General features: G+C 36.7%; 3 protein-coding genes across 4 annotated transcripts; all 3 read left to right on the forward strand.

Annotated features, from left to right (window-relative positions):
• Window positions 1–15,347: 15,347 nt before the first annotated feature.
• Window positions 15,348–15,792, forward strand: LOC125392572 (keratin-associated protein 19-5-like). The gene has a single exon (XM_048422392.2). The coding sequence runs from the start codon at window positions 15,365–15,367 to the stop codon at window positions 15,551–15,553; it is 189 nt and encodes a 62-aa protein (XP_048278349.2). The 5' UTR covers window positions 15,348–15,364; the 3' UTR covers window positions 15,554–15,792.
• Window positions 15,793–23,247: 7,455 nt separating this feature from the next.
• LOC125392970 (keratin-associated protein 19-6-like) lies at window positions 23,248–31,917 on the forward strand. Of its 2 annotated transcripts, XM_085678181.1 has the most exons (2): window positions 23,248–23,311; window positions 31,722–31,917. In XM_085678181.1, the coding sequence occupies exons 1-2, from the start codon at window positions 23,248–23,250 to the stop codon at window positions 31,832–31,834; spliced, it is 177 nt and encodes a 58-aa protein (XP_085534307.1). In that variant the 3' UTR covers window positions 31,835–31,917. The 2 variants fall into 2 exon arrangements, with proteins under 2 accessions (XP_085534307.1, XP_048278912.2); XM_048422955.2 differs by lacking the exon at window positions 23,248–23,311 and having other exon boundaries at window positions 31,583–31,917.
• A 3,266-nt stretch (window positions 31,918–35,183) lies between these two features.
• Window positions 35,184–35,796, forward strand: LOC125392537 (keratin-associated protein 16-3-like). The gene has a single exon (XM_048422324.3). The coding sequence runs from the start codon at window positions 35,204–35,206 to the stop codon at window positions 35,483–35,485; it is 282 nt and encodes a 93-aa protein (XP_048278281.1). The 5' UTR covers window positions 35,184–35,203; the 3' UTR covers window positions 35,486–35,796.
• Window positions 35,797–72,089: the final 36,293 nt, after the last annotated feature.

Raw genomic sequence — 72,089 nt, forward strand, 5'->3', positions numbered from 1 at the left:
GTATATAGTGTGCTTCTCTACTGTTATTATCTATTGCATCATATTCAGCTTTTATTTTTAAAATGTATAAGACATTTCAATGCAAGGAAAACATACCTGATGGAACAAAACAGTAACATCAGCAAAAATAAACCTTTACCATAGGCAAGTAATACACTAAAAATGTAAAATATCTGTGATTAATATGTTAAGGACTTGGTAGGTGAGAAGGGAACCCATATGAATATAAATGACCGGTAAAGGTTGAGAAATAAAAGCATAAGAGAGAGTAAATATATTGTTACAGAGAAAGAAAGTAGCAAAAGAACTGAAGTGTGTTGGGGAGGGTCTCAGTAGACTTCCTACAACCCAGACTTTTGTATGGATCAGCTGAACAGAAAGCACACAGCAGAATTCTTGAACGTTAAGGTGGAGTGATAACAGAGTGATTGAAATGAAATGTAAAGAAAAATAATTACATTAAGCATAAAACAACTGAAGAATAGAGGAGCAAAATGAAGTATGTGATCCTTGCAAGGGAAATTCTCAGGAATCTGTCAGAATGGCCCCAGCAAAGACTCCTAGCAATAGGGAATGCACAGCCTGACCTGTCCATGTCCTGTGACCAGGCAAGACTTTCAGTGGAGGAAGTGGAACACCAACCCAGCCACAAAACCTTTGACCTACAGTCTGTCCTTCTGATAGGATCTGCTGGAGTAAGGTGGTACAGCTATTGTGGGAGTGTCCTACCAATGGCTGTTCCAGCTGCAGACCCATGCATGACAGTGAACCCATCTCTTATACTTCCTGAATTGCCAGGACCCAGATGTAGAATGGCCTGGAGACCTAGGATAGAAACAAATACAATTGAGAAAAATGTCAAGAAAATGATTCCTAATGGCATTTTGCTCTATTCACAGACTGACGCCTAGCAAGACTGTCATCAGAGAGGCTTCATCCAGCAAATGATGGAAACAGATGCAGAACTCCACAGGCAAACATTAAACCAAGCTCCAGGAATCTCACTGAAGAGAGGGAGGAAGGATTATAGGAGCCTGAGGAGTCAAAGACATCACAAGGAAACCTATAGAATTAACTAACATGGGCTCATAGGAGTTCACAAAGTCTGACAACCAGGGAGCCTTCATGGGGCCCACTTAGGCCCTCTACATATATGTGATATTGTAGAACTTATTCTTCTTATGAACTTATTCTTCTTAATAATTCTTCTTGTGAAACTCCTAACAGTGGGAGTGGGGTCTGTCTTTGACTCCTTCGCTGGCTTTTAGGACCCTATTCCTCACGCTATGTTGCCTTGTCAAGGCTTAATACAAGGAGAGGTGCTTAGTTTTACTGCTACATCATATGCCGTGTTTTGTTTATATCCTTAGAAGCCCTGCCCTTCTCTGAATAGAAACCAAAGAGGAGTGTGTGCGTGTGTGTGTGTGCGTGTGTTTGTGTGTGTGTGTGCGTGTGTGGTGGGACAGAAGGAGCAGTACTGGGAGGAAAGGACAGAGGGAAAGTGTGGTTGGAATGTACATTAAATAAATCTAAAATAAGAATGTGAAGCGGCAATGCAGTATTTGAAGGCCAATGCAGTTTTGTCAATAATACATACTGTAAAGAATATCAAATAAAAATAAGAACAAGTATTCCTGACTTATTGTTTTGATTTATTTTGTTGTTTCTTCATTCAGGTGACCAATAAAAACCGAACTCCAGGATAGAAAGTTTGATTGACAGTTCAAGGCTTATATGTTTCTGTGGGTGAGTTACAGAGTCAGGCGTTGGGGGCAACTGCTCACTTTTTATCCCTAGACAAGAAGCAGAGAAAGGTAAACACATGTACTCAGCTCACTTTCTCCATGTTGGACACAGTCCACGATCATAGTTGAGGGAAAGACACCATGCACAGTGGGTACGTCTTTTGTTCGCAGTTAACCTAACAAGATAACCTCTCAGATGAATGCTATGAAGCCCATTTTGCAGATGGGTTCCAATTCTCATCAAGTCGAGAGTTGAGACTATAACCATAACAATATATTTTCTAAGCGATATCACAAAATTCTGCAATGGAAAACAGACATGGATCAGGGTTGCTTCATAGACTACAGTGGCTAACTCTTTTTTTGGGAAAAAAAAAGTTTTGTAGACATTATTTGCCTTCACTAATACTGATACTTCAAAGAGATTTTACTACTGCAACTTGTTTGAGATATTATCATGGTTTTACAACATGCAACTCAAAGTTCCCTTAGTGTGAAATGTAATTTTTCTTTTCTGATCTTTAATCTGTTAAATTGAGTCCTACTTGACTGATCTAGTGCATGTATAATTGTGCTTGTTCAAAACTACCTGCTTTGATCTTCTCAGACACTTATTAGTGGAAAGGTGACTGTCATACCTCTTTACTGAGTGTTTGGGGTTTTCTTGACTTTTGATGTGTTGAGTATTTATTCTGGCACAGTCCTAGGAAATTCAAATGGCTGATTACTCTATCCGCTTCCACATTTGGCTTTCTGGAATATTTGAATTTCAGTTTTAAAAACTGGAGAATTAATATTCTACCAAAATTATAATATAGATTATAGTTCACTATAATTTTTGTATTTACTTTCACTATAGTTGCCATAAGAACTAGAAAATATTTGTTCATCTTTTATTGTTTCTATTTATATAACATCAGAATGAAGAGGGGTGGTAGAAAAACAAAAAGAAATGAAGAAAAAACAAAGAAATCTTTTATAACAGTATATCAACTATAAACAAAATAACAAAACAGAACTTTGAATCAAGTTAATACATCTCACAACAAAAACATATAGTTGTTTTTGCTTTGTAAACAATTTCAGTAGTAGCATGAAATTTTTATTACGTTTTTATATGAAGTTTAAATTACCAGTGAATGAAGAATATGAAATAGCTTATTTCTTGCTGTAATCTAAACATCACTAAAAACACTGAATATTAGTCTGTTTATTGCCTACTAGAATATGTACCTCAATACTCTCATGCTTCAGACACAATTACTAAAACAATAAAGTATTAATAAAGCTACCAAATGTTAAAATGTAGCATGAGAAATTGTGCAAAATTTAAATGCTATAGAACTCTTCTAAGTATTTTTATTACAAAATCATTGCATTAATGTTCATTTTGAGTTCCAGTCTTATATAATATTTCAGCTTTAATGATCTAAAAAGTAATCTGAACTGTAAAATTATAGAAACATAGTCATGCACTACAAAGACTCGTTCTGGGAGACATATGACTAGGTGTTATTTTTTAGTGTGTGAACATCAGAGAATGTACTTACACAGTCTAGCCTGTGTTCCCTATCATACATGTAGATTATACAGCCCATCTATTTGCTACTAGGTTTAAAACCTTGGTAACCCTTTATAATACTAAATATTACATGTGATCGCATCATACTGGTAAGTTTTAACTTATTTATGCATATAAGAGCACAATATAATGTGGGATAAAACAATTTACAAGTGGTGCACATGGATTGGGCTGGACCCAAGAACAGAATTTACCTAATTGAGAGTTGGTGAGTTATTTGAGAATATCACTGTGAAAGCCTGTAATGTTACCTCAGACTTTAAAACACTGTATACTTGAACAAAGTCAATTTTTTCAAAGCATTGATTTTGTAAAATAAACTGATCTTTTACAACAATTTTATCTATTTTATTTTATTTTTAACCTTGATTCTTTTGTAATAACAATTTAAATGATAAACATCCAATATCAATGTTTTCTTTTTGGTATCATTACTTTTCTTATTTTCAATATAATGTGTTGTAGTGGGGTATTTAATAACACTGTGAAACTCCAAGACTGTGTTAGTAAAATTAACCTTAGATCAGGTTGTAGAGCCAGTGACTAGTTGACAAGAATTAGCCATAGAGAGTGTAGAGAACCCATGAAGTCAGATAGAGAGATGTACAGAAAGGAGTAGGGAGGTACTTACAGATTTGTGGGATCTTTTGGTTTGGGATAGTAGGAGAGATGCTCTCTTGCTGGGTCTCAATCTAAAAGGAAGGTTAGCTGGTTGTCTCTTGGCTTCTCTGATCTATTGTGCTTTTACCCCAAAATCTGGCCTCTGATTCTTTATTGATAATAGGACAAATTAGATAAAAACAACAATTGGCATTGAATGAGTAGCTTGAGATCACAAGGCAGCTTCTCAAGCCGCCACTTCTCCCAAACACCACAGTCACTCCTCTGGAAGCTTCTCCCACCACAGTCCTTCTGTGCACACCCAGGGCCACAGTGTCTCACAGCCTCTCTTCTTCACCTACACACCCCACAGCACAGGCTTGGGCTTCTGCTGCTGCCGCAACTCATTCTAACTGGCCTCTTCAAGAGGTAAATATTTAGCTGTTGAAACTGAAACTTTATTTCAGGGAAAACAATGTACAGGTGGGTCAAATTATAGGGCCAGAATGACAGATAGAAAAATTAAAGCCATATGTGAGTAACAAAGCGATGAATTTATAGGAACATGATTTGTTACAACAATGAAAAGCACAGATTAACATTTCTCCCATCTCAGAAATAAAACATAAAATAAAGAATGCTTCCGAGATAAATATTAGAAGGCATTCTCATGAACAGTCACAAATCATTCTGGTTGTAAGTAATCAGGGCACAACAGCTGTTGGTCTTTGACATAAGAAACTAAAAGGCACTGGAATAGCCGGTACAGGAAGAGCTAAGTGCTCAAAATGTTGAAGAACAGTAGAATCCTTGGAATTCGATTATATCTGTTATTAAAAGAAATCTGGATGGGAGAATAGTAACTGACTTGATGGGTTCATCCACTGAAACAGTCTATCTGAGCTAATGGAAACTCACAAACTCCAGCTAGACTGGGAAGGAACAAGTATAGGACCAAACTAATTACTCTGATTGTGGTTGACAGTTTCAAGCCTAAGACAGACTGAGAGACCACTGGCAGTGGCACCAGGTTTTATCCCTACTGCATGTACTGGCCTTTTGGGAACCTATTCTCTTTGGATGGATACCTTTGGAAGTAGCATCTCTTAAATGAGAAGCACTTGCCTCTAGCAAACAGAACTCACCTGAGAGAATGCTGCTACCAAGAATCCAAGCTTGACTCTGTTCCTTTGTGTCTAGAATTACTTCCTAAGTGCTCTCAGGTTTATGTGGATGTAGTTGTCCACATTGGAGCCATTTGCTAGGTTCCGCAGCTGTTCAGTCACAAAGAAATACACAGAGGTCTACATTAATTATAAACTGGTTGGCCTATTAGCTCAGGTTTCTTGTTAACTCTTACATTCTACATTTACCCATAATAATTCCTGTCTGTGTTAGCTATGTGGTTTGGTACCTTTTATCAGTGAGGCATTCTCATCTTGCTTTGTCTGTGTCTAGGTGATAACTGCAGACTGAGTCTTTGTTCTTTCCAGATTCTCCTGTTCTCATTGCCCTGTCTATATTTCCTGCCTGGCTACGGGCCAATCAGCATTTTATTAAAACAATACAAGCAACAAATCTTTACAGGATACAAGACCATTGTCCCACAGCAAGTTCCGAAGCTTGGGACGCTGATTATTTTGCTTGACAGCAGGCACCACTTCCCACTAAGGCACCTGCCCTACCAAGTTGATGTCATTGCTATTACTTTTATTATTATGCATTAGTTTATAACAATAAAATATGTCACAAATGGTCCTTTCAGTAACTGAACGCACTGTAGTGTTTAGGTTCATGTTTTCAAGCTCTCGAAGTACCTTCTTAAGGTTGCAATAACTTTTATTAAGTCCTTCTCTTGAACACATTCGGAGACTTTTTCCAAGTTTTCCCTTTTCTTGACTGCTTTTCAGCTTCCTATTTTTGTTTTATTAGCCACATCCCCAGAACCACCTTAAGAGGAACTACTTCATGTCATCTTCATCTACATCTAGGTTAGATTCTTGCCATCTTTGTCACAGACTTCCTGTTTTTTTTTTCCAGCCTTCTTGTACTTCCAGATGCTTTGAAAGTATGCACAAATTTCTTGAATGTTTTCTTTCAGGTGTCACTTAAACACTGCTAGTGGCATCACCTCGGCCCCAAGAATGCAGTTAATATAGTCTCAGATGTTGCAATCCTCCCTAAATTTCATCACATTTTCTTCAGAAAGAGGAACAGTCTGCCAAATGGTCCTCCTCAAACAGGAGTACTTACAAACTGATGCAAGTCCTTGCTTGCACCAAATTGGCAAAATATGAAGAGCCATTTCCTATTTAGATTTTGAATAAAACAACATAGACTATTGGTATAGCCCTTGGACACCTCTGAAGAGTGGACCATTATAGCTGAAGCCATCACATACTTAGGACACAGAGGGAAATCGAATCTGGCACTGGAAACCTAACCAACTTTGTGGGGCTAGTGAGATCATGAACCTTAGAAAAGAATCTGTTACTTTGATAGACAAACACAGTTCTCTAGCCAATGTCTAAATCTTATCCTTACCCACAGATTAGTGCAGTTATCACCACTCATCAAACAAGTTTCTCTTTATTGTGACAACCATCACAGAAAACTGTAATTGTCCACAGTACAGACATCAGCAGAATATGGGAATGCCAGTCCTCCAATGGATAAATCTTCATCACAATGACTGCATGCGTGGGTCAAGGAACAACACAGATGAAGAGGAAGAAAGATTAGAAGAGCCGAAATGCTGGGGTGTCTGTTATGAAACCGTGTCTCCTAGAAATGGCTATATAAATGGGACAAGAACAGCAATATTAATGTATATGTTTACAAGGAATGGGGGAAATTTTCATGGAGTTCCATCACTGTATAAAGAATTACAGCAACTGATGACTTTTGGGACAAGGACAGTTAGTTAGCTTCCTTTAGGGATGAACCCACTTATGTGTTTTCCAATGCAGAAAGTCCAGCCTTTAAACCGTATGCACACAAGAAAAATCATACAAGGCAGGTTGTATTTATATATTTATATTTGTGCACACACATAAATATGTAAGAATAATAAAAAAGAGGTTATTTACTTGAGAGTGGGGAAAGAAAAAACTTTAAGAGGGTGATGGGAGGGAGTGAAGGGAGGAAAAGCAGGGGGATGTTATACAATTATTTTTATTAAAACATATTAAAAATAATATTTCAACCAATTTTTACTTGGCTATGATTATTATGGTACATAGATGATCTTTCACATGGCCTTCAATTCAGGTCACTAGAAATCTCTCCGTACCTAGTATAGTCCCTATCAAAATTTAATCTTATTATCTCTCGATGAAGAAAATTCTTTAGTCATTTCTTCCACTTCATTGTTGGTACTCAAGAATGTTATTATAGTGAAATTGAAAATCGATGATGGACAATAACCATCACAGATTTTTCAACCTTGTAGTCCCTGGTGACTTTTTTGTTTCATATTATGGTCATATTATGGTCTTCTACTGACAACTTGGGCAGTGATTTCATGTGATTCCTAGAGACCACAACGAATGGAAAACCACAAAGTTTAAAGCAAGCCCTATAGCTTAAAAAAAATGATGTAACCAAAGAAGCAGAAGCCTAAGCTGTGTGATGCTCTTTCTGGTATCACATGACACGCTGTTTTCCTAAAGACATTTTGGGTATGTTGGCATACATTCTAAAGTGAGGATGAAATTATAGAAAAGAAAATCCATAAACCTATGAGGTAGTCATTTTCTCATTATCAGGTCTTTCATGTTGAACATAATGATGTGACTATATTTTTACAGGACTGGAAGTGCAGTGAAGTTGCTCACCAGCCTCCCAGCATGACGCAAGCTGAAGGGAAAGATGTTGTGTTAGAATGCTACTACTACCATGGCTGAACTTACCAGCTTGTAGGAATCTTCCACCATCATTATAATCTATAGGGACCTCTGCCCATGTGGTCCTTCAAGTACTAAAATGTGAACTTGCAGAACATTAATGGAAAGAGAATGATTTCATTCACTGAAAGATAACCAAGAAAGAAAGGACTGGGCTGAAAGTCACACCTGAGATTATATAATGAGAGCGATGTTTATTCTGGGAAGCCTGGTACTGAACTGACTGGGAAGTTCACATCTGAATTTACAGAGTGCATCAACGCTTCTCATTATGGGCAGAATAGGTTTCACGGAAAGCAATCTCAGCAGGCAAATCAAATTGAAAATGTAAGCCTTCTTAATTGGATCTCATCTAATTAAGAGAGGAATAGTTTAAACGGATATTTTGGTCTACTGTATTAAAAAAAAAGCTTCTGGTTTGAATGAATTTGAAGTATGTCAACGTGATTTGTTTCCTGCACCCCGAGGGGGACCAAAAGCCTCTCATCAGGTGCTGGTCAATATAGAGGGAAACTTGGATGATCTTTGCCCAAATTCACAAACCTTGATTGCCAAGAGACTATGGAAGACTGAGTGGAACTCAGGTTCCGACATTTTTTCCAGAACCCCCCAAACAAACTATGTCTTTGGCTCTTGCTTTCAACATGTGGACTGTGTCAAATTTGGAAATGATTTATATGCAATATTTCATATGTTTCTGGTTTCTGGAAACAGAAAACACTACTCTTAGATTTGACACCACATGGGTTTTCTACACTGTTTTCAATGCCTATAGAAGCATCAAAGCGCACACTGAAATTCTGGTTTCTACAAGTGAAACTAAGATTTGTCCATCAAATTGCTAACATGTAAATATTGCTACTGTTAACCCGATGATTATTTTCAATGAAGCCTTCAATGACATCATATATTTAACCTCCACCCACTGATTAAAATGAAAAATGTTTTTAATAAGGTAGTCTCAAGGTGAAAGTTTCCCCAGGACAACTCCCTTGCTAGTGGCGGTTTCAAGTGACTAGGGGAAAATATCCCGAGAAATAGCTAAACGTGGCTTATTTAATGTGCCTTGTCTTCACTGCTCTTTTTATCACGTTAGCGGATTTCATAGTACTTCAGACACCCCGTAAACATTGCCAGATTGTTCCTGGCTTTGAATAGAAGTAACAGTGGTATCAGTTCCTTCTTCCAAATGTATTCTAGATTTCAGATGACCTTTTCTCTACTTTTAGTGTAAAGTATGGAAAATGAGAAGACTGCTGTAGTAAGAGAATTCTGTTTGTGTATATTAGCAATTTTAAGAAAACTTTTAACAGAAATTTGTCTCCTTATTATGATGTGTAAGGAACAGGAAAGTAAAAGGCATCTCTTGAGTTTGGATGGAGACTATTTTTCTGTGGGGTTTAAGAACTTGTAGGGAAAGCTGACTCTTACTGCCTTCAAGTAGCAAATACACTTCGGTGGTGTTGAAGCTATGTGCAAGTCACGGAACTGAATGAAGGTGGGTTTAGGTCGGAGACTGGCCTCTACAAAATCACCTCTTACCAGGGTAGGGGCAAGGGAATTTTAGAAATATAAGTAAAGAATACGAAGATGCATAAAAATACAACAGGACAGAAAACATAGAAAGTAGCAAAAACCAGGGAAAGTATCTGGAGGGCATTCCAGTGACTGAAATCACCCATGTTTATTTTTCCATAGCTTTTATACCCAAGGTAACCAGGAAGATTAGGGGTGGGTTATAAAAGACTTTATTAACATGATACAAAGGATAACTCACAGTCAATCGCTTTATTAGCGATTCTAAATCATTAGCATTCTGTTGTCTAGGTAGCAAAGCTGGTCTAGATCACATATTCTGAAGACCGCCCTTCCCCAGGTGACCTCATAGTTCCAAAAGAAGGAGCAGAAATACCTTTGCTCATCCTCACTATCTGTCACGATGGTATGGCCTATCTTAATTTCAGAAAAACCAAGCAGTCACATCCTGAGCTGGGACGTGCTACTATACTTGTCAATCTCCCAACTCTCTGGCCTTCAGACAAGGTGGAAAGGAGCTGCATTTCTCAGCCTCCACAGGTTCACTCATTTGGTGGGAGAGGGTTCTTCCTGAACACTTGTTCTGGGGTAGATTTTCAACAGCTGAAAATAAATTCAGTACAGAATCTACTAAACATTATTATGTAGTGTTTATGTAACCACAACCATACACACCTGTAATTCATTTATATGAAATTTAATGGAGACTAAACTGTCCTTAGAGTCCCACCTAAGACAGGATCAGAGGGAACCTTCATCCGACAATTGATGGAGATGGAGACAGAGACCCACATTGGAGCACTGGACTGAGCCCCCAAGGTCCAAATGAGGAGCAGAAGGAGGGAGAACATGAAAAAGGAACTCAGGACCGCGAGGGGTGCGTTCACCCACTGATACAAGGGGACTGATCTAACGAGAGCTCACCAAGGCCAGCTGGACTCGTACTGAATGAGCATATGATCAAACTGGATTCTCTGAATGTGGCTGACATGGGGGCTGTCTGAGAAGCCATTGACAATGGCACTGGGTCTTGTTTCGTCTGCATGTACTGGCTTTTTGGGATCCTGGTCTGTTTGGATGCTCACCTTCCTAGACCTGGAGGGAGAGGGGAGGAACTTGAACTTCCCACAGGACAGGAAACCCTGACTGCTCTTAGGACTGGAAAGGGAGGAGGAGAGAGAGTGAGGGGAATGGGAGGGTATTGGGAGGAGGAGAGGAAGTGGAAATTTTTATAAATAAATAAATGAGTAAATAAAAAAACAGCAACAAAAACAAATTTGAATAACATCAGGACACTTTACAGTAAAATATAAAGAATGACAGAATGCGATAAATCTTCATGTAGCTGAAGCAAAGGAATACAAATGAAATATCACTACAATAAATTTGTATTATTAAAATACAAAAATAAACAAATAAATAAATAGTAGAAGAAAGCTAAAGTCAAATACTTTTGAAATGGGCCTTACAAGGTAAATGGAGTTTGTTTGTTTGTTTGTTTTCCTTGAAAACCACCCATTCAGTGAGAGCAAAACCTCTTTTTAAAATACAGCGTATAAGCTCCTAGTAATTTATGGGTGGATAGTCCTGTCATCATCAATTAGAACAGCAGTTCTCAACTTGCAGACTCTATGACTGTCTGTCAGTCAGTTCACTCTCTGTGAGGGTCGCACATGTGATATCCTGCATATTGGATATTTGCATTATGGCTCACAACAGTAGCAAAATTACAGTTATTAGTATCATTGAAGTAATTTTATAGTTGGGGTCACCACAATATGAGGAACTGTGTTAAAGGGTCACAGCATTAGGGTCATTAAGAACCACTTATTTAGAAATATGTAGAATATATCCCATAAGAAAAAATACATGAAATATTATCGAGAATTGTAGTATATGGAAGCTCTAAATGACATAATGATACCAAATTTGTACTCAAAATCAACATGTTGTAAATAAAAGCACAACCAAAGAAAGCAGGTGATAGATGTTTATTGACTTTTTAACAGTCATGAAGACAAATCCTCACATATTGTTAAAATAAATTACTGATATTTTAAAGAATATAATTATATGTACACACACATACAAGATTGGCCACATTATCACTGAAGATGTTAAAATAGTTTTCAGTTTCAAACATCATTTCTATACCCTCTCTATTCTGGCACCAATTTTTGCTACATGGGATATGACTTTGGGAATTGGTGGCTCATGGCATGAGTATATCAGTATTGGGGCAGTTTCTTCAGACCAGATATGACACTGGGTTGGTACTTTTAGAAACTTGTTATTTCGCTTAATATTTTTTTTACTAGAAAGTACTGGATCTTTGGTTTCTGCTCCCAAGTTAGGATCTAAGATTGTTGAGAGAATCATCCATTAGAAAAATCCAGGGTCTCTGAGGTTCTATTGTATCCAATCCATCTCCTACTTATAGCAGGCAGAGAAGATGAATTATGCACTTACAAGCTTGTTGGCATAAGATTTAAGAGCTGTCGGTGTACATACAGCTGTTCAATAGTAATTTAGAGTTATTCCATAAATATTGGATATTTTAACACAACAGTTATTTCTCCTTTCACTCTCAAGATAGCAATTTTTCATCTGAAGTTTCTGCAGTATATTTTACATTGGGAAATATCTCTATAATCATTTTCCATTAAATGTGTTCAATGTGGCATTGCACTGTGGTCCTAACTTTAGTCATATATCTTATTGTTCATCCTTCTTATAGCATTTGTGATAAAGGCAATTGTTTTTCTTCTGAGGACACAATTTATTCTTATTAAGTCAATGAAAAATAAATATCATAGCTGAAATTCACAAGACAGAGAGCTATAGCTGGTCTTTTCCAGAGCCTCATTTACTCACGTTCAGTCCCCAGAAACCTATCAATCATCACTGAAGGTAGTCACAAGACATTTAATATGTCATACGACTTGCTAAAGTCTTAATAAAAATTATGTTGATGTGAGCTCTACCTTACAGCAATGGCTTCTGAATACTATAACCTCTGATTTCTAGTTATTAATAGTCTTAAAATTAATTTACTTGACCACGTGACCTCTAGTTAATACTTATATCATCAAAGTCACTATAAGGAAATGTATATCAATCAGCAATATGAAGCTTCATACTGTAACACTGAACTAAAATCTTGTAATCTTCTCTGAAAGTCCTTAGTACTCTATTTTAGCTAGCGATCTTTTTTGTTTGTTTTTTTGTTGGTTGGTTGATTTGAGACAGGCTTTCTCTGTGCAGCTTTGGAGTCTATTCTGGAACCAACTCTTGTAGATCAGGCTGACCTCAAACTCAGAGATCTGCCTGCCTCTGTTTCCCTAGGGCTGGCATTAAAGGCGTGTGCCACCACTGCCCTATCTATCTTAATGTATGATATGCATAATATCATCTACTTATTTATTCAGATATTTTGGTAATTTTTAAAAATATTGATAAGTCCTTATTTGAATGGTCTTCTTAAAACTCTTCTGGAAGAAAATGTACAATTATTAGGCCACTCTTCTCACACATTCTTTGCTATATTTATCTCTAGTTATATTTTCTGATACCATATTTATTGATAAGTTTGTATTTTAGACTTCAATTTTACTTGGATCTTGCATAGTGAATTTATAAATTGGGTTTTTTATTGAAACATTTTGTGAATAATCAATATTCTTTCTCTAAATTACATAGCTGATAAAGCTTATCACGAAAGTAGTGCTAACTTGTGGTTTTCTTTTCTAGACTTTTTTTTTAATTCAAATTTAATTTTAAGTGATTCATTGTTTTGAGATTTCTGTGTCTTGCTTCAGTTTTAATCAATCATTTTTAATAAATTTCTAAGTTATCACAATATGAGTATATTTCAGCAAGCAAATCATTAAAGGAAATTTAATTTTTTTTCTTATTTAGCATTAAGAGAGCCTTTGGTGGCCTGGGGAGATGGCCAGTTGGAAACTGCCTACTATGCAAGCTTGAGGATCTGAAGCTGGATCTTCTGCACTCACATTAGAAGCAGGGCATGGTGGTGCGCATCTGTGACCTTAAAGCTAGAGTCAGTGAAATACAGGAAATACAGTAGCCTTCTTGGCACTCACCTGCCACACACTCTTCCCAACTGCTGTGTTCTGTAAGAGACCCTCTCTCAAAAAATAAGATGGAAAGTGATTTAAAAGACCTTAGTGGAAGTTTTGTCCTCAGTACCTATGGAATCTCTCTCTCTTTCTCTTTCTCTCTCTCTCTCTCTCTCTCTCTCTCTCACACACACACACACACACACACACACACACACGTGCATACACATAAAATTATAAAAATTCAAAGAGAATTTTGAAAGCCCAGGCCTGATGTATTTCCTGCTGAATTCACTCAGCCTGTGGTGAGGTCACTAATGTTTTTTCAGTGATTAAAAATATGCAAATAACCAACCAATTGATAAAGTTTGATGGAAGCCCAAATTCCAAGTTTATGCCCTTAGTTACTTGTTTACATTCATAACAGGAAATTTATTTTTGCTCAAACACAGCTTAATAAAAAAAAACAGAACAAAACAAAATAAAACAACCACAAAGGAACATGCAGAATGTAATAAAAAACAGAATGTGCTTTTCAAAACCAAATGAAAATAGAGGAGCTACTTAAGATTAATAACAGAGATGGGCATCCTCAGACTTAATTGCCTAATGATGCTGTGAGCTGATAGTTTAATGGAGACACACCACAGTTTTTCACATATACTTACCAATTCTTTTTAATTTCACCATTTTGTCTTCATTTTATAAGCCTTGAAGGAATCTAAATTTAAAATGTTTATGGAAAGCCCAGTGTCTGGTATGTAACTTCACAAATGGTGTGTTGCTAAACTTAGTAACGCTAAAGTTAGTGAGTAGGTCAAAGTTACCTGCGCATAAGTGGTCAGAGACTGAGCTACAGAGATGAGGGTGGGAGTTCAGGGCAAACTGAAAAGGAGATAGGAAAGCGCTGACTAGTGCAAGGGAAAGGAAACCAAAGACAGTACAGAGTCTTCTGTCTGCATTCTCCTGGTGTGCACTGAGAGAGAAGGGAGAAGAAAGGAAGCTGAAGGAGTAATGAAAAGGAAATCACATGTGCACAGATGAAGAACTCCAGGAAGAAAATGCTGAGGGGGTGAAACATGCAGGCAGGTGTACTTGCACATTGAGTAGGACTGTGAATAGTTTCAGACAGGAGTTCCGGGATTTAAAATAAAACCTACACTGACTCTGATAAAGACTGCTTAGAGGAAAACTTTCACACCCTTGATTTGTACAATTGTTTGTTTTATATTTTATAATCAAAGGATATGAAACTGTTGTGAAATAAAACTATTACAAAGGATATGGACTTAAAATGTGAAATTTGACAGTTTTCTTTCTGTGCTTCTAGGTCTAAAGAACAAATAAGGGGATGGAGTCTCTGTGAATCAGTGTTTTCATAGGGCACAAATTGAGGCATTTTCAAAAGTGTTCTTCTTGATAAAAGGGTTTGCTTTGTGGTAAGTATGAATTTGACAACTGTGTGCTGAACAGATAGACATGGGTGTAGTTGGAGATGAGGTTATCAATTTGGGAGGTAACAGAGCAGAAATACCTAATTATGCATCAAAGTATTCCCAGCACATGTAGCTTATTGATACTCTTGGTAATAAGCCGTTTTATACAGAGTTTGGTGTGTGTATTTTGGCTAGTCAACCGTTTCTTCTCATAAAACTAAACAATAACTTCAAGGACATTGTAAATAGAGCATTAAGCAATCTCAAGTATTTTAATGAGAATGAGGGCCTCTGTGTGTCAGGAGATAGCAGAGGAATGTGTTGCCACATTACAGGTAATGTCTATAGTGACACAAAGGGAGGTATGTGCATGACTTGTCACCTGCCCTTGCCAGAGTATAAAAACCTGTCCTACATTGTATAAAACTCACACTCAAGATCTGTGCCTGAACAAGAAACCAAAACTACCATTCTTGACACCATGAGCTACTACCATAGCTACTATGGAGGCCTGGGCTATGGCTACCAAGGCTTTGGGAACCTGGGTTATGGCTATAGCTGTGGATGTGGCTTTGGAGGCTACAGATATGGCTCTGGATATGGAGGTTATGGCTATGGCTATCGCCGACCAATTTACTATGGAGGATTTGGATTCTCCCGCTTCTACTGAAATGTTTTCCTGAGGAACCAAAATCTTAAATATAAAAGCATTACTCCAGCCTCATGCAAGGACTAAATTAAACAAACACATTGAGAAACAGGTCAAGCAGAAAACAATTTACATTCTAGGACTTTAAGAACGCATATCATCTTATAATTCTCCATATTGTGTTCCATTATTTCTCTGATGTCATTTCTTAAAAGTTGTCATTTTTGATGCATCGCAATAAATTATCCTAACTTACCTTACCGTTGTGTGTGGCTCTTATATTAATGCATTTGTATACCAGGCTTGGTAATATACTTTACAAACTTTGTTCAGTATTCACAGTAACATCAGCTTTGATTAGAAAGGAAAGAACTTATAAAATATGAAATGAGGGTCTGAAGCCTCTGCAGTTTAGCTGAATGAAGGAGTTAATTGTATAACTCTTGAAAACTGAGTTTAAATCACTACGGCCTACATGAGATCTAGGTACAGGGCACATGCCTGTCGTCACAGTGATGGAATAAGGGGGGGGGGAGCGTGAAGAGAGGTTCTAGAACAGTGGTTCTCCTTCTGTGGGCCTATAACCAATGTGTGTGGCACCTGCCAATGTTGTTGACTAAATCCACGTAAAACCTTAGAAAGCTTTGAAAGGAATTCTAGACACACACACACACACACACACACAAAACCCCAAAGTTTACCCACATTTTTTTTTTCTTTTTGCCTGGCGACTTTCTGCAGCTTCCGTAAGGGAGGTCTTCCTGATTCAGCTGTAGCAGGAAGAGAAAGGAAACAAACAAACAAACAAAAACCAAAAAAACAAACCACACAGTTTCAAAGTGGTAGCATCCCGATTAGCCAGGACAAATGACTCCAACTCATTCAGGAGGTCAGGCTATGGATCATATATACAGGAGGGGTTGATTAGTGCAAGCTGGACTTGAAATTGTTTTTTATATAAAGTTGGATGATTATGGAGAGGGTCTAGGAGAAAAGTTGGGGAGGCATATAAATATGATTAAAATATAGTGTATGAAATTCTCAGAGAATAAATAAAAACATCGTTTTAAAATTTCAACACATTAAAATTCCATCTACTTCCATATACAAATTGAGAAACAGAAGAGTAATAAATACCTATTGTTTAGCTAAAAGTATATCTTTTTGGTTGTTTCAAAGAAAAGGAAAAATAAAATTGTGACAAAATATCTCTGAATATCTATTCAAAATAATCAATGTTTGGTAAATCCATGTCATGTTTTATTCCTAATCAGAAGATGTGTGAGTTAGTTGTATTCTTACAAATTATCAGTATCCAGAAAATGTTTATCATTGTGGAAAATTAAAAGTTAGTGTCAGTGGATATTAAGTAGTCCACAATGTATATGTGTTGCTTTTATTGGTAAATGAATAAAGAAGCTGTAACCTGCAGATTTTGAAATTTGGCCAAATTTCCTGTAATGAGGAATGCTAGCTACCTACCAGCCAGTAGCAACTGGTATTTCTGGGATTCTTTTACCTCCAGTTATACATTTGCTAGTGTAAACCGAAAATAAAATATCACTTTTTTTTCCAAGAAAAAATATATGTATTTTGTTACAAAAATAAAGTTGAATTTCTTTTATCTGATATTCAGTGATATTAAGATAGGAATTTGAGTTTTACAGCAGAGTTCCTGATTCAGTGCTGACCAACCACTCTGATTCCTCTTGCTCATTATTATGTTCATGATATGATCCACTCTTATTGTGCAGTCAAATGATGTATGAGATTGTATATAATAGGATTTACTTGTAGCTAACTGGACACGTTTATTTATTACAATATTCTATGGTAAAATCATGGAATTATTGAGAAAACTAACTATAATGAGTGCCAATTCAAAAGTTCACTTTTAAAAGTAAATTTGAAGTAAAATAAAGCATAATAAATAAAAAATAAAATAATAAAATAAAACTAAATTTGAAAGACTCAGAATCATTTTCTGATCAATGTACTTCTTCCAGTAAAAAACAACTTCCCTGTTCAAGGTTACTAAGGAAAAGTTACACAATCAAGTTTGAAGACATCAGAATTTCACATGAAGCCACGTGAATTTTAAGTGGTTAATGGCATTACTGTCTGAGCCAAAATTTTACATATTAAAACAGAATCAATATCATTATTGGAAGATAGCATTTGCCACTCCTAGGATAATTGCATTATATCATATTTATTCAATCAAGTGTCAGATTGCATTGATTTAAAATTGAATTAAACTATAGGACACACTTCTGAAAAAAGACTTTATCTCCCTTAGACATAAAGTATCATGGGATCATCAATTGACTTGGTGAGAATTGAATAATTTGAGATTCAAATGTGTAACTTTTTATGTTAATCTTTAAATGCACTGCAAAATAAAACAAGTTTAAAGACACTAAAAAAATAAAAATAGCACATGAGATAGAAGTTTATAAACATAGATAAAAAATGACTGCATAAAGTAAACATAATATATTGAATATTATGATATTAAGAAACCACTTTGGGGGCCAGTGAGAACGTTCAATGTTTGTTGCTATGAGTGTCTTCTGATCTTGACTAGCAGGTCATGGCATGTGCATGCTCTCTCTCTCTCTCTCTCTCTCTCTCTCTCTCTCTCTCTCTTAAATGAATGAATGAGTGAGTAATTAATTAAATCTCATAGCAAAATTAAAATAAATAAATTCATTACATAGACATTATTTAAAAATGAAAAATATCAAGATGAGAAATAATTTTATCAGAACAAATATCTTCTCAAGATCTCCACAGAAAGAATGTCTAAAAATAAGCATAGAACATTCCAAAACCAGCTAAAATAGAATAAAATACTTGATCAGAAAATTACAAAAAAAAATGGTATATTCAAATGGTTGCTCTGAAAATCAAATCTTGAACTGGTCCACAGGGTTAAATGGAAAGTTTTGTCAAAGATGCAGAGTGAGCACACAGTCCAACTTTGATGACTGTTGTCCAAGTATCATTTCTGTTGGTATGATCCAATATTTTAACAAAAATCAACTTGAAGAAACAGTTTACTTTAGCTTACAGTTTTAGATTGGTCTTCATCACTGAAGAGAAGTCAGGATCTTGAGACATCTGGTCACATCCTCAGCCAGAAACAGAATATGAATACATGGAGGCTTAACCCTCAACTTAGATTCTCTTCTTTTATATAATACACAATCCAAACCTGAGGATACTGGCACACATGATAGTAGGCCATGTCTTCCAAAATCAATAATATCATCAAGACAGCCATGAAAAGAAGACTTACCAGTACTCACTATCTACCCAATATATACAATGGAAAGTTAGAGAACAGGAGTGCTTGATATGCAATCAGATTAAGCCATGGATTCAGTTACCATGAGTGCCTTGAAAGAAACTATAATGACCTGCCAAAAACATATGCCTACAGGTGCAATATTGACATTTTAGATGATTAATCAATCACCTTTTAATTAGATGCAAGGCACCCTCCATGAGATGGAACCCATAGCTGATATTGTTAATGAAGTCAAGTATCTGAGGCTAGATAGGCATGGGCCCAGAGGAAGAAGCATAACTGTCATTTTGCTAAATTAACATTACAATAAACTACTTTTTGTGACAGACGTACAGCTGTGACCATTCTTCACTGTGCCACACAACACTCAACAAAGAAGATTTTCCTTCTAGTAGATGATAGTTAATGGACAGCCCCACAACTGGAAAATATGTAGAGAGTAAAAGACATTGAAACGCTAAGCCCTGCGTGAGATGTCTTTATCAAACTCTTTCCCTGAAGGTTTATAGATCCATGCTGATTAGAGGGCAGAAAGACTTAACAGTCAAAAGTGTTGGCATGTTTTACCAATACGATTTTATAGACATACCAGGATAGATGCACACATGAACACACAGAGACCGTGACAACATACACAAGACTGTATAAGCTCAAGTCAGACAAAATCCCAGCGTGGTGGTAGCAAAGTGAGCATGACATCACATTCTAGTCAACAAGTTATTCACAAATTACGCCTTCTGGGGAAGGGATAGTCAGTTTTTTTCTGTAAGCAGAGACTGTTCATTTGTTTTCCAGCCCAGACCTGAATAATCATATGGAAACTATAGTAATTACAACACTGTTTGGCCAATGACTTTGGCGTATTTCTAGCTAGCTCTTGCATCTTAAATTAAACCATTTCTTTTCTTTTATTTTTTTTTACCATTTCTTACCTCTTGCTTCTTGGACAGTTACATGGCATCTGCCTCCTTCAGCAGCTACATGGCATCTCCAAGACTCTACCTACTCTCTCTTTATACCTCTTTCAGCCCAACTATATTCTGCCTTGTCATAGGCCAAAGCAGTTTTATTTATTAACTGATAAAAGCAACACATATATAGAAGGACATTCCACATCTTTCTTCAATGGGATAACATTGGGTAGAGAGGGCTAAAAGTAGGGTGTAGGAAGATTTGGGAAACTTGAAAGAATATGATAAAATATGCTATATTTAAAGGCTCAAAGAATAAATCATACACACACAGACAAGCATACAAATAGACACACACACATTCCATTTTTAAGACCATCTTCCTACAACATGAACAGAAGCCACCTTAGTATAGGCAATTAATCATTGAGACTTCTTTCTCAAGTGATTTTAGATTGTGTCAATTTGACAATTAAATCTAATATTCACGATAAAAGTGTAACTTTTTACTTTATTCTCTGAATCTATTGACAAGATCAATTGAAGCTGGGGTTAAATCCTAGGAAAATGATTGTCTCTTGGGAGTGGTATGCTTAACCTAAAGAACAATAGCAATAATTGATGATTTGAGAATTAGAGTAAGCTTGTTATTGTTGGTATAGACACATTTAATATTTTCCCAAGGATCAATAGGATATTAATTCAATATCAACATCATTACATGTAAAACTTTTTAAATAACATTTTTTGTTAAATATTTGAATGAGAAATTAAATTTATAAAATACAAAAGAAAGATTTTTAATTGCAATTATGAATTTTTTAATTTTTATATGAGTGTAGTCTGTTTTAATAAAATTACTGTAATCATCCTTATCTTGAGGATATAGGATGGTACAGTGTTTGTACATGCAATAAAGTCAGGTACATGATGCTGGCATTGTGATATGGCAGTAACCACACAAGGATTCCATACTGTGAGATTCCATAGCAATTGTTCTGATGACTGAGATGGGTAAGCAGCTTGACAAGGGGATATGACAGATATGAAGACAATGAATGCAATCAAAGTTAATGTTACCCAAAATGGTAAGCAATTTGAAGTTCATGACACTTCTGGAATTTTTGAATTGTTATTTTTGGATCAAAGTTGAATGTAGTTCATTGGCCATTGAAAGTTATAAGGGAGACAAGTACTAACAATTCATCAAATGTTATGCTTAAATGTTTATCATATAATTCATCACCTCATACAATATACTTAAGAGCAAATGAAGATGAAACACATTGACGGTTTTATGCTCTTTTAATATCAGAAACCATTGGAACTCTTTTTAAATCCTGAATAGATGCATGCATTTAGCAAATTATACAAGACAGTGGGAGGCACAATACCTACTTGTAGGACTAGAATCTGGAATATATTCAGTATTTATTTATATAACTGCTCTAACATAGTAGATAAAAAGCACAGAACAGGTAAAGGGTGCATGGAACTGTTACGGTAAAAATGTACAAATAAAAAGTAAGCAAAAAGAATTAGCTATATTGAATAAAAACAGAGGGCTCCAAAATTTTATTTCACCAAATATACAGCCGTGTGAAAGGACATGGAGTGGGTGATACTAGGAAAATTATATTAACATATGTATCAGTTAAGTTTCAATCACTGACTGCAACAAGTGATGATCTGGGTGTGGAGCAAGGGAATGTCTATTGCTGCCAGGTCTGCAAATGAATACAGCACAGTAGGAAGATTATTTGTTAATTTCCTGCACAGCTAAACATATTCTTTTGAGGCAGCTCAGCAATTTTCCTCCTCGATGTTTACCCAGATGAGCTTTATGTGCACATGAAAATATGAACAAAAGATTTATTGAAGTTGTTTTCATGGTTAACAAAAGTATGTAACAATAAACATTTCTTTTAAAGTAAGTAGATAGACAAACTTATATTCATGAGAGGGGATCATAGCTAGAGATAAAACAGAAAGGGCTTATAAGGAGGGAAAGGAAGACCCCTAAAAAGTGTTTGGTTAAATGAAGAAATCATGGTGAAAAGGTTTGATGCTATATGACTCTGACTACATGATATTCTGGAAAAAGTAAAGAACCATAAACAACTATAAGCAATAAAAATTCAATATTTTCCAGAAGATTGTGAGGTGTGCTGAGGGAAGACTGTATGAAAAACACATTTCTCTTAGCTCATTGAAAATATTTTATATGATATTGGGTTCATGTTTGCATGACTCCATAAAGTTGTCAAAGCCCAAAGAAATGCAAAATCTAAACATAAACTCTGATTGAACTGTGAGATTTGGATAATGGCAGTCTGTCACAATTCTCACACCCTCTGCGATGAACATGCAATCATATTGAAATCTGTTTACAGAGGAACACTACTCTGTTGTGGGAGGTAATGAGGATCATCATGTTTTTACTCATTATTTTCTGAAATGTAAGTCTCCCAAATATAAAGTCAATTAAGAAGCAAAAGAGGCACATATACCAGTTCTTATATATGGCTTAAGAACTGGTAGTTGAAGTCAGGTGAAAACTAGAAAATAGGATGCTGGACCCTTTTGGCAACACAATACATGGATGTATAGAGAATTTGTGAGAATTTAAGATAATGTCTCACGAGCTTTAAAACCACTATTTGAAACCAGTTTTTACTACTGTCATGTGACTTCTGTTTTGGATTTTTTTTCACACTGTTGTAAAAACTTATAGAGCTATCCCATAACAGTTAAACTTGATAGACTAAGTGTTGACTTTAAATAGACTATCAACATTGTTTCACCAATTGTAAAATCCAAATGAAAGAGTATGTAAAGCAAATAGCAATTACGTAATCAATAGTCTAAAATGGGCAAAAGCAAAGGAGGCATTTCTTTTATTAACCAAACTTCATTACTGTTTCAACACCGTAAAATTGATTCTTTCTGCCTTTCATGTGTGTTCTTCCTGGTTTCGCAAAAACAGATCATTAATTTACTTTAGAGTCTGAGGAATAAAATGTTCTTGTAGGGTAAAAGAGAATGCAAGCCTCTAATTAAAATTTGATTTAAAATTTGTATGTTAAGTATCTAATACTGAGTACGAACAGATTTAATTGAGAACAAGACATTGTTAGATGTGATCACTAAAACATTCCAGTTATGAGGAGTTCTATTTAGTGGGTTGGTATATGTAGACTTTGAAGATGCAACAACTCCATCCCATTACATGATGAGAAGAATTTAAGGGCCATACTAATTTGGCAGCTAAGCACATTCAATAGTTTAAAGAACGTAAAAGAGTCTCTTTGCCAGTAGACAGTGCAATAATTAGTAGATTTTAAGCAGCTACAATTAAAGAACAATGATGCTAAAGGAGGGAATATATATTAAAGATCACATGTTCTTCTCAGGGTATATAAGCTTGACCCACACATTTGTGCTCAAGATCTTACCTTGAACTTCATACCAACCTCTTCATCTCTGACACCATGAGTTACTACAACAGATATCACGGAGGCCTGGGCTATGGCTATGGAGGCTTTGGGCGCCTGGGCTGTGGCTATGGCTGTGGAAGTGGCAGTTACCACAGACTGGGCTCTGGCTATGGTTTTGGTGGCTATGGGTATGGCTCTGGCTTTGGAGGTTATGGCTACGGCTACAGCCGCCCACTTTACTATGGAGGATATGGGTTCTCCACCTTCTACTGAAAGACTGACTTGGAAAACCAACAGCTGAGACAATGAGAAGATTAACCAAATCTATCAAGTATTGGATCAGTATCACTTTGAACTAAGTCAAGAAAATCTGAAGAGTTCAAGATTTTAAGAAGGCTAATTATCTAACCATGATTATAGAGATTCTCTGCTTTAATATGTATAGAAGATTCTGGTTTAGTTTGCAATAAATTATTATTCTACTGGAAATAAGCACATGTCTTATTATTTAATTATTTGTTCATGGAAATGCTGTCTTTGGGTGCGGGAGAATTGTCTGTATTCTGTCAATCATATTTTAAATAAATGCTGATTGGCCAGGCAGGAAGTGTAGGCGGGAAAACCAGACAGGAAGTGGAAATGATGCAAGAAGAGCAGGAAAATTCTGGGGAGGAGGAAGTTGATTCTTCACACTCCTGCCCAGAACACCGAAGTAGCAGGATGTGATCTGCCCCACTGAAAAAGGTACTGAGCCACATTGCTAAAATAGATCAAAAAAATGGGTTAATCAAGATGTGAGAGTTAGCCAGTAAGAAGCCTGAGCTAACGGGCCAATCAACTTTATAACTTACGGAGTCCTCTGTGTTATTTTCTTTTGGGGCTAAACAGCTGGGGGGACTGGACAGGACAAAAAAACACAAACAAGCCAGCCCCCCTCCTGTTACAGAATGGCGCTCTGGCTCTTGTTTTATGTTTTGTTTACTGAGTATTTTTAAAATAAGTTATTTCATGTCAAAATAGATCTATCTACCAATAAAACCAATCAAGGCATTTAAGTTAACAATGATTTTCCGACTTTGCATATTCAAGCCTTTTTATAACACACACACACACACACAAAACATATATTGATAAACCTAGTTTGTTGTAGGAGGCTGTTTGTTTGTTCCCAGTTGCTCATCCCTGAAATAACCACACAGAAACTGTATTATTTAAATCACTGCTGGGCCTATTAGCTCTAGCTTCTTATTGGCTAGCTCTTACATCTAGAATTTAACCCATTTCTATTAATCTGTGTATCACCATGCACTGTGGCCTACTGGCAAAGTTTCAACATGTTTGTCTCTGGTGGTGGTTCCATGGCTTCTCCCTGACTCTACCTTCTTTCTCCCAGCATTTAATTTAGTTTTCCCTACCTACCTCTATTCTGCCCTGCACAGGGCCAAGACAGTCCTTTATTAACAACTGGAAACTGATGGGAATTCCACATCATCAGTTTCATTTGGTATGAATTAAAATGAGTAGTGAGTAATGTTGTCAGACTTTCTTTTTAATCACAGTAATAGAATCCTTAACCCAAAAGATTACTTTACCCAGCTATGGTGATCATCTTTGAATCCATGTTTTCAAAGTGTGTTGCTTTACTGGACTCCATCAGAGTAAAGACATCTAGTGACTTTATTGGAGGCTTACAGTTTTGGACAAGAAATAATAACCAATTTTATTTTTCAAGTGATTAGTAGTATTTTTCCATAATATTGATAGGGACAAACTATAATAATAGAAAAGAGTGATCAGTACAGCACCTTGGTGAATGTATTAGACACAGTACAAAGCAGAATTATTGTAATATTAGATATTTATTTATTACTTCTGTGAATCTATGCAGGAATAAACAGCAGGATTCAGAATATCTTATTTTCCAGGGAATGGATATGCTTATCTTATGGACAGCATATCACAATAAGTTATCAGACTCAAGACAGGTAAATAACTGCCAAATCCAAGAAAGTAAAATGTGACATCCTAAAATGTACTTGATTTATTTGTAAGTTTTTGCCTTCAGCTTGAATTAATAAGGATAAAATATTCAAATTACTGAGATGTTTTTCATTTAGAACGAACAGCTAAAATGAAAAATGTAAAAAAATACTGATGTTTAATGTTATTAAAAAATCCAGCATGTGTTGCATATATGCACACACACACACACACACACACACACACACACACACAAATATGTGCAGGTGAGAGGCTGTATGGAAGACAGAGAACACAAATATGTAACCTATAGTGATGTATAACAATGATCAAAACAATCAGATATCCTCTACACAAATTTGAAAAATAGTCTGGTATTTCACAGATAATGGATAACTTCACAGATAACAGCAGTAGAATTAAAGGTTACGAAAATTACCTCTATGTGCAAATATAGAGAGGCAAGGTCACTTATGTTTAAACTTGACCTTGAGGCCAACTGTGAGTCAAGACTAGGCAAACTTTACATCATACTTGAGTATCTATGCAGATGAGGGGTAATAAGGATGGCTGAAAAATAATTTTATCCAAATATTATCTTTTCCATTATTTCTTTTTACATCGTGCTTATTTTTGGAGATTCTCAAGACATCTTCAAGGTAAAGGGTTGCTGAATTTTACAGTCATTTATAACAGAATATTCTCAACATCTGAGATTCCAATAAATATTTATTATCCCATAAAGCACCAGTTAACTATTATCTTGTAAATAAACATATAATAAGCAAATGGAAGAAAAATAAAATGATTATTGTGAAAGTAATTATGTATTACTTATGATATCATGTATTTCATATGAAAATAAAAACTGGACACAGAAATAATCTGTAGTACTGGGTACTCAGAGCAACTGATTAGAAGGGAAGAATGATGGATTTGAGGATCTGTGGAAGTAGTGGTCACAGCTGTGGGCAAGGAGGCTGTAATCTTTTGATAACTTTATGATGATACTTTGGATAGCTAATATGCAGCAAAAATGGTCATTATTAAAAAGTTAAAATTTTAATGGTTTTTAAGAATGTTTAAAAAAATCTCTAATTGTTATGAACTGCCTGTCATGTATAAAAGATTAAGCCATGTTTACAGATGAAAATATTTTTTCTTTTAAATGATTATTAAGCTAAAGCTTACTGGTTATGAGGATCAATGCTCTAAAATAATGATAAAAGATATTGAAAAACTGATAAATACATTTCTTCTTTTTGAAACCATTGAAGTTAACTACTGTTGTACACAGCAGGTAGTGAAATGCCTTCAATGCTGTTAAATGTTTCCTACCATTTGACAAGAAACTGAAATGTAGCAATAAGATGGATTTGAATTGGTATAATACATTGAATTTAATTACATTATTTCATTTAATAAGAAGCAAAGCAGAGTAATTCAAAGAAACCTAGATATTAAGGGATTTTTAATTTCCACACAACACTACAACTCTGTTATTTGCTTTGTCTATGAACAACTTAGTTTTGGACTCATTGTGTCCAGATTTTGAAGGCAGAATTTTTTTTTTTTCTGCAAAAGTGAGGCAATCGGTTTCAGGAACACCCTGAGCCGAATGCAGTGCAAACTCAGACATTGTGGTGAGCTGAACGGCTCCTTCATCTACCAGGACTCTTTCAAGTGTGGTACACAAAATCACATGAAAATTTGAAAGCAAATGACAAATATTTGATTTCATTGCCTGGGAGGGTAGAAAATTTATGTGGGCATATTTTTTTTCTTTCAAAGTTTGTTAAATTATAAAAGTTTGCATTTCCGCCCCTCCTCCCAACACCCTCCCACTTCCCCCACTCCCTCTCCTCCTCCCTCTCCATCCCTAAGAGCAGTCAGGGTTTCCTGCCCTGTGGGAAGTTCAAGTTCCTCCCCCCTCCTTCCAGGTCCAGGAAGGTGAGTATCCAAACAGACTGGATCCCAAAAATCCAGTATATGCAGAGGAAACAAGTCCCAGTGTCATTGTCAATGGCTTTTCAGAAAGACTCCGGGCCAGCCACATTCAGAGAATCTGGTTGGATCACGTGCTCGTTCAGTCCCAGTCCAACTGGTGAACTCTCATTAGATCAGTCCCCTTGTATCAGTGAGTGATCGCACCCCTCGCGGTCCTGATTTTCTTTTTCATGTTCTTCCTCCTTCTGCTCCTCATTTGAACCTTGGGGGGCTCAGTCCGGTACTCCAATGTGGGTCTCCGTCTGTATCGCCATCCTTCGTCGGATGAAGGTTCCCTCTGGTCTTGCCTTCTTTGCTCACGTTCTCTTTCCTTCTGCTTCTCGTTTGGACCTAGGGAGTTAAGTTATGTGGGCATATTTTAATTGTCAGACAGTATCTTACCTTAAATAGATCAACTTGCCACTCTGGACACCATGAACAAGCATGGTAATTAATCTCCAACCTAGGTTGTAGCTATGGAGGCTTCAGAGTCTAGAACTGTGTCTGTGGTTACAGATGTGGAGACTCTGGCAGTCTGGGGAGGGCCTGTGTTTGTGGAAACTATGGTTATGAGTCTGGCTCTGGAGGCTGAGGATACATGTTGCCACCTGTCATGCCTAGGACATGGAATCTCTGGACTCTAGTAAATTGTTTTTATATTCAACATCTAAGCAATAATGGAACTCTCCAAAGATGGCCTGCTCACTCTAGCTGAGTATATGATAGTGCTATGAGCATGTCACACAGTTTTTTTAATCTATATTACCAATGATACCATAATGACAGAGTTCTTTAATTTTGTTGGTAACTGCTCTGATTCTCTCTTCGTCTTCTAATAAATCATTCTAATTTGGAACCAAAATATTATTTCATAAATTTAATTATGTATACATGCTGGTGAATCTTGACAATACCATTGTGAAGGAGATAGTCCATAAACACACAGATAGTAGATAGTTTGGGAGTGAGCTTACAGACAGCTTTCATAAAATAAATAAGTAATACGTTTCTGTTTCTTTCACTGGGTAGTACTAATATTCAAGTTACCAAGAAGCAGCTGTCACCATAACTATATCTTCATATGTTACTCGAGTTTTATAACATTTAGAAGTATTTCTCAACTCATCCATTCAACAGGTCTGGCCCTTTAAATATAGATCAATAAAATATTTTAGATTAAACCATGTCATTAAGTCTACTGGAAAAATAAACTACTTCACTACAAAAAAAATTAGAATTCTGCAATTTCACCCAACTCTTTTGCACATTCTTATTTGATAACTGATTGTGCCATTGATCTATGTTATTAATTAAACAGGGTAATTTTTCATCTGAGGCCAGGTCACATTTAATTCATAATCTTTTAGCTACACTTGCTCAGTTGACTGCTTAACTTATTTCACTTCAGCTCTATAAGAGGACTTTCTTCTTTTTAATCCACAACATAGTAAAGCAATGAAATCCGAACATCTGTCTTTTAGTTTGTTGGAGCAGGCTGTTTGTTGTTTCCTGGCTGCCCAGCTAGTTTAGACAGAAAACCATATTATTTAAAACACTGCTTGGCCCATTAGCTCTAGCTTCTTATTGGCTCTTACATTTTAATTTATCCCATTTTTATTAATCTGTGTATCGCCACATGGTTGTGGTTTACCAGCTAAAGTTCCTAGCATCTGTCTCAGGCCGTGGATCCATGGTTTCTCACTGACTCTGCCTTTTTCCTCCCAGGAGTCACCCTAGCTTTCCCTGCCTACCTAAGTTCTGCCCTGCTATAGGTCTAAAGCAGTTTCTTTATTCATTAATGGTAATCACAGCACATGGAGTGGACTCCCACATCATTACTGAACTTCCGAACTATTTTTGGAGCTATTATTTGTGAGTATGTTTATGAGTTATATGAGAAGAAAACTGATCTCCACACTTTATTATAGATAGCACATTGGTGTTTCTCCTCCCGCATCACTGAAATGACCCGCCCGGCTTATTTACCATTGTGCATAGCTCAGCCAAAATTCAGCATTCGGTGAAATCACCCCAGGTTAAAGGCAAACCACACATTAGCTCAGAACAAAGCCCTCAGTATTCAAGGCGCTGCCTGTGTCTCCTGAGTGTAGGTAAATGTTTACACATCACTATATCCAGCCTTGACATTTTGATGTATATATTTCATGACTTTCTTTTCCTCTTTATCCTTAAACATGTCTGTTTTTACTTGAATGAGTATGTATACAAAGAGGCAAGACGTATTGACCTATCACTTGCTGTTTCTTTGAAATCGTGAAAATGAATCCAGACCTATACCATAGATGAACTCCTTCTCATCTGTAATAGCAATTTTAATCTGAGTGCACCTCATTATATACATAAGACAGGAATAGGAATGAGTCTACATTCATATGCACACACCTGTCACACTTGCCTCAACATTCATATGATTCTTTACACTTTTCAATGTACTTACTGCTGTTGGAGTTAATAATAATAACTCATTCAAAGAGATGGGGAAAATGGCTCAGCAGTTAAGAGCAATGAATGCTTTTCCAGAAGGACCTGGGTTCAATTCTTTGTACCCACATGGCAGCTCACAACTCTCTGCAACTCCAAAATCTGACACCCTTACACAGACAGAAGTTCAGGCAAAACACCAGTGCACATAAAATAAAAAAAAATAAAAAGTGACTCACTGAGAATGGTATATTTTTCTGCTCATTTTCCCCACAATGAACACTAGAATAAACTTGGATAAATCAGCAAAAGAATTTACTTGAATAGAAAAAGAATATTAGTTTAAATATTCTTTAGAATGCTGTAAGCCATTTTGAATTGCACTTTACTTGGGAGAAAGCTTCCTTACAGCTTACTCATTTCATGCTGCACCAGACAGAATTCATTGTTTTTTTTTTTTGGTTTACCAAACAGGAGATTGTTTTCCTTGAAGAAGAGTTGACTAATCCATTGGAGAAAAGATATTATCAAGAATCCTATTTCCAAATAGTAAAATCAAATATAAAACAACATGTTCTCTGGTATATATTCAATGTCACATAAAGGGACATATTAATTACAACCCAAAGCTTATAATATTATTGTATTTTAATGATAATTAAGTTTGGAGTGATTGCCTCTTTTCAAGGTTAAGATTAGGAAGTCTGAGCAAAGTGACAGGCTCCCCTCACATTCTTTTTTGCAATCCAGTACATTCAGCATTGTCATTCATATTTGAAGAGTTATAAGTTCTGAGAAATTTAAAGCATCCAGTTAAAATAGTGTTTGACCCCAAAAGTACAGAAATGCTTTCTAAAATATTCAATTATTTACAAGTAAGCAATGTCTAGAACACTTGTGAACTTGTTTACTAAAACAAAGTAATGTAGACAATGCATGCACAGTTGAAAATACAGTGTAAGGGAAAAGATATTGTAATAATTTTAGGTATGTGGATAAAAAAGATGTAAGTCTGTTTTTTTTAAAAAAAATGGGTAATAATTAAATTCCCAGTTGGTACCATAATAAATATAAAATAAATTCAAATTATGAAGTAAAGAGTGGTTTGGTCCAGATGATGGCGGTATGGATATGAGAAAGAGGAGTTAAGGAGGGGAAGTCAGGAAGAGAAGTTCAGACCACACTGAAGGTAGAATACTATCTATGTAAGTGATAAAATGGGTAATGGTATGAAGGGAATATATTGTTAAAATCTTTTTAGGCTATTTCTAGAGTGAATGTAATGTTTTGTGGATCTGTTTCTGTGTAAAATTTTAGTGTTCTGAAAAGCCACGAAAACATTTTTTTATGATGATGGATAAATTAAAAATAGTTTTTATTCTGCCTATATTTTCTTTTCCTTTTTTGTATATCTATCATAATTAGGCTCATTCATCTAGAACATATCTTCTTCTTTGGAAAGAGTTCAGATACTTCCCTTATCAATCTGAAAAACACATTTGAAGATTATAGAACATTTGAGTGTTTTAAACAAGATTACTTATTATAATCTAGATGGTTATTAGATATTGCAAAGTAAATGAATGAAATAGAACTAAAATGAGAAAATATTTAGAAAAAAGGTCTGGTGATATGAATAATGTAATAAGCATAATAACAAATTCTTCTACAAGAACAAATTTTCTAACTTTGAAGGTGTTGACAGTTTCTCATAAAATAGGATACGGTGAGTTCAAGAGCATTCTAAGTAGGCAGAGAAGCAAGCTAAAATATTTTAATGAGTTATATGCCTCCCTTTGTGCTAGCAAACAGATTAATGAGGTGTCTCTAGTACATTAATAACTTGAAATGAAAGAAAATAGTGCTCACCAGTTGTGTCACATGTTCGACACAGAGTGTATAAGCTTTCCCCTAGACTTGTTGACATTCACACTCAAGATCTTACCTTGAACAAGAGATCAAACCTACCTCTCACAACACCATGAGCTATTACAACGGCTACTATGGAGGCCTGGACTTCGGCTATGGCTGTGGATGTAATGGCATCCGCAGACTGGGCTGTGGCTGTGGTTATGGAGGCTACAGATTTGGCTCTGGCTATGGAGGCTACGGCTATGGAGGCTATGGCTGTGGTTGTGGAGGCTACGGGTATGGCTCTGGCTTTGGAAGCTATGGATACGGCTGCTGTCGCCCTTCATGTTATGGAGGGTATGGGTTTTCCAGCTTCTACTGAAATCCTGCTCTAGTAACTCAGCATTTGATACCTTGACTAGATAATCTGAGAAATCCTAGTCAAGTAGCTGTGACCGACCTAAGCCACCTAGGCAGGTGAAATCATAGAATGGTAAAGACTCCATTTATAAAATGTGCCCACATTTTAAGTTTGAAGACTAAAAGCGAATTTATGTTCAATTGCCAATAAATGATTCAATAAGAAAGTGAAAAATGATTTTTGTTTGGCTCATTTCATTTAAATGTTGACTTCTGTTAAGTACAAAAATATAAGAATATATATGTAAATAAATACACAAACACAGAAATATACAGATAGATAGGTAGATCGATAGATAGATAGATAGATAGATAGATAGATAGATAGATAGATAGATAGATAGATAGATAGACAGATGAGAACAAGAGAGAGACAAAAGGGATAATACTTTAATATTAATGAAATGGTAAGGAGATAGAAATATGATCACCCTGACTTAACGAGCACATGCTAAACACAAGTCCTAAAGCAAAATTCCCTTCTTCCTAAGTTTGTAACTTTTCTCAGATCATGACCTGTGTAAACACTTGCTTCATTAAAAAGTTTATTTTGTTGAAATGGAGAATTGAATTAACCAATCGACAGGCTATCTACTTGGGAACGTAACTAACCAATCAGCAATGTTAAAACCTATCTCTCAGTGAAAACTTACTATGACCTGCACTTTCAGTTTATGCTGTTATAAGTCAGGATGGACCACTACTATGGGCTGAGCCAATGAAAAGGCACTCAGCAATGCTGTTGAGGGCTTAGTTGGGTAGCCTGTTCCAGTATTATAGAATTTCCAAGGAGACATTTTCTTTCTGAATAGGTTAATGCCCTTTTTTGAATAGTTAACAAGGTTGTAAAGAAGAAAAATAAATTATTTCTAATGTTGACACTCTTCATTTAGTCAATATTATAACAATTCTGTTTTCTTTAAGATTTATTATCAATTTCTAGGTTGAGAAGAAACCTTTTGCATTTTAAAAGTTTTAACACTTTTACAAACAGTGATAGTATTTTCCACCCTTCTATTCATGAAAATGAATAAAAACTTATGTAAGTCAGGAGTTGACACTTCTAAACAAGTAATAAGAGCATAATTATTCTTTTGATCCAATGAATGGATAGAAAAAGTATGGGATTCTCAACAAATATTTCAAAAGGTATTTTTTCTTATCTTGTGTTCATAGGAAAACAGTGGCATATTTTCATAATTTCTCAAAGTACTTTTATTGTTTTAATGGAGAAATAAATTTTGCATAGCACAGTTTTACATCTACTTCTATGAAAATAATCTTAGTATTTTTCAAATGACTGAAGAGCTTGTCATTTGTATCACAAACTGTTTCCACACATAGGATGATCTTACACCTCAACATATTGGGAAAATGTATTTAACAATTTACATTATCAGATAGAGTTCCAGAACAGTGATGTGGAATTCTTAGCTATGATTTAGTTAGAGTTCTAAACCATCACATGAGATAGCCTGTCAGAAAATTATAAACTTACTTAGAACATTATAAAAATAAAAGGGAGAGTTCATAACTCTAGTATGTGGTTCATGACCATGAATGTGAGAGATGTGAGTATCTTGCTGTAGTTTCAAAAGGCTGTTCCTGCCTTTGAATGGGGTTTGGCTGGAGTGGCTCAGACACTAAGAGAAAGGTTAGTGTTGGTGTATTGCTGTGTCAATTATGGAAACATGGGTAGAGTTCATGCCAGGCTGAAAATATTTCTCAAGTTACTTGTATCACGGACAGTCATATATTCTATTCATATTGATCCATGCTTTGATGTCACCAATTGTCATATTCTCCATTCATATAATTTTTCAAGTTCCAACTGACTGCGAAGCTTTAACACTAGGTAAGGTCAAATAAACATTCCTATTAGAACAAAGAGTGTGTTCCTTCATAAATGGAATATTACAGCCTTAAAAACTGTGTCATTCAAAAATTATAATAAATACCAAGAAAAACTTAACAGTGTAATTATAGTCATAAAATAAATTATACAAGACTCAGCTTTCAAGATGTGGCTACATGTGGGTGAGGTTTGGGAAACTTCAAATTTAGCCTTGGGCATTGTCACCTCACTGGGATGAGCCAAAGAAAGACTGAACACCAAGCCTTCAACACTCTGAAAGAGTATCTTATTATACACTCCCCTTTTCTGATTGAATCTTAGTTATTGAATTTAATACCTTTTTGAGTTTGACAAGTCTTATTAAGTGTTCAGAGTGCTATTTGTGTTAAAGTATGTCTTAAGTAATAAATAATTATTGCTATTTTGGAAAGGTTCGGTTGGTATTGTAAGAAACATTACCTCAAAATAATACCTAAAAGCAACTACAATAAGAGAAAAGCACAAATAGGCAAAGTGGGGTGAAGGGTACATGCCTTATCCTTAGTGTGGAGAACTAAGCAGTATTGTCTTGGGTGAGTAAGCTATAGCCCAGCCCATTTACAAACTCATCCCTTAAGTTGGGTAGAGATAAACAGTGGGAAATTGAAGTTAGGAGATATATTTGAAATGAGACTTGAAACCCACAAATCACCGATAGCAGCTCAAGAAAAAAGGAAACAAGAGGAATAGAGCAGACACAGATGTCGTCTGTGGGCACCTGAAGCTGGATTTCCTGTGGAGCCAGGTGAAGGAGATAGGGGGAGTTTGCCAAGAAGCTCAGTGAATTTTAACCACTGTAACTGAAAAATCAATTGTGGTGTGTTGCTAAACAAAAATAAATATTGCATAATTGAATAAAATCCTCAAATAAATATGAAAATCATGCATACTCAAAATATTATACTTCTAGAAATCAGGTGACAATTCAGGAGTCAAGTTTTTGCCTCACATGACACAAAATATGTTATTCTCTTAAATATGTTGTTACATTTCAATCTTGATCTAGGCTATTGTGAAAATTTTTTAGACTCAAAATATAACAATGTCCCCCCCACGAAAATGATCTAGAAAAATTTTAATTTCCCTTCAAGAATACTTAATGTGTTTGGTATTGTGTAATAATAGCAATTTTTCTTACAGCCTATTTTCTTTGTGTTTGGAAGGTATACTGACTCTGTCTAATAAGGTTAAGGCTGTCAGTACTGAGACAAACTCACTAGGTAGCCAAATAAAGCTTAAATATTCTTAACAGACGTTGGTCAGATGATAGAGATGAATGCGCTGTCTCAGCTAATTACAATTCATGGAATGGCACAAAGGAGGGGCACATGCTTTTGCAATCCTCTGCCCAGAGTATATAAGCTTTGCTGTAGGTGCAGTTTCTCACACCCACAATCTCTCCTTAACCAGAGGAACAGACCTACTACTCCCTGCACCATGAGCTACTACAGCGGCTACTTCGGAGGCCTGGGCTATGGCTACGGAGGATTCAGAGGCCTGGGCTACGGCTATGGAGGGTATGGCTGTGGATGTAATAGCATCCGCAGACTGGGCTGTGGCTGTGGCTTTGGAGGCTATGGGTATGGCTCTGGCTACGGTGGCTACGGGTATGGCTCTGGCTACGGAGGTTATGGATTTGGCTCTGGCTACGGAGGCTACGGATATGGATGCTACCGCCCTTCATGCTGTGGAAGATATGGGTTCTCCAGATTCTACTGAATGAATTGATGAAATTAGAAGCAACCAGTACACTTCCAAATATATGTGGTCATGTTCTTGGCTCTTATTCCAGAAAAATGCATCCATTTTCTCTGACACCAATAGGAACGTTTAAGAAGCTTCTGTGACTATTTTTCTTTTATCTTTAACCTCTGTAACCCATTACCAGAATGCATTTTACTATGGACTATCCTTTAATTTATTCTTCTTGTTTTGGTTTGGTTTTTAATTACTATTGTCATGCTATCTTTCTAGCAATTTCTTAGAGAAACGTTATGCTTTGTTGTCATCTAATAAATATTTGAAATGTTTGCCATTGCTTTAGCATCTTATTTTGCAACTAATAGGACAAATTTTATTGGGACGTGTTGATATCTGGCTGTACACTATGTTCTGATGAAAATGTCTCTAAGCCACTTTACTACACTAGCTTAAAATATACACAATGACTACAAAGAATGAACAGAAATAACTTTCTTCCTTGGTCATTCAAGACATAAACCCTCTCAAAATGCCTCTGTTAAAGAGAGTAGCCTCTTGCATTCTGCTGTGGGGTACTGTCATTTGCTGCATCTTCTTTTGGTAATGGTGCCCTAAACAATCACAACATTGCTTTTTTCTATTTTTTGTCTTAGGGGTTAGTAGGCATAAGTGAGTCTTCCTTCCCTTGGTGTCTTCTGAGAGCAACAATGCCCATGGCAAACATACTTTGTCAGAAGCACAAACAGTACCAGAACTTCTTATATCACAGTAAGGTCACATGGTGATGGAGATTCAGTGGCACTGATTTACAAGATAATCTGCTTTTCTTGTGTATTGTGGTGGAGGGGAACACAGATTCTCTATTTTTAAGATTTGTTATCATTTTATTTGTGTTTATATATGGCTGTGTATTTGTGTGTCTTCCAGTGGGAACATGTAGGTGAGTCAATTTACCACAAAAGCCAGAGGCTTCTGATTCCACTGGAGTTGGAATTACAGGTGGTTGTGTGTTGCCTGACCTATGTGCTAGAAACTGAATCTGGGTCCTCTGCAAGATCAGTATGAACTCTTAACTACTGAGCCATCTCTGCTGCCCCATGAACACAAGTTTTTTTTTTAACTCCAATGGTAATTACTAATATTAACTCACAAATCAAACATCATGCACACACACACATGTACACACAAAAGCATATAATTGCAAACAAGGATATAAACATACATATGTTACAAAGTGAATGTTGAGAGTAAAAGATAGAAGTTTAAGAAGTAGGCTGATGGAAATAAAACTTGTATTGATGGAAACAAGGAAGGAACCAAATCATCTTCAAGGTAGGAGCTGAAGCAGCAGACTTGTTGGCATGAGTGTTACTTGTGTAGGAGTTGACTGTAGGGTTTTTTTTTTCAGCTGTAGAGATGAGAGGACTGAAGCTGTTCTATATCCTTATGAAAGGATAGAAGGCAGCTCTACATTTATAGACAGAAAGGCATAAATAGGGGCCAAACTAGGGTAAAGCTCAGGGATAGTTATAAGTCCTCTACTTCTTGATCTTTGATGCACATTCCAGGTGGTCAGGTGACAGGTCTCTTGGAGTCAACACCATCAGAATCCTAGGTGCACATATTTGCATTGTATGGTGTTTAGATGAGGTAATTATACCTTTTCCTTGGTGTGGTATGTCCAATACTTATGCATGATTTTCTTTGATATAATATTAACAAGCACACATGCCCCTATGTTTTCAATCTGTACCAATAAAGTAACAGAATGGCATTCTGCCTACTGCTAGGAGTGATTTATTACTGCTGCATGAGTGGTTCCACATGTATTTCAAATGCCCATCCAGGTTTATAGTTGTCTTTCATGCTTAAAATCGAGTCAAAAGGTGTATGCAGAAGATTCTGTCCCACCTGAAGCTCTCAAATAAACACACTGAGGCTTAAATTAATTATAAAGGCTTAGCCAGTAGCTCAGGCTTGTTACATTTAAATTAACCCCTATTTATTTGTTGGAGGGGGGCTCTTGTTGGTTTCTGGACACTTAGCCCTGAAATAGTATCACAGAAACTGTATTAATTAAATCACTGCTTGGCCCATTAGCTCTACCTTCTTATTGGCTAACTTTTACATATTAATTTAACCCATTTCTATTAATTTGTGTATTGCAACATGGCTGTGGCCACATGGCCAACTAAAATTCACTTAAAAACCTGAGAAAGCTTAAAAAAGAATCCTAGACACAAAAGAACATAGTTAAACATGATTTGGCAGTGGCATTTTCTTGAATGGGCTCTGTTTACTAGAAGCAACCAGAGGCATGACTCCTTTAAGAGGGGTTTCCTGATTTAGCCAAAGCAGGAAAAAAAAGGCATGATTTTGAAATGCCAGCTTTCTGGGTCGTGCTGTCAGCACGAACTCTGACAAGGTCTGGCTATCAAGCATCTAAATGAGTTCTATGAATAGAGTGTTAGCAGCTGCTCAACATAGACGCACTACATACTTGGAACTGGGGCAAAGTGCAAGGCTTGCAGAGGTGGTGAACGGACCTTTTCCATTATGTTGTACTGGGCAGAGCAAGCAGACAGGGCCTTATTTGACCGAGTAATGCTGCACCTTAATATAAGCCACAGTCACGTGGTGATACATAGATTCATAGAAATGGGTTAAATTAAGATGTAAGGATTAGCCAATAAGAAACTAGAGCTAATGGGCCAATCAGTGTTTTAATGAATGTAATTTCTGTGTGGTTATTTTGGGTATAAGCTAGCCGGGTTGCGAGGAAAACAAGTGGCTACCTTTCCTTGTAACAATTTGTGGCCCAAACAAGATACCTGAAACTAATCTCTTTTGTTCAGCTTTTTTTTTTCTGACCACTACTAATAACAACTTATAACCAATCCCGTTAAATGATAACAAACATTTATAACCAATATTTGGAGATTGTGGGTGTCATTCTCTATACTACTTCCTGTTGTCTAGAGGTGCTGGATTCCTGGGAAACCTTGAGAAAACTGGGATAATAATGAAATCCCAAGTGGAGTAGTCCATGAGGTTGAATCTTATGAGCCAGTAGCCATGAAACTGTTTAGGATGCAGAATTTTGAGGAGATTGTAACAGAGGCATTTTGAAATGCTGCATCAGCTCGAACATTCATTTTCATTGGTGTAAAGTCCCCTTGTTTATAAACTTTTATAGGTAACATACATAAACTTTTAAAGGTAACCTAACTTACAAATAAATGCATTGAAGCTTATATCACTCAATATAAATGCTTAGTTAATAGCTCAGGCTTGTTACTAGTTAACTCTTTCATTTAAAAATATTTCTTATCTATGTTTTGCCACATGGCTTAATACCTTTTCTCAGTACAGCATGCTCATCTTGCTTCTCTCTGTGTCTGCTTGTGACTCCTCTGACTCCTCTGACTTCTTTATAGCATTCTCTACTTGACTTTCCCACTAATCTTGTCCTGTCCAGCTATTGATCAGTCAGCTTCTTTATTAAACCAAGCACAGTGACATATATTCACGGTATAAAGGATTATTCCACAAAAAGGATCTTTCAAAATAGTCTATATGCAAAGTATAGTCTGAGAAAACAGCATTTCATAGAATATGAAGTAACGGAGAGTTGGGCAACAGCCTGCTCTCAATGGTCCCTAATAGAGACTACCTATTTGACATCACTGTGAAACAAGAAACACAAGGGTCATAATACTCTACAAAGAATGGCAGGGAGCAGGTGTGCAGGAGGAAGCATTTCTTATTTGTTTATCATTTATTGAAGGACTTTTAATGTTCAGTAGAAAATTTCTGCTATGGAAGACACAAACTGAAATGTTAATAGCATACAGAATTTTTTTTATTGATAAGAACTTTTCATGGTTGACAGCTCTTATTATTCAACCAAGACTAGGGACACTGATTTTTTTCTTCCCAGACATTTTCTACCCCGAAATTCCAGGTCATACAGAAAAAAATGCCTTCATGCTTGCTCTACAATTTATCATTCCTGGTTCAGCACCTAGGATCTCAACAGTGAATCTGGACTGTATATTCCTGCAACAAGTTTATTAGCCAACTTATAAAATGACAAGGGAAGCCCATTCTACTAGTTCACTGGTCATGAATAGACATGTGTGAATCCAATTAACTCATGTTTGACCCCTTGCTATTGATGTCAGAGTTCTTTGCACACTTCTATATACTTAAAAGAGAATAGTTGTTTTAACAAATTTTATGTTAAATAAATAATTTTCTTTTATCTATATGCAAGACAAGAAGGAGGGATGACAAAGGGAAAGAAAGAAGCAAAAATGGAAAAGGGAAGAAAGGCAAGAAAAATTTTGGCAATTATGATCACTTCGTAATTTAGCTTTCTCTGGCAACAAAGAAATTATTGAATCAATAAAAATATTTAGTTAGAGAGAAGAAAATAGAATAAAGGATATTTTCTTCTTTTAAATTTAGAAGAAGGGATTAATTCACAAAGAAAGGGCTGTGGAACTTATATACATACCTTCTGAATTTTCATAATTAATAAGAAAACAAAGATAATTTGTGCCCACGTGTTGTCAAACTGAAATAAATGGATACAAAAACTTTCCTGTGAATTTATTTTGCAAGTAGTGTAATTAATTTTGTCATTGAAAGCTTAAAATCTAAAGTTTCTGGTGTTCTAAATACCCTGGACAGAGTTATTCCACAGCTTATGATTTAACTAGAGGAACCCTAGAATGCTCCTTCTGTATTAATGGCTGTGGTTAGCATTCTGTATGATTTATGTCGTTGAGTTTTCATCTTTTATTGCTATCTCTAAAATTTAATGACATGTAAACACACTTTTACATTTGCTCTCTAAGGGATTCTGTTATGTGTGGAGATTGCCCTGTTGACACATTTTTCAAATGGTGGGTGTTTTTATCCTTTAGAACATATAACATGTGATTGCTCACCATAATTTTCTAAAGACAGGCAAGGCACTGGCTAAACATGACCTTGTCTCACATCTACATTTGGTTTAAATGCTGTCTGCACTTAATGACTTATTTATTTCTGTTCAGAACTGTACAAATGCTATTAATGTCGACTTTTACCCAATGTAATTAATGCTTCTGAATGCCATAGTTTTTAGGAACAGATTTTTAAAACTATGTTTGCATTCTTGATCTCATTGTCAAAAATTTGGAAGCAAGGAACCTCAAATACATTTCCAAATTGTGCTCTTTAAAATAGTTCTGTTGTGGGGGACCAAATTTTAGTGATTCAGTTCTCAACCTTGCTAATGTTCTGACTTTAAAATAGCTTCACATCTAGTGACCCCCCGACCATAAAATAATTCCATTGTTACTTTATAACTATAATAATTTTGCTACTGTTATGAATTGTAATATAAAAATCTTGATATGAGAATAACTGATATGTGATTTCCAAAGATGTTGCAACCCACTATGTGAGAACAGCTGATGTAGTGCAACATTCACAGATTAATACGTTTCTCCTAATGCGAATATGAAGGCTATTTACAGAGGGAAGGTATAGATTCTTCTTTCAGGAGAAGCTAGAACTGAAACAGTGGTGTGGCATGTTGGACAGGACGATGCTTTACTGCTTACTAAGGCCTTAGTCTTGCAATCTACTTCAACCTTAACCTCTTGTTAGGACCCCAAAGAAGCACTAAATTCATTACAAGATCTCATTTTTCTTCTTCCAAGTGTAGCTACACTGAATACATCTCATTTTCTGCTGAGAGGAGGGAGAGAAGAAAAAAAACTACAAGTCATAATTTTTATTATGATTATGGAAGGGTGCCACAGTGTACTTGTGAAGGGCAGAGAACAAGGTATAGAAGTTAATTGGAGACTCTCCTTCCCCTTCCACCAGGTGAGTGATGTAGGAGGGTCTTCTATCTATCTGTTGCTTTCATTGGTTAATTAATAAAGAAAACTGCCTGGCCTGATAGGTCAGAACATAGGTAGGTGGGGAAGACAGAACAGAATTGTGGGAGAAAGAAAGCAGAGGCAGGCAGACGCCATGACTCTCCTCTCTGAGACAGCCGCAGTTTAGAATCCTCCTGGTAAGCCACCACCTCGTGGTGCTACACAGATTATTAGAAATGGGTTAGATCAATATGTAAGAGTTAGCCAATAAGAGGCTACAGATAAGGGGCCAGGCAGTGTTTAAAAGAATACAGTTTCTGTGTAATTATTTTGGGTAAAGCTAGCAGGGCAGGTGGTGGGAAGTGGCCTGCCGCTCCTTTTACAGGTGGGTCTGAGTCTCCAAACTTGAACTAAGTCATCAGGCTTATTATCAAGTGCCTTTACCAACTGACCCATCTCATAGGCCCTATTGATCCTAATTTTGAAAGATTTAATTGTACTAATGGTAACCAACCCTCCAGTGAACTGTGATTGCATAGCTTAAGAACTAATACTAATATTAAAGGAAGAAATAGGAATATAGTATAAACCTAAGAAAAGTGATATTTTTCTTATCTTCATTGCAAGCTATTTGTAAGAAATAAATCACAGAAATCATTTTTCATTCAAACTATCTGGACCTTCTCATTTATTGCTGTTTGGCATTGTGAGCGCTATGCCTGTCCCTTTTCCTAGTCCCATTGTTGAAAGTCCTTTGTATAAGATGACTCCATTTTGTTGGTGTTGTAAGTGTTCCTTCTATGAACTGCAGGTTTCAATGTGTTGGAATAGAAAAGGTTCTTAGAAAAATTTAGCTCAAGTCTGATGTGGAATGTCCTTCTGTGTATGTGTTGCCTTTATTGGTTGATGAATAAGCTGTCTCCTTCAATAGCTTAGCAGAGTAAAGCCAGGTGAAAAATCTGAACAGAGATGAGAGAGTCAGCGTAGTCAAGGAGACACCCTGTAGCTGCTGAAGGAAAAAGATACCAGAACATTACTAGCAAGCCACACCTTCTTGGTAATACATAGATTAATAGAAATACGTTAATTTAATATATAAAAGCTACCTAGGAATAGGCTTTAGCCATTGACTGAACACTGTTTGGTCAATTAATATAGTTTCTGTGTGGTTATTTAGTTCTTGACAGCCAGGCAAGAAAAGCACAGTCTCGCTGTTTATAAAATGGGGCCTGTATTCGGCAACATACATCCACATAAAACCTAAGAAAGCTTTAAAAAACTGCTTCTAAACCAGCAAAAAAAAAAAAAGGAAATCAAATGCAGCTTCTTGGCAATTGCATTTTGTCAGATAGGCTCTGTTTGCTGGTGGCAAGCAGAGGCGTGACGCTTTTAGGAGACAGCTTCCTAGTTTCTGCTGGAAACATGAGGAGCTCTGGCTCCTTTGAGAGGCCCTGCTATGGAGCACTTAAATTGGATTTGTGAGCAGTGTATTTCTAGTTGCTTAATGGTGACATAGACACACTACATCCCTGGAACTGGGGCAGTGAGGATGGCTCATATAGATAATGAACACATATCTGCCATGTTGGAGAGAGAGAAGCCAAAGGGAGAAGCAACAGTGTTATCCTAGCCACACCTGCTTAGGATTTTTCAAAAATGTTTCTGGTCAGAAAAAGATTACAGATACACAGTAAAGACAGATTCTGATGCGGGAGTCCCCTCTGTGTGCTGTAATTACCATTAATGAATAAAGAAACTTCCTTGGCCTGTTGATAGGGCAGAAGTTAGGTAGGTGGGGAAAGTGCAGTCTTTGTTTACACAAGTCCCATAGTATTATTACAGAGTTTATGTATCAACTACAATACTCAATGAAATCAAATGCATCAATACATATACTTGCCTAAATGAGTCATGTCCTCTGTCTTTACATTAGCTTTCTCATCAGATTACACACTCTACTTTTGATTTCTCATCTTAGAAGGTGAAGTTAAAACACTAACCACTGTTACATTCTTGGACCCCAACAAAAAGGCAGCATCAGGTATAAACATTACTTCTTCACAAAGGTGGAACAATCTAGGACAACATTGGTCTCTCATCTCTCAGCTAACAATTTCTTCAGGGCCCTCATCACCACTAGAGGTTATACATTGCCTTACTCAGATATTTTCAGTAAAGTTTCACTGTGTTTGTTTAGAGAGATTTTTGTCCATTTTATCATCTAAAAGGCTTATAAAAATGCCTGCCATGCCAACATGTATCTAAAGAAATCTTGCCATAAATAAATTTTTTATAGCATGTACTGATGGGTTGCTTATCTACATATCCATCAATTTCCTCATCTAGAATATTATTTTTAGCATAATGGAATGATTTCAGTATTGAAATCAAAATATTCATTATCATGTTTAAAATACATGTTATGCTTGGGACTGAGAATAGAGACAAGTTGGTACAACGTTTACATAAAATGTGCAAGGCCCTATCATTAATATCCAGTACTGCAATAAATAAATAAATAAATAAGTAACTGCACATATTCATTAAGAATTTAAGATGTGCTGGATACTATGAGCCAACTTCATCATAACTAATAAAGTCCCTATTTTCTGAGCTCCTACTTAGTGCATATGCTATCATTATCTATACTTCAAGTGTAATAGGCGTGATGTCATGGAGATAGTCTTACTTACTGTTTTGAAGGTACATTGGTTCCAAGGGCTGTTATGGTGGAAAGGTAGGAGTGAGGCATGGACTGATTATGTCATACTGTGAGATCTTGCTTCTTAAAAGTAACCAGTGTCGTAAAAGGAATGACCTAAGATGTAATAATCACAGTGATGCCTCCCTTGAGACCAAGGATCAAGTCTCCAAAGCTAGGAGCCTTTGTAGGGTATTCAAATGAGAACTCAGTGTAATTGTGTCTAAATAACATATTTTTCTTTTAGGATATTCTTTTAAGGGTAGACACCCATTTTTCCTTCATCATCTTCTTGATTATTTGGGTGTTGTGTAATCTACCAATTCCTCTCATCATCTTTATATCCTTCATCATATGGAGGAACCTGGAACTGATCGACTTGGTACCACAATCTGTCTTTCAGGAAGCTGTACTTCATGCTTTTAAAACCTCATGCAATATTTCAATGCTGCAAAAATAAAGCTGATGAAATTTTAAAAATCATCTACATCAAATCATTTTACAGCAAAGCTGGATCTTTAATTCAGGAATCCTGAGAAGGAAAAAACAGCATTGTCTTCAGATATGAAATCTCTGTCAAAAGCAAACATAGAGCTAACAGTCTTAGACCTCAGACGCACAGCAGTCTGTCCCTAAAGAGTTCTTCTCCCCTCTCTCCCGCTCCCTCCCTCTCTCTGTTTTCACCCTAGAACATAAGGGAATAAAGACACCTGTCTGCCTTACTTCACAACCCCTATACTTGAGTTTCAATTTGGTCTTCCATCCTCTGTCACAGTGTCTCTCAGTTGTAGATGACATAGCAAAGGCTCTAAAACCTTCAACTGTCAAGTCCAGACACGTCTTTGTACTTGTATTGACACACAGTATCATGGGCTGTAGGCAGGAATTGTCTGAAAGAAAACTTGCTTAGGTTAGATGGGAAGCTCTACCACTTCCCACTGTGACAGTGGCGACATTATTCAACTTGGTTGTGCTTCAGTTCTCTCAACAGTAAGATTGAGGTAATAATAGTAAGACATTCACGGGGGCCTTATGGTGATTAACAGAATAACACTGCCCTTACTCCATTGCTTGTCATATCAGATAAAATCAGTATGTGTAAATTATTACCTCTCTTATTTATATGGGTTGCATTTGGCTTCGTGGCTGTTTCCTACTAACCAGGTGTTGCCAAGAAACACAGTTCAGCATACCTCGGTACCGTGTATCGACTATACGATAGTAAAGTCCTTTCTTATTTATATAGTTATCACTTGGGGAAAGCAAGAGAACCTTCCTGGATTTAACCATTGAGGGTTGTTGGCCATGTGCTGGAGTGAACTGGAGGTTGGGATCTGTGCTGTTTCTCTTTCTCTTCAATTAGTCTAGAATGTCTGTGTTCTTATGGGACAGGAGGAGCATGAATGAGAATCATGTTTGCACAAGGGCACTCATCCCAGAGCTCACACATCATCAGCACATACATTTCTCAGGTCACACTGTGTAGCAGAGTGGAGAAAAATAAAAGGTACACAAAAGGGTTAAGGCTTTGAACTCTGCCACATTGCCCACTATCTAATGTTTTTAAATGAAAATTCTTTTATTTTGGGAAGCCTGGCAGAGAGCAATTGATTACCTCTCCTCTTTAAGTTGATAAAATTCAAGTTTGCTTTGCCAGTTTGTGTAGATGTCAGAAAACAATAAACAGTGCCCTTCCAATGTTAAGTTCCAGATAAAAAAAAAAAACAACAAGAATTGCTATAGCAGAAGAATGTCCAAAAACAGCACACAAAGTATGATTAGGTATTGCCGGGGTCCATCCCCAACATAAACTATCTCTCTGGACTGGCATGGAGATGAGGGAATAATTAAGACACAGTTCACACAGCAATGTCGGAAGGGAGTCTCAGGGTTCATTCAAATTCTGAGATTCACCTGCATTTATTCTGAAAACAGCTTTTCTCTCCCAAGGTAAACTGAGGAGGAGTTCATTAGCATCCTGTTTCAGGGTAGCAGGACTAAAGTTACATCCACAGCTCTGTCATTAGCTTGGAGTTAACACCTCTTCCCAGGTGGCCCTCATAATTGTAAAGAAGGAGCCGCACAACATCAGCATAGCCTGAGCTTGGAGACAGCCAGGCTGAAAGTGCTGCTAATATAACGCAGAAATATGTGGTCTGTATATTATTTCCCCACAAGGCATGTAAAATTCAAGTGTAACCATGCACTCAGTAGTTCTTGACGCTAACAGTGGAGCTTCTCACAGTCTGACATGTTTTCTCATATCCAGTCATCTGATAAATGAATTCAAATGTGTATCTGTATGACAGCAAGTCTTAGCATGCTTTCAGCAAGAGCTAATTCCTTCTATACCTGTAGCCCTTCTTTCTCTCCACCTCCCTACCTACCAGACTGCTTGCTATTCACCCATTGCTCCAATACTAAGCAGTCAAGCTGTAACAATAATTAGCCATTTATTTGTCTCATCTTATTCATTGGTTACTAAGTTATCTTTAATCTTGTGTTTAATTTTTTTTTTAAACAGGCCATTTCCATCATCACCCATTCTTTCTGTTTCCATCCCAGCATTTCATTTCGTCATGTTCTTCTCAACTGAGGGTTTTCTTTTTAAATTCTTTTTTTCTAATTGTTTTTATTGCATATACATTTTTCTCTGCTCCCTTCCCTTTCTCCCCTCTCATCTTCTACCATCTCAACTTTAGCTCATATTCCGTCATAAGTTGCTGTTCCTCTTGACTAGAGGTCGAAAGTTTAAGCCAGACTACTTAAATTCTAGTATGAACTGGATACTCTCCATAGGGTTAATACCCTATGACTCTGGACAATCTATTTTCATCCCAGTTTTTGTCTTCTGCACATTGAAAATAGCAACACTAAAATGTGATTAAGAATAAAGGAACCTAAAAGCTCCTGTGATACCATGATACAGATATCAATACACAGTATATCATTGACTCCATCCACAAACTTCCTTTTTTCACAATCAATCTTACTATATAATGTGATATTTTTGAATCTTTCTTTCTCATTCAATTATGAGCTCCTTCACTGAAGCCTAAATTTGATCAGCTTTAATGATTCCAAATTGAAATTCATTTCAGATTCACACAGTTAAATGTCTCACTTCCTTTTTTTCCCCATGGCTGTAGTACTGGTTGGCTGTTAAACTTCATGTTCCCATCTTCGCGAGAATTTCCTTTATGCTGCATTTTCATGTTGAAGTGTTCACTGAAATATTTTACAAAAAAGATTTAAACAGTTCACATTAAATAGAAAATTGCTTGCTGGGCTTATTGTAAAAGTGTAATACAAGTATAATAAACTTTTAGAACCTTATTTCAAAAGTCATACATAGCATATGAAGAGGTCCACTCCCATACACTATACACCATGCCTCTTGCATTTTTCTTTCCTTAAAGGCTTAATTCACCAATCTTTTTTAAAAATTGATTAATCAATTAATTATGCTTGTTTGCATACATATACATACCGCAGTATGCACTTGGAGGTCAGAGAACAACCCATGCAAATACACTCTTTCCATCATGTAAGTTTCAGGATCAAATTAATGTCATCAATTTTTGCAATAAGTACATTTGCTCACAGAGTCACTTCAATAATCTTAAGATAAAAATATTCAAAACTTGAGGAAATGGTTGATGGAAAGATCATTGAGCTGCCTGAGCTGTCTCCTTAGTTTATGTTCATTTTAGAAGTAATGAATATAAGGAGGAATAGGATATATCAGTTATGGTTTCTGATGAAAGGGTAAAATCGTTGACACAGAAGAGACTTACTAAGAATAAGGACATGCTAGAAGCTTGGGCTGACACATTTCATGTCAGTCAGCATTGTCAATACACCCGTTATGACATGTAAACCAATGAAACAGCAGGAATATGAGCAGAATATTTTGTCATTACTGCCATTGTTGCTTCTCACTACCATTGGGATAGGTGGTGTTAATGGTAGTAACAGACCCTAGGATCCATGTCCCTTACTTGTGGAGACATCTCTGAGAACAGCCCTATCATACTCGGGTCACATTGGTCATTACCCAACATCAGGTGGGATACTTTACCATAGCAATCTAATTCACACACTGAAGATACTACTAGTGAGAGAAATGTAAGAAACTGTTTCATTCTCCTAGAGTTCTGCAGTGGAAAGCATGATATTCCGCCCTTTTAAATACAAACAGGGCAGAGGTACAGGAGTACCTAAAGTCACAGGGAGAAATTAGATCATTTACCCAGAGCTGAGGAAGACTAAAACTATCTTTTCTTATATACCAAATTCAGTACAGAATACAAATAATATAAATACATGCTTGGCCACCTTAGCTAAGTGATGTGCTAATTATTGAAGGTTATTTGTCCATTTTTACCCCTAAACAGTTCCACCAGTTAACTAAAATGATGAAAATCCCTTGAACAAAGTCTTCCTCCAATACTTAGGGTAAGGCTTATGTCTGTGGTTGGAAACGAAATCCATTTCTCAAGGAATGAGGATCAGAGATCTGTACATTATTGTTCTCTATTCTAGAATGTCAGACACCAGAAAGTGTGGTAAGGAAATGAGACAGGAGGATAAAGTGAAGGGATTATTTGGACTCAGAAAAGTAGTGTTGAAAGAGCCAGGTCACTCAGCAACACTCAGTAAGAACACCAGCTCCCAGGAGGTGTCCCGAAGTAGTGACCTGTAGAGGAAACATGCGATATCGGGGTGAGGCAGAAATCCAAAGGAACCATGAAGTCCCCAAACAGCAAACCACATGTATAGCACTTATGCCTCCAGCTTTTAGGTGATCTAAATGTATGAAAGCAAAGATAGTTACAGAGTGTCTGACCGCCTCTCCTTCTCGGGGGAGCTTTCCAAATCAACAGTGCAGTAAGTGGAGAAAACACAGGACCTGGGATCAGCTTCCCTTTGTTCAAGTGCAACTTGTCCACGTCGTAGATGTATGACCTCAAAGAAGCCTTTCACTTTAGCAGTCTGCAACATCTGGAAAATGAATGTAATACTGGAACACAGTATTGTTCCAGTTCGACACAGAGTGGTTGAGTTCAAAAAATGAATACATCTAAAGTCCCTGGTTTGTAGTAACTTTTAATAAACACAGATGATTCTTACTATTATTTTTGCCAAGTTAAGGGATTTGTCTATCCCAGCCACTTAGTTCTAGTGGTTAACCATTTAATGGGTGTTGGTTTTGGATAATGGTGAAGAGACCACAGTGTTTACATAAAGTATCTTCTTATGGAGAATGTCAGAAGCTTCCATGTGTAATTAGTGAACCAAAACAATCTTTTGAAATGCAGTTGGAGTATTACCTCATGTCCTGGAGTACATTTATGAGAATTTCAATCAGGATCAGATAAAAGGTAAAGCTTTGAGGATGGAAAAATTACCTCTAATAGGCACAAAGGTGATTAAAGGTATACTAAATTAAAACATGTTAATATACAAGAGACTGCCCTTATTGGGACCAGGGAATATTAAAGGGTTCAGGGGGCTCCAGTGCTTTTGAGATGTAAAGGCTTCAGGCTTTACCAGCCCCACTTCTGAGGGTTTGTAAATTCTCTGTGCAGAGAGAGTAACAGGTAACACAGCTTTTACTACCCGGCAGAATTCATGCCTCTGAAGACAGGAAGCAAGTGCTGTGACCTTCGTGGGGAAGTCACCATTCTTGTTTTCTTTATTGGGACGAGACATAGAGAAAGCAGGGTAAAAACCCATATTTGCTCACAATTCTGTCCTTGGAGGTATATAGTCTCAGGAATCATTTCAATATCCAAACAAAATATTTTTAGACTGCATTTATTGAATGAATATCTTCCCCATCCTGTTAGGGTTTGGAATAATCTCAGCTGGGATTGTTAAAGCATGGTACAGATTTTCTCAGACTGTTTTTGTTTGGCTATTTAAAATTTGAATGGACTCTTAGGTAATTTTGTTTGTGTTCATTATTCAGACTGACCATCCTTACTGTCCATTCATATCTCCTATTACCCTTGTCCATGTCTCTTCCTTCCCAACATCTCTCTCTCACATCCATGCCTATGGCTTTTGTTTTATGCTTCACTGTGTTTAACCAGGGATGCCTATGTGAATTTTGGTTTATAACTACCCTCTGAGATTCCCCCACCACGGTGGGTCAGTCAGTAATGGGTATACTACTAATCCAGAATCTGTTAGCAGCCTATAGTTCAGTGGTGAAATTTAGGGTCCCGTGAGTGTCTCTCCTTTCCACTAGCGTCTATTAGCCGGGCAAGGATAGACAACCACAACTATGAGCAATGATTACAATTGGTTGTATTAGGTCTAGAAGTTAGCATTTGGCGACCCTTCAACCTATAGTGAATTATTCTTTTTTATTTTTTCTTTCTTTTCTTTCTTTTTTTTTTTTGATTTTTAAGACAGGGTTTCTCTGTAGCTTTGGGGCCTGTCCTGGAACTAGGTCTTGTAGACCAGGCTGGCCTTGAACTCACAGACCTCTGCCTGCCTCTGCCTCCTGAGTGCTAGAATTAAAGGCCTTAGAGTGAATTTTTACAGTAGTTGTTTTTTGTTCTCTGATAAGAGTAGTTCCTTATTTTTTTTCCTTTTTTTGTTTTTGCTTTAGTTATCATTGTTGATCCAGGTAAAAATTCTTAAAAAACACCAATTAATAATATTAAAACCAAAAACCCAAGTTATAATCAATAACCAATAACAGTGTGTGAAGCTACTTAGTAACTAATTTTGCTGTTTCGTTTGTTCATTTGTTTGGTTTTCAAGACACAGTTTCTCTGTAGCTTTGGAGCCTGTCCTGGAACTAGCTCTTGTAGACCAGGCTGGCCTCAAACTCACAAAGATCTGCCTGCCTCTGCCTCCTGAGTTTTGGGTTTAAAGGCATGCACCATCATCACCCAGCTGAATGAATAACTAATCAATCCAAATAAATAATCCAATGCATTGATGTTGTACCATGTGCAACAATATTGCTATTTATGTTAAAATTTCTCCTATATTTTGGATGTATGAAAGATTCAATATGTAGCAATACAACAACACTTCTATTTTTATTTCAAAACACTTAGATGAAGAAGTAAATCAGTCTGAGGAAAGGTTGCCAGTATGACGGTCCAGTTTGTGCTGTCTCTGCCTGTTTGGCCCTTTGGGTTGTTCTAGTTCTCTGACCTGAAGAATCAGTCTTATTCTACAGTTATTTTCCCCGTGGTCATGCCTCTGACATCATTTCCTAAACTTTGCTAAGTTTTGACCCAATTTTCCCTTCATATCATGTACAAAAGCATTGTTTTTCTCTATTTTTGTTTTAAATCTAGTTATTATAGTTTAATGAAGTGTAATTTCTGAAAAATCCTGCTTCTCAGAATCATCAGTGATTTTTGTGTTGTTTTTACTAAGATATGGTGTTTTCGTAGACACTTAATTGAAATGGCTGAGCACGTTTGTTTTCCCTAAAGAACAGTAAGACAGTCTTTCTTTGTAACTCTTGAGAGAAACATATATCTTTCATCATTTTAGAAACATGAGCAAACGGTCTAATGCCATTAGTGGTAACTTTATCTTTGGATTTCCACTTGTTACCATTTATTCTAGAAAACAACACAGTACAGACATCACAACTCACTCACCACATGTCGCACTTAGTTTCTGTAGTTGATCAAGCTCACACTTTGCCTCTGTAAAATGTGTGAACTCAACAAACTCTGTGTCCAAGACATCTTTCATTGTTGTGACCCCACTCTTACTGTCATTGCTGAGAATTCTTTTTAAATGTTTACATTATATTTGAAGACTATAACTCCTATTAGATAAGGCAAGTGGCTGATAACTCTTAATAAGTCCATACCTTTAGTTTCTGAACCTATTGCTGCTGTCTGTGGCTTTTTTTCTTATAGAATATTTTATGATGAGGATTGCCTGTCCGTTGTATTTACATAGCTAACTGGTAGGTGAATTATAAAACATCTGGGAAAATGCTCCAATATTATAACAAATATGATGCCTTAAGGATCATGTAAAACCCAAAACCTTAAAAATAACAATTAGTCAATGGTCCCTAGAGTTTCCAGTGGATGTTTGCATTCACAGCTTAAAAAACCCTTGGAGCTTCACTTTTAAGAAGTTTTACTTATTTTCTCAAATACCCAATATTTGTTTTACTGTGTCTAGGTTACCTCACTAAGGATAAGTTTTTCTAGTTCCATACACTTGTCCACAAATTTCATGATGTTATTTTTTAACAACTGAGTAATAATCCATTGTGTAAATGTATTTACGTATTCATCAATTGAGGGGCATCTAAATTGTAACCAGTTTCTGGCTATTATAAATAATAAATAATGCTGCTGTGAACATAGTTGAGCAAGTATCCTTGTAGTAGGATGAAGCATCCCTTGGGTATATGCCCAAGAGTGACATAGCTGGTTCTGAAAGAAGATTGATTTCCAGTTTTCTGTGGAACAGCTATATTGATTTCCATAGTGGCTGTTCAAGGTTTCACTCACACCAGCAGTGGAGGAGTGCTCCCCCCACTCCACATCCTCACTAGCATGAGCTGTCATTGCTTTTATTGATCTTGTCTATTCTGACAGGTATAAGATGGAATTTCAAAGAAATTTTTGATCTGCATTTCCCTGATTGTTGTAAAAAGAGCTGCAGGTTGCGTTCCCGCCACCCGGCTCCTGGCCGCCTAGCTAGTTTATACCCAAAATAATTACGTGGAAACTGTATTCATTTAAACAATGTCTGGCCCATTATATCTAGCCTCTTATTGGCTAACTCTCACATATTAGTTTAACTCATCTCCATTAATGTGTATTGCCACTTGACTGTGGCTTACTGGCATAAGTCCAATCAGCGTCCGTCTTGGAGAGGAGAGCCATGGGGTCTGCCTGACTCTGCTTTCTTTCTCCCAACATTCTGTTCAGTCTACTCCACCTATTTAAATTCTGCCCTATCAAAAAGTCAAGGCAGTTTCTTTATTTGACCAGTGAAAGCAACACACAGCAAGAAGACCCTCCTATTCCACCTGATGGCTAAGGATGTTGAACGTTTAAGTGTTTCTCAGCCATTTGCAATTCCTCTATTGAGAATTCTGCTTATCTGTACCGTATTTTTAAAACAGGATTATTCATTTTTGAAATCAAGTTTCTTGAGTTCGTTCTGTATTTTGGCCTCTATTGGATATGGAGTTCCTAATAATCTTATCCCGTTCTTTAGGGTGCTGCTTTGTGCCTTTTGCCTTATAGAAACTTTCATGAGATCCCATTTATTAATGGTTGATCTTAGTGCCCGATAAGTGTTTTGCTCAGAAAGTTGTCTCCTGTGCTGATGTGTTCAGGGCTATTCCATATTGTCTCTTCTCTCAGTGTGTTATATATCAGATTTTATATTAAGGTCTTTGATTCTCTTTGACTTGAGTTTTGTGCATGGCATGGTGATAAATATGAGTCTGTTTGCATTATTCTAGGAGTAGGTATGTCTGTGAGTCTACCTGCTCTTAGGACTCTTTCCCTCATATTGAGTTGCCCCTTTCTAGCCTACATAGGAGGTTCCCTGCTCTGTTTTGTTGTATGTTGTATCTTGTTGTATCGTGTTTGACTGTTGACTCTGGGAGGCCTGCTCTTTACTGAAGATGAATGGAGGGGGTGGACCTGGGGAAGAGGAGAGGTATTGGCAGTGTACTGCATGGGAGAAAATGGAGTCTTAATTTAAAAACAGAATTGTTTTCTTTAGTAAACTCATCTTTTATTACTAAAATTAAAAACAAGTAAACATATTAATTTTGATTTTGGAGTTATAATTTAGCCTATCCAAGACTCAAGCACCTAGAATCTGAATAAACCTTAAAATCTTCAACTTTAATTTTTAAAACCCCATGTTTCCTTGTCATTATATATAATTCAGGTTGCTGCCATAGGTTTTTGTCCAAATTTATGTTAGTTCTAAATGCTTCGTTAAACTCTCTTCTTCCTCAAACAAAAATCTCCTTCTAGCTTGCATGCCTGCCTCTCTAAACATGCCTTATACTGTAGCCTCTAATTGGCAAAGGATGACAGAGGAAGGTATACATCTACAGAGCGTCTCTCTCTCAGGAAATTACATAGAAGCTGCGAGTGCTATGAATATCTTTCATCGTTAATTCCACCCAGGCATCTGTGCATGAACAATTGATATGGGTGCCTATGCATGAATTTATCTTTTCCTAAATGTAAAGCTTGCCCTTTTGTGGTATTTTGAATAGGTATGAGGCTTTGTTGGAGTAGGTGTGGCCCATAGAGAGAAGCAATATTAGGAGATGTGGCCTTGTTGGAGTGGGTGTGGCCTTATTGGAGGAAGTTTGTCACTGTGAGGGTGGGCTTTGAGATCTCATACGTGCTCAAGCCAAATATGTGTGATACACAGTTCAGTTCCTGTTGCCTGTAGATAAAGATGTATAGCTCTCAACTCCTTCTCCAGCATCATGTCTGTCTGAATGCTGTCATGCTTGTTACAATGATAATAATGGGCTAAACCTTTGAAACTGTAAACCAGCCCTAATTAAAGCTTCTCATTTATAAGAGTTGCTGTGGTCATGTTGTCTCTTCACAGTAGTAGAAACCCTAACTAGGACACATCGCAAGGCACTTAGAGAATGGGTGTCAGTTTTTGCTTGCACTAACACTAAAAGGAATAGTTATTAGAAGACAATATTGCAGCTTGTGCAGTTTTAGATAACCTGACCAAAGAGAAAATTGCTCCTTATAAGAGACGATCAAGCATTAAATCTGACTGTTTGGTTGAAGTGCTCATTGGCTTTTGTCACAGAAAACTTGCACTGTCAGACATATATCCTCCCTTGTGGACCACTCTGCTTCCAAAGGATGACAGCTGAATCAGACGAGAACGACAGAGAAAATAGAAGACATATTTTGCGAAGTTGCTCTCTCTTTTGTGGCACATTGTCCCCATATAGTGAGCTGTATAGTTTGCCATGTCCATCTGATTACTTACTGGAGGCTGATAGCCAAATTTATCATTGCTGGAGTGAAGAACCCAGCATCTGGTAAATCAAAGATCTGCTCATTCTAGCATAAGCTTCAAAGTGCCAAGACCAGGGCTGTGGAATGTTTAGTCGCTCTTAGACATGGGTCACTTTTGTATAGTTGAGTCAGTCCTTATTTGATAGGAGAACTTCATTGCTTTCTGCTTCTATTTTGAGTGGAAGGTATCAATATTTTGTCAATGATTTCACAAAATCTTGTTCCTACAACAGAAAAATACTATGGAGGAAGACATAGTTTCACAGACTCTCAGAAACATGACTAAATATAAATAAGGCTATTAGGTCCTCTCCAAGCAGTACACATAGGAAAGCAGGTGTTCCACACATGGAAATATCTACAATCATCGTTAACTCCCTTCCTAGGTCGAGGCAACCCTGATGACCTCACAGAAATCTCAAAGGCAGAATTACCTTCTGGGCAGGAATATTGACACTGGATCCAAAAGATTAAACAAGATTCCAAAGTGAGTTAGTAATAAAATTTTAGTCTTGATTTGAAGTCTCTCAAACTCTTCCTGTTGCAGACAGCAAGCAAGCATCACCTGTGAGGCTGGGTTTTCGCTGTGTGCTGAGAAGGGCGGCAGTCATGAAGACTGAATGCAAACTGATGGAAGTACACGGAGAGTTGCAGAATCCAGAATAACTACAGAATGTGGGTAGCACATACGTGTGAAAAGTATAGCTCTCTTATCAACAAGCTGTAGTGATTTCTATTTACTGTTTCTTTTAGTGTGTCTAGTAATTTTAAGTTTGTGGTTGTGGCTATCTAACAAGACTCCAAATTCTAAGTAAGAAATGAACATAAAGACTACTCTTCAGAGGAAAACTGTTGTGTTCATGACTACAGCAGAGAACAAAGACAATGCATTTGGGCAAACAATAGTAATTAACAAACAGCTCTCATTTTCTATCATTCACCTTTTATGTATTTCTCTCTCTCTCTTTCTCTCTCTCTCTCTCTCTCTCTCTCTCTCTTTCTGTGTGTGTGTGTGTGTGTGTGTGTGTGTGTGGATTTGTCTGTGTGGGCTGGACCATATCCTTTCTGGGTAAACAACTGTGGGAATGGATCATTTCTCTATTTCTACCATATGGATCTCCAGTACTGAAATCATGTCATTAGCCTGGGAAGCAAGCATTCTATCTGCTGAACCATTGTGGTGGTCCTCTCGCATCCCATTGTGCTCCTATACCTCTCCTGGAATGTTACCGTTCCTCAAATCCCCATCTGAAACCTTTAAAATAAGGTGAATTGTGCAGTAACGTCTCAGAGAGAATAAAGCATTTCATTGAAGGTAGACTGTGTGTTAGGGAAGAGAACATTTTTAAAGGTTATTCAGTATTTCCAAAAGTAAGGGGAAAACAACCTTGCCTTCACATAATGTCTTTCCGAATGTCTGGTATTATCTAAGCCAAACTCTCTCTGTGTTAAAGGAACATGGGCGCACAGAGAAAGGCAAAATATTTAGGACAGACAGGCAACTTACAAACTGCTGAAGAAAGTATTACTTGAATTTCTAAACCATGGATATGGTAAAAGATAAATAATTTCTTTTTAATTCATGTGTATAAATTCTAAGCAGAGGTGTGCTACAGTTTCTGTCGAAAGGTCATAAGATGCAGTTACAACGTCTGAACACGAGGGGGCAGGTTATCGTTGTTCCTATTCTTAAAAATTAATGTCCCATTATTTATTTTGTGGCTGTTTTTCCAGACTGTTTATATTTTTCTGTATTTTTATATACTTATATATGTTTTATATATTCGTATTTATTCTATTTTATATTTATATGTATATTATATTATATATTCATTTTATTTGTATATTTATATATCTTATTATTTATATGAATAAAAATATTTATATTTTTCTGTATTCTTAATATATTTATATATTGTGTATTTTATATATATTTATATATTTCTTTATATTTTTACATATTTCATCTTTATATTTTTTTGGAGCTCAAACCTGAAATCATTTGAAAATTTCTACTTTTAGGTTCACTTATAGGACCACTGAGAACCATTTTAAGACTGAAATAAAATTCTTCCAACTTTGTATTCACCACCTCTAAGCATAAACTTTATTCTTTGGAGCCTGGCAACTTCTACTGAGGCGGAGACAACATAGGCTGGGTGGGACTTAGTTTTCCAAGACTTACATCTCCGAGTGTGCTTAGTTTTATCTCTAAGACAATCCCCATTAAATCAGACAGATTGAAAGAAACTTCAGAAACATGGGGGAAAGAGTCTTAGAACATTGTTCATCTGGTCTACAAAACAATTCAGTCATTCAAACTGTTCTCCTTTAGTTACTAACACATGTAACAATTTTGGAACCACTGTAGCTTATACCTTGGTGTCAAGCGGACACATTGTAGTATTTCTAGCTAAACAAAAATCAGAGAAAGAAATAAACTTGGAGCAGTTTTAGACAATGTGACACACACAGGCTAAACACAAGGAAGCCTCTTCCTATTCATCTTGAAGAATCATGTCAGTTTTCCTGTGAGGTAGCAATAGCCCCGAGAAAGGAATTTGTCAACAAGTTGTCTTTTGACACTTGAACTTGAAGGAAACAGAGGTTGTGGTCTCAATAATAGAAATCACATTCTGTGATGAGCCTTAAAGAGGCCAGCCACTGTAAGACAAGTACTTCGCACAGGTCCAACAACATAAAGAACAGAAGCTGATGGGGCCTCTCAGGTGTGTCATAAATCACCCCCTGCTTACACCTAGGAGCTGCCGTTGCTGGCACTCACCTCTGTATATGGGGGTCAAGTAGAATACTCATCTCCTATTAAATTCAATGCAAACTACAAAGCAGTGCTCCGCGGCTCTGTTGTGGTTTCTTTCTCAAGAGGCTTTAGTAATTACAATTGAAAAAAAAATCCAGCCTTGTTCTCACATTAGAAGGATTTTAAAAGAAATATATAAATTCACAGAGTTGCTCAGCAATGTAATTTTCATTGGGGAAATAGTGTAGAGTCTCAGAAAGTCACCGTGTTATATGCGCCACATTCACATCCTCTCCTTACAAGATGAAGAGCTGGCATCAGGGTATAGATGCTATTAGCCCCACCACAAATGCTAAACTAGTTAATATCAACGGTTAAGTTTCAGTATTGTGAAATGCTGAAATAAAGACAGACACTTCCTCTTGGCATTGTTTGTCAAGACCGAGCCCAAATTAAATTCTCCACTTCAATCACTAGGTCTTCCTCCTGTTTGAAATCTGTAGTTCCTAGCCTTTCTGTAGTCTTTCTGTCTATCATTCCTGTTGCCTACCTGGCCCGTCTATGTGCTGTGATGTGTGTCTTTGGTGTCCATGTCTTCCTAACACAGGGCTTTCCTCTGCATGTATTGAACAAACCAGAAACCATGGTAAAGGAAAGGCATAAAGGACTCTCACAGAAATCTTTAATGGAGTTCTCAAAGGAAGGAATTGACTTTTCTGGCCCAGAAAAGCACTCAAGCTGTGGATGCTATCAACTTTCATCCATGTGGTGCTTTCAACATTTATGGGATATTTGTTTTGTTTAAGGTTGCTTTCAAGGATGTTTTAAACAAATGGTTACCAAAGTAACACAGACACACAGACACACAGACACACAGACACACACACACACACACACACACATACAAATATGCACACACACAGACACACAGATAGATACATACACATGTGCATGTGCAGAGAGAGTAGGGAGACAGGAAGAGAGAGACAGAGACAGAGACACAGAGAGAGAAAGAGACAGAGAGAGAGAATTCTCATTCTTGGTCTCATTTTGGGCCTGGATCAAGGGCAAGAAAGAGCACGCTATGGAAGACTAAAAAATGTTTGTGTTGTAAAGCTGATTACATGGGAAATCCAAGTTGTAGTAATGTTGGTTACATTGTTGTCTTAAACATAAACAGGCTGAGTACACCGTAGGGCATCAGGCTAAGTACACAGTCTTAAATGATCTCATGGCACATTAACAACTTGTCCTCAAGTTTCGCAAGTTCAGGCTATTAGAAATCCAAAGAGATTTTAAGAAAAATGTACCACCATACTATCAATATTGATCTATTTTTGCAATAATTCATGTGTTATTGAATACCTGTTACAAACTAAACATGTATAGCTAAAGGAATATCGCTACTTCTCTAGAGTTTTTTGTTTTAATTTCTTTTTTCCTCGTTTTTCTTTCAATTCTGAACTTTTTCTTTGTTCTTGAGAATTTTATACACATATGCAATGAAATATAATCATACCCCAGTTACCTCATCTAACTCCCATATATCCCTCCCAATGCATCCCAGTACCAACTTTATATCCTCTTTAGAATCATTCACTAAGTCTTGTTAGTGAAATATTTAACCGATCCTAGAATTTTCATATCTGTTAAAGTGCATAAAGGTAAAAAGAAGCTAAAGATGGCAGGGCTCACTGTTTGGATTTTAATCAGGTGTCTTTGTACAGTTGTAGCAAACGCTATGTAATATAGTTTAATGGAATACTTGGTAAATAATAACAAAAAATACTTATTGATTATGCCCTATATTAATTTTTTTAAAATATCATCTGTCCAAAGCAGAGTTCCATATTTATTGAAATTCAATCTCCAGTATTAGTGAACAGACATGCAAGGGAGGAAACAGACATGCCTGTGATTTCAAGAGGAAACTGGCTTTCCTTGTCTGAGTGACACTCTTCTGAAACAGAAAACAGCTTCCCTGGCAGTCAGTGAAGAGTAACTCCAGACCACATTTCAACATATTGACCAGTAAGTATCAGGCCTATGACCCACACCCTGGTGGTCGTCTCTCTGTATAACTGCCATTCAGGAGGGTCCCCTCCCCTATGCAGTACAGCACTTGGCTCCTTCCTTTACCAGTGTTTCTTTCATAGGTGATACCAGTGAAGTGGAGGGTCAGTGAAGCATGAGTGAATTTAGTTCAAGTATATTTTCTGTGGCCAATCCTCGGATGTTTTCTACCTAGTTTGGCTCACAGATTGTAATAACAGATTTTATGAACTGAGTCTTTTTTTGTCACTCTTGAAGTGTTTTCCTTCCGGTCTCATGTAGGTTGGCTATAAACTTGTTAGTTATGTGAATGACTGAGCAGTGGGTGCCCAGTTGGATACTGTCTCTCCCTCATTCCCATAATCAGTTCAGCAGTGTGTGGTCAGGTCCTCAAGACCCTTCACCATCCACCGGAGACTGGTGAGCAGGCTCAATGACAGTAGACTTAATTGTCATGAGCTTGTGCTGCTTGTCATGACCATGTCATTATTAGAATGTATTTTGCAGGCCTTAGCTCTATTTTCTGACTCTTACAGTCTTACCTTCTCCTCTTCCTCAACATTTCCAGAGCAGTTAGTATAAATATCTGAATTAGCATCTTGTGTAGCTGTGGGTCTCTGAATTCACCTCATTTCAATACAAATAAACTTCTTTAGTTAAAGCCAAGAGTAACCTTTTTCTGTTGGATTAAACATAGAAACTTTGAAGGTGGTTTGATGTATTGTCAATTTTGGTGACCAAGAGTAACATACTCCCCATAGTACCCAGTGGGACCCAAGACAAAACAGAAGGGCATGAATATGGGAAAGAGATCGATCTGTAGGGAAGAAGTGGGGTGCAGACAGGGGTGGGGGAGAGGAACAAAAAGGCATGATTTACACATATGAAATTGTTCAAGAATCAAATTTAAAACAAAAAGATAAATAACTAAAACAAAAGCAAAGTGCTTAAAAGAATACACAAAAGTGATAATTTAGACTCAGTAAGAAAATATCAATGCAGCTTAAACCCAAATCCAAGGTTTGTCAATTTTACTATCAGTTTTATCAGCTTTATATCATTGAACGTGTCACCTCCTTTCTTCTGTCTTTATGTAGCTGCACTCTGTTTACTCCCAATTACAACGTCAAACTATAAAAAGAGCCAGGGAGTTAAACCAATAAGTAAGTAAGAGCTGGGCACAGGGACTTGGTATAAAGTGTTTTCAGGGGTTTTAAGTTGTACTTTTAGCCACAGAGATTCAAAGAACTGTGTAACCAATCCTGTATGTAGAAATCATTTTATTTCACCGTTACTCCCCTGGTCATGTTTTCAACAATATTTATTGATGTAAAACACAGCTCTAACCTCAGTAAGTATGAGATAGTATGTTCTAGAACTACATGTGACTATAAAGCAGATGCACAGATTCTTATTGCCCCAAATACCATATTCCAGGTTGACATCAGTTTCACAAAGTCATATAGCAACAGAAAAAAGACAGTAATAAATCCAGAAGCGCTTACAAAACACAGATGAGTACATACAACATCTCAGTTAAAAACCTCTGCTAAAGGCCTCAGATTCTATTTGAGGACATCCTTAGTTTTATAGTTGCTGTAACTTAGGACACCTGTTAATATTTCAAAAAGACTTACCCAATGATCATAAAGATGTAAGGTCGTATGTATAAACGGACAATGACTCAAGGGAGCTAAAGATAGCCAGAGAAAATTTATTATTAGCTCTAGATATTACCATCCAACCTCTCCACAGTCACTGAAGTTCTAATCAGGGAATCAGCCTTTGAAATGTGGTTAATATAGGGTTTAGGAACTTCAGTTCATACATAGCTCACTCAGGAATTATTTTCATTTTCCACAAAGAATAGGACTTAAGAAATACATGGATGCTCTTTAAATTTTGAAATGGAAACAGTGTGAGTCCACTTAAAAATTTTGAAAGCATCACTCTTCAGTTTGAATGATAGTGGTAGACTGTAACAAATGGGAGGCAGCAACTAAGAGTAGAAAGAATTGTTTGTAAATGCCAGAATCCCTTCCTCTAAGACTTAAGGAACATTGTGGATAAGGGGGCACTATAGGAAAGGAGGATGTAAGAAGACAGAGAGAAGGGCCGCCGAACTCCATCCTCTAGAATTCTTACAGCTTTTGTAATCATTAACTCACATCTGTGGACACCAGCATTGTTGGTCAATGTAAGAATGGCCCACTAGTAATCACTTGTAGAAGGAAGAAGATCCAAGTGGCCCCAACCTTTACTACTGGGCTATTGGCTACTCACAGATCCTGAGAGAGGAGGATTTATTGTCTTTAGTTGTGAACCCAAAGTTGAGTCCATCAGGCTCCCCAGTGTAGCCTCAAACCCACAGACTGTTCAGGTTAAACTCAGGTGGTCACAAAACAGAACTAATAGACTTGAATATGAGGGAGATTTATGGGGAGAACACAGGGTGTAGAGTGCTGATATAGATATGGGAGGGGTTGGGAGTGAGAGTTGTCAGTGAACTTTGGTTTAAGGACAAATTTACAAGAAAAGGAGAAACCTCTGCACTGAAAAAGCTAAATTAGGATCAATGTCATCAGTTCAGGGGGAAATGAATGGAATGAGTGATTTTTATAAATTTTCTACCTGGAAATCTCGAAAACATATTCAAGTAGAAATAAAAGACCATACCAGTCATCATATGTTAGATAAGATAACACAAGAGTTATTGTCAGACTGGGGCACTCAGAAACATTCCCGGAGCCAATCACGAATGAATGAATGCAAGTTTGCTGTAGCCTAAAGTACAGCCCCTGTGATATCTCAACAGTTCCCAGCTGTCCCCAATCACTGTTGTTACCACTAGAACACTGAAAGCCATCACAGTGGGAACAGAGTCGCTAGACCTCTTAAGGAATGCAATCTTGTTTTATTATTTCATTCGGTTTTTAATTTGCTGTAGAGTCAAAACTGTTGCAAAACTAAATTAGGCAGAGGGAAGTTATTGCAACACGAGAGAGGGTAATAAATACATGTACACACATATATGTATATATAGAGAGGGGGTGGGGGAGCATAAGAGAAGGCAAGAGAAACTTCTGGACTAAAGATTAGTCAACATTAGGTATGGGATATTCTTAGAAGAGTTAAGGTTTCACGTGAGAACTTTTAAATAATCGGGCAGACTGAAAGGGACAACCGGAAATGGAGAAGCCCACAGTGTGGGAGGAAATGCAGAGACTGCATAGTTGGAAGCAGGGTACTTTATTTGTCAAATATGCTTGTGCTTGAGGACTATATGGAAAAGAAGCAGACAGACAGACCATATCTCATATGAGGCCACAACACATCAATGGTCTCACAGTGAGGTCACAGGAAGATGAAGGATAGGAAAATGGTCCAGTCTAAAGTTAGCAAAGATTAGTTAGATTTGACTTTTAGGATGGCCGTGGTGATCTGGAGCCAAGACTTTCAGTGCAGTGGAGTTAATGATGGTCCATGTGGGTGAGTGGCAGGGAGTAGAGTTTACTAGTCTGTTTCGACTAGAATAACAAGGATGGAGACGGCTGACAGGTAGGATGGGGGCAGCACACACAGATTTACAGACGCCCTTTCGGGTTCTGTGCGATTACTTCTCCTCATTCATTACTTGTTCATCTGGCACACAAATTCACACGAATTTGATATTGAATCATTTCTATTTGTTATAAAATAATGGGTGTTATTGTAAGTTGCTTTTTATTTAATTTTCAACTTTGTGGCTTTTTCTTATTCATTGATGTGTAGTGAAAGGGGTAAGATATTCTGGGTTCATCTACGCTATATCCAATTAAGGAGATCGGGGAAGATATTCTTTTCTTAAAGAATGAGAAGAGGGTTTAGAGGAACAGAAAGTGATTTTTCAACATACTGGGTTAAAATTATAGACTTTTCCCCCTGGACACTAAGTTCTAGAAATAGTTTTAATATGCCTAAAAAACCAAGAGAAATATGGCATGAGTTTCATTGAACATCCCTGATTCGAAGGATAAACTCTTTTGTTCACTGATAAGTTTTAAATATTTCCAATAAAGTGCATTTCTAGTGATAACCCAGACATAGGGCAGTGCTGAGCTTAATTGCTTTCATGAAACCAACTGCAAATGAGTCTGAAGATTTATAAGAAACCACTGTATTGATAATTTTCTCTTTCCCTTTATAAGTATGTTGAATGATTCAACCATGAAGGCTTTTGTTTTTTGAATATGTAATTTTGTCTTTGATTATATTCCACTAATGGGTCTTTAGGGCTTTATTAACCATCGACAGTATGCTTGGTTCTATGAGGAAAATGATGTCATATAGAGTCTGATCTTTCTTTAAAGGGGAAATCTCTTAATAAATGATTTTTAAAAACCTGAAAAAAACAACTTTAAACAAAGTTTAATGAAATGATATCCAATAATAATCTGCTATACTCATATATCTTCCTGTGGGACTCGTTTCTGACAATCTTCACTGTTTTTGGAACCCCTTCCTCCAATCAGATCGCCTCATCCAGTCTTAATAGAAGAGGGGATGCCTAGTCTGTTTGCAACTTGATATACTATGGCTGATTGTAACATGAGGGGCCGGCTTGTTGGGGTTTCCGTCCAGCCCGGTACCCCCCAGCTGGCAAACCCCAAAGAAAATCACAGACGGGACACCATATGGTTATAAACTGATTGGCCCATTAGGTCAGGCTTCTTGTTAACTCTTATAACTTATATTAACCCATTATTCTAATCTATGTTAGCCTTACATGGCTCCGTACCTTTCTCAGCTGGGCAAGTTACATGCTGCCTCTTTGATGATCTGCACAGGAGTGGCAGAGGAACCTCCCTGCCTCCCAGAATTCTCCTGTTCTCATTGCATCACCTCTACTTCCTGTCTGGTTTTCCCACCTATAGCTGATTGATATTCTTGGAGTTCCACCCTTTTCTGAAGAGAAACAGAGGGGGAGATGGGGTGGTGGAAGAACTGGGAACAGATGAGGGAGTGGAAACTTTGGTTGGGATGTAAAAGAAAAAAATAAATAATTAAAACCAAAAAAAATCACCAAATAAAAACCAACAATAAAGAAGCAAGTGGTATGTTTAACTCTACTAAAGCAAAATGAAACACTGCCCCTACTACCGCTGCCACCACATTCCCCTTGTCAAGTAAAAATGGAATTAAAATAGTATATATATATATATGAATGTATATACGTATATGTCTGCATATGTACATTTGTATGTTATGTGTCTGTATATGAATATAATTTAAGAGTATCAACAATCTGAGATCAAAAGATATTCAATTAAAAAGCCAAGTTTATTCTTCTACCTGAGCTAACAATCTCAGTTAGTCAATCCTCATCATTTGAGAGTGAACTTTGTGTATTTGTTTCCCTGTTTCCATTGTTGAGCTCCAAATACTGTGTACAATTAGCTTGGTCCCTGCTATAAAACCTCTATATCACATGTACATCTAGAAGTTTATTTCACTCTGAGTCTCCATTCACTCATTCATTAATGAATTCGGAAAATTGTTTTGGAAGGCTGATTTGAGCCATGTGCAGGCGGACACTTACAGTAATGAACTCAGCAGACACTGAGCGGGATTTCTTTTTGGTCACATTGCCCCTGGATTTTCTCTGCTGTTGTGGGGTCAGGCTGCTTATTTGTTTAGCAAGTCACCCAAAACATGCTCACAAAAATCTGTCTAAGCTTTCCACTTTGAATGATGAAGCTATTTTTGCAAGAGTTCATTTTGTTTCCAATTAAAATATAGTAGAGTATAGGGTGAAAGGTTAGGTTGAAATGCTATAGATAAGAAGGGGCCAGGGTTATTGCGTGACTTTTGTAGGGTCAAACCCATTACCTGAGTCAGCAGCTCTATGTCCAAAATAAGAACTGGTGAACACCTCTGGCTCCTACTGATCTTTTGTCTGGACTGGGGAAGCCACTGGGAAGGAAGTTCTGCCTTTTTCATGACCCTGTGCTCTGTGTTCCTGACACATAATGGTTGTTCAGAAGATGTGGACTGACAGAACGATTGATGTGCACGTTCTTTCTGACTCACTGCTTCTGTGCTTCTATGTACATATCCACCATTTTCCTAATTAGACTTCTAGGATCTTAATGGCAAGGACTGAGGGCTTTTAACTACTTTGTCTTCCCTCAGTTCCTTTGAATGCGTGCAACACTTTTAAGGTACTTAAGAAAGTCGAGTGCCAATTAGCTTAAATTACAGTGATGTGTAATCATATTATTGGAATATTTTAAGGCCTACTTACATGGTATGTACTCCTCTTTGTCTCCTGCCATAGTACATATTCTACCCATATTTTCAGGCTAACGTTATATTATAAAATGTATTTTAAATGTATAAAATATAGTTTTACATATTAAAGTTATTTTGTTTTCTGACATATGCACAGGATTTCCTCACTACCAACTCACATAAAGCTCAAATAATACAAATATGTATGACATATTTTTATTGGTCATGTAAACAAGGTAAGTGAATTTCAACATTGTTTGTAGTCAGCTCATTCTCTGAGAGCACATCTGGGGTCAGAGTAGAGAAAAATTCACCCAAACAAATTGTTCTGGTATCTGATCGGAAAGCTTCTCTTCTGGAAACTTCTTTCAAAACCCTGTGAACAAATCCCTCTCAGTCTTTCACTTTGCTGTCCAAGAAGCCTTTGTTATTCTTCTGTCAGTACCTTCTCAGTTGCTACATCGATGGCCACCACGATCCTTTTCTTTCCTTGAGGTGACTGACTAGAAGCATGACTCTTATCTCCCTCTCCCATCCCTGACAGTGACGTCAGACCTCAAGGACTGACAGCAGTGACTCCTGTGCTGGGGACAGAGCATCCCTGTACCCCCACCTATACGTGCCAGTGGAGACTGTTGCATTGTACCCCTGCAGAAGTGCTGGCCACACTACTTTTAATTCACAATCATCCAAGATTAACTGATATCTTTGGGGAAATTCCAAGCAATGTCCTGGTACTTTCATAGGAAACTTGTCAAAATTTACTAACTACCAATCTCTATGATAAATATTTCACCCAATATTTTGAGGATAATTGTGTAGTCATTGTATAATAATTTTTGCAAGATAATAAAAATTAAGTATTATGTAAACTACAAAGCATTTTTAGAAAATGAAACTATGCTGAGATTAAACCTGAAGTAATTTGAACATGAATAGCTATTTGAGTAATATTCTTTTAAGTAATGTAAGCTGATAAGTGGGTTATTTTATGGAATATTGAATTAAACTTGCATTAATACCTTTTTCTGATTTTCATTGTCTTTTGTTATTTATTATCTTCCAGTCTAATGCTTGCAGTTTCATCTGGTAAAGTACCCAGGAATCTAGTATTTCTCGATTGCCTATTTGTGACCACGTGATTGACTCAGGTTTCCTTAAGAACTGTGCTGCACTCATGGAGAGGAAATGTGAGATTCTTTATAAAGGCATGGAAACTGTTAAGTAAAGTGAGACATAGAATTAGTTGCCTTAATAAATTCTGTTCAAAATATTTTAAAAATGTGAGACTTACACTGCTAACGTACAATAGAGTGTGTTTGCTGAGCATGAGCAGAACTTTTCATGGAAATAGCAGAGTGAAATAGGATAGGATAGTAGACGATAAAATATAAAATTCTAGGTTTTGAAAGCCTAGAGGGAAAGAACAAAAGAGAGGAAGAGGGATACTTATCAGTATGAGTCACGGTCACACAAATTTGAATTCACTGGGTTGAGAAACATCTACAGCATCACAAGCTAAATGCCTGTCACCAAAGCAGGGGTCAGTCACTAGTGATCAGTCTGGGAGGTAAGAAGTCCCTATGAGAAGTGTCAGTTTTGAGCTTATTATAACACACAGAAATGAATGGCTTCAAGAGTTAGAGGCTTCTGTATTTATAAACAATGAAATTTACAGACTTGAATGTTCATTTCACTATCCTGCCAAATAGGTCTTTTCGATGAACTGCAAAGAAATTGAAGGTAGGAGACACATCACTGACATGGGGGAAAGATTAAACAGGTTTCCAAAGGAAAATCTCTGGAAACTCAAAGCAGCGATGAGGAGTCAGCCTTCTATGATCCTTCAGGGGCTATGAGATGCCTAGACTTTCAGTAAGTGTCCGTTCTTCTTACCTAGTGTTACTGTTCTAGAAAATATGTTCTGAAGGCAAATATAATTCAAATGTAAAAGAACTCACATTTATGACACTTAGGATATAAAATAATTGCATTTGTAGCAAAACACCTACAAATATAAAGTGAATATTTAACTACTAGAAATAGTATATTTCTGACTCATAGGACAGTGGAAAACTTAATAAATTCAAATTCCCATTTATAAATATATTTATAGATATATAAATATATACATTTGTGATTTATAGAATGCTTCCAAAGATATTGAATGAAATCACAGTCTATTGACCAGAGCTTTATTTTAGCAGTCTGCTACTGTATTTTCAGCACAGAATTTATTGCTGGAAATTTATTTCACTATTTCAATGTACATAATATTCTATGAACATATGAAATATTAAAAATTATATATTTTCGTCTTTAAATTGGTCTTTGATATTTTTCTATAGTTCTGTAAAATTCAGTTATATGGTTCAATATTGAAATAGTCACTTCTTAGTAGATAGAAAAAATTCACGCTCAAACAGGTTTAGTAAGACTGCATTACATCTCACACGTAATCCTGTGGTATCAATACAAGCAACATTAACCTCATGAATTCTTTTAACTTATATATTTTTAATTGTGTCCTCATGTCTGTGGAGGGTATGAATATATGGTGTATGAATTGTGCACATGCTGATGAGTGCTGTCTTATGTCTCCTCCAAGGAGGAAGAGTTGTCGGAATGTTCTTCTCTATCTCTTTCCACATTACTTTTGTAAGGCAGGCTCTCTACCTGAACTTTGAGCTAGGATGACTGCCAGCACTCTCCCATGAGTCTTCTCTTCCACACTCGGCAATGCGGTGGTTGTAGACATTCACAAGGCTATTGATGTGGATATTAGAATCCGTGATCAGGTTTTCAAGCTTACTCAGCGAGGGCCCTCACCCTCTGAGCCATAGTTCCCGGCCTTTCTTTACCTCCTTAAACTATTGTTTTCAACATCAGTGTTCTTATGTTTGAGTTTCATTGGATTAAATCAATATTCATAAAGCTTTATCATATGTGCTGCTGGATGTGTTAGGAATAATTTTCAGCATCCACATTTCTTTTTAACAACTCTAAAGTGACCATTAATGGCACAGAAACTAATAACTGAAAATTGTTTTAGTCAAACATTTTTGAAGAAATATTCCAAATATTTTTGAAGTAATTCTTAATATCTTTTTGATTTTAGATGGTTAAAATTTTAAATAAGGATCTGGAGAGGTGAGTCAGGTAACTAAAAATATATCATGTGTATTTTTGTTAAAATATTAAATAAATTGTTTGAAAATAATCCAAATTTAATATATTAATGACTACAAATTTCATAAATTTTATTTTAATCCACAGGACAAATTTTAAATATTTGTATCTTGTTTTTACCTAGTGAACAATGCCCAGAAATGTAACTTGGTGGAACATTCTCGGAACAGCTGATTTTGGTTTGTTTATGCATAAAAGTAATAGAAACTGTGAATAAGAACCATTTCTGATTCTGGGTTAGAAATATCTCCCCTAACAGGGCTGCTCTGCAGATATCCCTAGTTCCGTCTTCCCAGCCAGATGGAGCTCACAGGAAGTATGACTCACTTGCCGTAGCTAGACATAGCAGTTGGGGCAGGAGAGATAGCTCCATAGTTGTGTTTACAGCTGTTACAGAGGACCCCGGTTCGGTTCCCAGTACCCACGTTATGGCTCAAAACTGTAACACCAGCTCCTTGGCTCCAATGCTTCCTTCCTACGCCTTTCTGCACCTGGATACACACATGTGTACACTCACATAAATAAAAAGCAAAATTAGACCTTAGAAAACACAAAGGACATTTCCTACAGGTGGCCATTAGTACAGAAGATGCAATCCTCTTCCTAAAAGACTGCTTCTTTGAGAAAAATTGGTAAGAGTTGGAAGCAAGATTTGTTGCAGACAAAACACAAAGTGTTTTTAATGGAAGTCTAGTGAGAACTGCTACAGATGATAGAACAGGGAATACTGAGGACTTTATCTTAAACAAATCTTTACTGAAAAAATAAATTAAGAATTATATTAAAATTATTCACTATACGTCAGTCTATGTTACATTTGGGTATGAAATTGCTACTTGGAAGTTTCTACTAATCTCTTTCTGGCACAATGTCATATTAAATAATTCATATGGCACTCGTAGAAACTGAATTGGTAGTTCAAGACCCAGCTCCTTTCCTCATGCGTACTATGAGATAACCTCACAGACATCCCCAAATGTTGCTTTCCACAGTGAGCAGCCATCTAGCTCTTTATGGTGATATTTCTTCAAAATTCTCTAGGCCCTGAATTGCGTTTTACCCTCTCTGGAAAATCGCTTCCACTATTTTTCAAAAATTTATTTGTTCATTCATTTATTTATTCTATGTGTTTTAAACAACACGTATCTTGATCCCATTCATTCCCCATCCCTTTGCATCCTCCTTCTGCCCCTGTAATCCCTCCCTCCAAAAGAACAAAATTCAAGAGAAAAAAGAAGATGAAATGATTTCATAAAAAGAGAAAGGGAATTTAAAAAAAATCTCATCATGAAAGCTGCAGTGTGACTCAACAAGTTTCACCATATACCCTTTGTCTATACATTTTGATTTGTAAGTGTTCATTGAGAAGAGTTTTTGATCTTTTTCGAGGCCCCTGATCTTCACTACACATTTGATGTTGGGTCCCACTAGGACTCTTCCTGTATATCCACTGCTGACCTTAATTTGTGTGGATCCTGCAGCTTTGACTCTGCAAATCAAGTCCCTCCACTTGCTCCAACAGATCATAGATGAGCTAGATGTTGGGGCAGATCAACTCATACCCCTAGGTCTTGGCCTCAACTAATTACCTTTCCTATAATATATTAATGCATAATATTAGTCAAAATTTGTCATTTATATAAAACATATTTAACATATGGCTATAACTCTATCTATCTATCTATCCATCTATCTATCTATCATATATCTATCTATCTATCTATCTATCTATCTATGTAAGTATCTATCTTCTATCTATTATCCATCTGTCTATATGCACATCTATAGATCTAGATATTTGATATCAGGAATGAGCTTACACAGCTTGAAAAACTTAGTAGCACCTTTATCTTCTGTCTGGAATCACAGAAGAGCATGTGACATTCTTGAAGTCTAAGCTGAGTCTAAACACCTAAAAACTAGGGGATTTCAAAGTATAAGCCACAGTAGAAGAGAAAAGACATATACAACTGATCAGGTCAGCAGGCATGCAGAAAAAGGAGTGAGTTCCTCATTGCTCCTCTTTTTAGACCCCAAAAGATTGGCGGATGCCTCTCTTCCTTGTCTTTACTTGAATCTACAGATTTGCATAGTTGTTTCATGCAGGGGAACTGCCATAGGCACATCTAGAAAAGATATTTAACCATGTATATGGGCATTCCCCATACAGACAAGCAGATATAAAACTACTGCAATCATTCTAATTAAAATTATAGTTCATCTGTGATATGAATGTCATCTGTGTATCAACTATATTACACTATTTCCTATTTTAAATTGCACGTTGGTAAGAACTAAAGATGTTCATAGAAATCAGCTTTAATAGATTTTAATGAGATTTAAATATTTTAATGATATTTAAATCTATTTGGATATAATTGATTTTTAATGAGACACTAAGAAAATTACAAGCACATGGCAATGACTAAGATGGTTAGAAGATGTAGTTTATGATCATTTTCCTAACTTTTAGTCATGTTCTCAAAATACCCTAACTCTTGGTTGTGTACAGGAAGTTCTTGTAACTCTTAGGAAAGAGTTAAGTTGTCTATAAACTAGTACCTGGTCTCAATAGTTTTGATTCTTAAAAGAACAATGAGAACCCAATTTGCCTGCCTACCACTGGTAGGTCTATCATAACTGTGGTGGTCATGACCCCAACAAAAAGCATTGTAGAACAGAAAGGAGATTAAAAAGATGCCATTATTTTCTCTAATGTAGTACCATCAGCAAATAAGTA

This window comes from Myodes glareolus, chromosome 2, assembly GCF_982192425.1.
Source record: "Myodes glareolus chromosome 2, mMyoGla1.1, whole genome shotgun sequence".
Classification (NCBI taxonomy): Eukaryota; Metazoa; Chordata; class Mammalia; order Rodentia; family Cricetidae; genus Myodes; species Myodes glareolus.

Bases quoted from the DNA above. Each gene is read 5' to 3' on its own strand.
- LOC125392572 (XM_048422392.2), top strand. From the start codon at position 15,365: ATGAGCTACTACCATAGCTACTATGGAGGCCTGGGCTATGGCTACCAA.
- LOC125392970 (XM_048422955.2), top strand. From the start codon at position 31,583: ATGAGCTATTACAACGGCTACTATGGAGGCCTGGACTTCGGCTATGGC.
- LOC125392537 (XM_048422324.3), top strand. From the start codon at position 35,204: ATGAGCTACTACAGCGGCTACTTCGGAGGCCTGGGCTATGGCTACGGA.